This window comes from Colias eurytheme, chromosome 22 (genome assembly GCF_061535395.1).
Source record: "Colias eurytheme isolate Ceu_HAF_F1 chromosome 22, ilColEury1 Martin Lab GWU primary, whole genome shotgun sequence".
Classification (NCBI taxonomy): domain Eukaryota; kingdom Metazoa; phylum Arthropoda; class Insecta; order Lepidoptera; family Pieridae; genus Colias; species Colias eurytheme.
This window is the reverse complement of record NC_143001.1, coordinates 6,439,271-6,505,698: the sequence shown is the minus strand read 5'-3', so window position 1 is coordinate 6,505,698 and position 66,428 is coordinate 6,439,271. Positions and strand designations below refer to the sequence as shown.

Here is a 66,428-nt window from a genome sequence, read left to right as displayed (position 1 = left end):
AACAACGAACACCGAACACCGAACACCGAACAACGAACAACGAACAACGAACAACGAACAACGAACAACGAACAACGAACAACGAACAACGAACAACGAACAACGAACAACGAACAACGAACAACGAACAACGAACAACGAACAACGAACAACGAACAACGAACAACGAACAACGAACAACGAACAACGAACACCGAACACCGAACACCGAACACCAAACACCAAACCGGTTTGCTAGAAATTCGTCAATTTATTAACTCTACTTCCGGTTTTTATTTTGTTGCTGGCTCTGTACACTGTGCCAGTGAACGATGTGAGGAGCAACAATTTTTTTTTTGTTTCACTACCGAAAATCGACAGTTAAGCTGGCGTGGACGATTTTCTAGCAAACCGGTTTCAAAATTAACTCTACTTCCGGTTTCTATTTTGTTGCTGGCTCTGTACACTGTGCCAGTGAACGATGTGAGGAGCAACAATTTTTTTTTTTATGTTTCACTACCGAAAATCGACAGTTAAGCTGGCGTGGACGATTTTCTAGCAAACTGGTTTCAAAATTAACTCTACTTCCGGTTTCTATTTTGTTGCTGGCTCTGTACACTGTGCCAGTGAACGATGTGAGGAGCAAAAAATTTTTTTTTATGTTTCACTACCGAAAATCGACAGTTAAGTTGACGTGGCCTGTGTTATTTTTGGCGCCAATGAAAAAATTCAAAATTTTCACTGTTTTTATGCGAACGAACAACGAACAACGAACAACGAACAACGAACAACGAACAACGAACAACGAACAACGAACAACGAACAACGAACAACGAACAACGAACAACGAACAACGAACAACGAACAACGAACAACGAACAACGAACAACGAACAACGAACAACGAACAACGAACAACGAACAACGAACAACGAACAACGAACAACGAACAACGAACAACGAACAACGAACAACGAACAACGAACAACGAACAACGAACACCGAACACCGAACACCGAACACCGAACACCGAACACCGAACACCGAACACCGAACACCGAACACCGAACACCGAACACCGAACACCAAACACCAAACACCAAACCGGTTTGCTAGAAATTCGTCAATTTATTAACTCTACTTCCGGTTTTTATTTTGTTGCTGGCTCTGTACACTGTGCCAGTGAACGATGTGAGGAGCAACAATTTTTTTTTTGTTTCACTACCGAAAATCGACAGTTAAGCTGGCGCGGACGAATTTCTAGCAAACCGGTTTCAAAATTAACTCTCCTTCCGGTTTCTATTTTGTTGCTGGCTCTGTACACTGTGCCGGTGAACGATGTGAGGAGCAACAATTTTTTTTTTATGTTTCACTACCGAAAATCGACAGTTAAGCTGGCGTGGACGATTTTCTAGCAAACCGGTTTCAAAATTAACTCTACTTCCGGTTTCTATTTTGTTGCTGGCTCTGTACACTGTGCCAGTGAACGATGTGAGGAGCAACAAATTTTTTTTTATGTTTCACTACCGAAAATCGACAGTTAAGCTGGCGTGGACGATTTTCTAGCAAACTGGTTTCAAAATTAACTCTACTTCCGGTTTCTATTTTGTTGCTGGCTCTGTACACTGTGCCAGTGAACGATGTGAGGAGCAAAAAATTTTTATTTATGTTTCACTACCGAAAATCGACAGTTAAGTTGACGTGGCCTGTGTTATTTTTGGCGCCAATGAAAAAAATTCAAAATTTTCACTGTTTTTATGCAGCAACAAATTAGCAACAAATTCACCTGCATTTTGCAAGGATCCATCCCTTTTTCCGATTTCTTCACGCTACCTTAACGTTAAGCTAGAACTGTTGCTGATTTTCAGCGAACGGGTTGAGCAACAAAATCGTCATTATAGCAACTAATTAGCAACAAATAAGCAACAAATTCTGGTGTTGTTTTTTTTTTTTAATTTGGCTAATTTTTCATCGCCAGCTTTACGTACCTTCAACTTGGCACATTGACACCTCTTAACCCTTATTTTCGTAAAGGGTTTTGTTATCTAACGTTATTTGACAAAATTACGGTATTTTTAATACGGTCTTCTAATATTTATTACTCTACAAAAAAGCTTAAAGAATTATTTATACTATTCAATGTACTGTTTGACTTTATAAAACAACTTCATAATTTAGTCAAACAGACGAAGGTAATAATTTTATTGACATACGCATTATAACTACATACACGTACACAGTATAAAACCAAGGCGCTTTCTCTGTCTATTGTTAAATTAAATTGTTATACAACAAAACTTATGTTTTAATATTTAGTTTTATAATATTCGAACGCTTCAAAAATGTTTCATAATTATGTTAGCCAAAAAGACCTCGTAATCGATTATTTTCTATTCTAATAAAATAAAATTCTAATGTTAAACCTACGAATCTCCACGGTCACTACAACCACGATATGTACCAGAATAGAAAGCAGAGCTTACGTTAAAACCGCGCTGACCAAAATTTATATTATTATATAATTGGTCAGCGCTTAACGTTAAGGTAGCGTGAAGAAATCGGAAAAAGGGATGGATCCTTGCAAAATGCAGGTGAATTTGTTGCTGCATAAAAACAGTGAAAATTTTGAATTTTTTCATTGGCGCCAAAAATAACACAGGCCACGTCAACTTAACTGTCGATTTTCGGTAGTGAAACATAAAAAAAAATTTTTTGCTCCTCACATCGTTCACTGGCACAGTGTACAGAGCCAGCAACAAAATAGAAACCGGAAGTAGAGTTAATTTTGAAACCAGTTTGCTAGAAAATCGTCCACGCCAGCTTAACTGTCGATTTTCGGTAGTGAAACATAAAAAAAAAATTGTTGCTCCTCACATCGTTCACTGGCACAGTGTACAGAGCCAGCAACAAAATAGAAACCGGAAGTAGAGTTAATTTTGAAACCGGTTTGCTAGAAAATCGTCCACGCCAGCTTAACTGTCGATTTTCGGTAGTGAAACATAAAAAAAAAATTGTTGCTCCTCACATCGTTCACCGGCACAGTGTACAGAGCCAGCAACAAAATAGAAACCGGAAGGAGAGTTAATTTTGAAACCGGTTTGCTAGAAATTCGTCCGCGCCAGCTTAACTGTCGATTTTCGGTAGTGAAACAAAAAAAAAATTGTTGCTCCTCACATCGTTCACTGGCACAGTGTACAGAGCCAGCAACAAAATAAAAACCGGAAGTAGAGTTAATAAATTGACGAATTTCTAGCAAACCGGTTTGGTGTTTGGTGTTTGGTGTTCGGTGTTCGGTGTTCGGTGTTCGGTGTTCGGTGTTCGGTGTTCGGTGTTCGGTGTTCGGTGTTCGGTGTTCGGTGTTCGGTGTTCGTTGTTCGTTGTTCGTTGTTCGTTGTTCGTTGTTCGTTGTTCGTTGTTCGTTGTTCGTTGTTCGTTGTTCGTTGTTCGTTGTTCGTTGTTCGTTGTTCGTTGTTCGTTGTTCGTTGTTCGTTGTTCGTTGTTCGTTGTTCGTTGTTCGTTGTTCGTTGTTCGTTGTTCGTTGTTCGTTGTTCGTTGTTCGTTGTTCGTTGTTCGTTGTTCGTTGTTCGTTGTTCGTTGTTCGTTCGCATAAAAACAGTGAAAATTTTGAATTTTTTCATTGGCGCCAAAAATAACACAGGCCACGTCAACTTAACTGTCGATTTTCGGTAGTGAAACATAAAAAAAAATTTTTTGCTCCTCACATCGTTCACTGGCACAGTGTACAGAGCCAGCAACAAAATAGAAACCGGAAGTAGAGTTAATTTTGAAACCAGTTTGCTAGAAAATCGTCCACGCCAGCTTAACTGTCGATTTTCGGTAGTGAAACATAAAAAAAAAAATTGTTGCTCCTCACATCGTTCACTGGCACAGTGTACAGAGCCAGCAACAAAATAGAAACCGGAAGTAGAGTTAATTTTGAAACCGGTTTGCTAGAAAATCGTCCACGCCAGCTTAACTGTCGATTTTCGGTAGTGAAACAAAAAAAAAATTGTTGCTCCTCACATCGTTCACTGGCACAGTGTACAGAGCCAGCAACAAAATAAAAACCGGAAGTAGAGTTAATAAATTGACGAATTTCTAGCAAACCGGTTTGGTGTTTGGTGTTCGGTGTTCGGTGTTCGGTGTTCGTTGTTCGTTGTTCGTTGTTCGTTGTTCGTTGTTCGTTGTTCGTTGTTCGTTGTTCGTTGTTCGTTGTTCGTTGTTCGTTGTTCGTTGTTCGTTGTTCGTTGTTCGTTGTTCGTTGTTCGTTGTTCGTTGTTCGTTGTTCGTTGTTCGTTGTTCGTTGTTCGTTGTTCGTTGTTCGTTGTTCGTTGTTCGTTGTTCGTTGTTCGGTGTTCGTTGTTCGGTGTTCGTTGTTCGTTGTTCGTTGTTCGTTGTTCGTTGTTCGTTGTTCGTTGTTCGTTGTTCGTTGTTCGTTGTTCGTTGTTCGTTGTTCGTTGTTCGTTGTTCGTTGTTCGTTGTTCGTTGTTCGTTGTTCGTTGTTCGTTGTTCGTTGTTCGGTGTTCGTTGTTCGGTGTTCGTTGTTCGTTGTTCGTTGTTCGTTGTTCGTTGTTCGTTGTTCGTTGTTCGTTGTTCGTTGTTCGTTGTTCGTTGTTCGTTGTTCGTTGTTCGTTGTTCGTTGTTCGTTGTTCGTTGTTCGTTGTTCGTTGTTCGTTGTTCGTTGTTCGTTGTTCGTTGTTCGTTGTTCGTTGTTCGTTGTTCGTTGTTCGTTGTTCGTTGTTCGTTGTTCGTTGTTCGTTGTTCGTTGTTCGTTGTTCGTTGTTCGTTGTTCGTTGTTCGTTGTTCGTTGTTCGTTGTTCGTTGTTCGTTGTTCGTTGTTCGTTGTTCGTTGTTCGTTGTTCGTTGTTCGTTGTTCGTTGTTCGTTGTTCGTTGTTCGTTGTTCGTTGTTCGTTGTTCGTTGTTCGTTGTTCGTTGTTCGTTGTTCGTTGTTCGTTGTTCGTTGTTCGTTGTTCGTTGTTCGTTGTTCGTTGTTCGTTGTTCGTTGTTCGTTGTTCGTTGTTCGTTGTTCGTTGTTCGTTGTTCGTTGTTCGTTGTTCGTTGTTCGTTGTTCGTTGTTCGTTGTTCGTTGTTCGTTGTTCGTTGTTCGTTGTTCGTTGTTCGTTGTTCGTTGTTCGTTGTTCGTTGTTCGTTGTTCGTTGTTCGTTGTTCGTTGTTCGTTGTTCGTTGTTCGTTGTTCGTTGTTCGTTGTTCGTTGTTCGTTGTTCGTTGTTCGTTGTTCGTTGTTCGTTGTTCGTTGTTCGTTGTTCGTTGTTCGTTGTTCGTTGTTCGTTGTTCGTTGTTCGTTGTTCGTTGTTCGTTGTTCGTTGTTCGTTGTTCGTTGTTCGTTGTTCGTTGTTCGTTGTTCGTTGTTCGTTGTTCGTTGTTCGTTGTTCGTTGTTCGTTGTTCGTTGTTCGTTGTTCGTTGTTCGTTGTTCGTTGTTCGTTGTTCGTTGTTCGTTGTTCGTTGTTCGTTGTTCGTTGTTCGTTGTTCGTTGTTCGTTGTTCGTTGTTCGTTGTTCGTTGTTCGTTGTTCGTTGTTCGTTGTTCGTTGTTCGTTGTTCTTTGTTCGTTGTTCGTTGTTCGTTGTTCGTTGTTCGTTGTTTCGGTGTTCGTTGTTCGTTGTTCGTTGTTCGTTGTTCGTTGTTCGTTGTTCGTTGTTCGTTGTTCGTTGTTCGTTGTTCGTTGTTCGTTGTTCGTTGTTCGTTGTTCGTTGTTCGTTGTTCGTTGTTCGTTGTTCGTTGTTCGTTGTTCGTTGTTCGTTGTTCGTTGTTCGTTGTTCGTTGTTCGTTGTTCGTTGTTCGTTGTTCGTTGTTCGTTGTTCGTTGTTCGGTGTTCGGTGTTCGGTGTTCGGTGTTCGGTGTTCGTTGTTCGTTGTTCGTTGTTCGTTGTTCGTTGTTCGGTGTTCGGTGTTCGGTGTCCGGTGTTCGGTGTTCGGTGTTCGTTGTTCGTTGTTCGTTGTTCGTTGTTCGGTGTTCGTTGTTCGTTGTTCGTTATTCGTTGTTCGTTGTTCGGTGTTCGTTGTTCGTTGTTCGTTGTTCGTTGTTCGTTGTTCGTTGTTCGTTGTTCGTTGTTCGTTGTTCGTTGTTCGTTGTTCGTTGTTCGTTGTTCGTTGTTCGTTAAAAATAAAATTAAAAATTATATATTATGTATGTTTATCAGCCATCTGGTTTCCATAACACAAGCGAAAGCTTAGTATGGGATCAGATTGTGCCATGTGTGAAAATTGCCCTGAAATATTTATTTATTTGTAGTAAAAACTGTTCACATGATATCTTAAAGTAGTCAATAATAGCCAAATTTCTTAATTATTACAATGTCAAAGCAATGTTAGTATAATATAAACATTTTAATTAATTCCAAAAAACATATACTAAAATTTAAAGGTACGAAGTTGAAAATCCCGTCCCAGAAAAAATCACAAATTCATTTTTAACTCAATTCTATAAAGTTAATCCATAAATAATAGAAGTCACAGCCAGGAAGTGATTAACAATTAACGCAGGGAACTCCGTGATAATTGCCAAAGTTGGCGTAAGTTTTGCGTCCACAAATCTAATATTTATGTCGAAAATGATAAGTGGTTTAATAATAATGTATTAGAAAGAGCTCAGTGGTAGGGTTTCAATAAAGTCAGGGGTCAGAAACATTATATAAATTTATTTATTTATTTATTTATTTTTATTTAAAAACATCACATGCCATTACAGGACAATGCCCAATGCGACACAGATACAATTTTATTTTACAAAAGAAACTTATCTAACTTAAATACTAAATTAAAATTACATACATAACTTAACATAGACATAGAAAAAGTTAAAAGAACTTACTAGCAATAACAGATTAACTGCAATATCACCCTTGCGAATTCACTCATAGGACAATGAAATAAGTCCGCTCTTTCGTGCGCTTCATTTATTATGCGGATGGCCCGTACCACTGGTGCTTTCGCAAGAAGGTTGGTTCGTGCTGTGGGCACTAGCAACAGTGGTGAACGGTGCCGTTTCCACGCGAATCTGGTGGGAACGCAGAGACTCACACATTCAAGTAGTCTTGAGTTCTGTTCCCTACCACGAAGAAGACTTATAATATTAACGGCAAGCGAAAAGTCTCGCCGTACACTTAATTGATTGTACCCCACCATACCCAATACAAATAAGGTAGGGTACATCAACGGATAAAAAGGATATACACCATACAGTTTTAAATATAAATGTCTCATGAATTTATTTTGGACGCGCTCTAACATTAAATTATATTTGTCTTCATGAGGAGCCCAAATTGCAGCATTGTGCTCCAAACGACTTCTTACTAACGCGTTATATAGAACCTTAAGTGTTGTAATGTTAGTGAAGTCCTTAGCCTGTCTCAAAACAAATCCAAGGTTCCTGTATGCCGTTTTACATGTTTTTATTATATGTTCCCGAAACCTCAGATCAGACGAGAACCAAACGCCTAAGTCGCGACCCTGCGTCATGCGCTGAATTGAAACCGGACCTATTTTGTAGTCGTACAAGAGAGGAGACCGATTACGATGGAAACTCATTACCGAACACTTAGTAGCATTGAAGTGAAGCTTGTTTTGACAACTCCAATGAAGGATCCTAGAAACATCATTTTGTAGGCGTTCACAGTCTGACAGATTTCTTACTTCGGCGTATAATTTCAGATCATCTGCGAATAGTAAACACTGACCATAAGTGAGGACGCCCAGCAGGTCATTAATCATGATAGTGAACTCTAAAGGACCGAGGTTACTACCCTGACTTACACCGGATCTAGTGAAATATGACTGCGATTCGCAGCCATTATAGTCGACATATTGTTGTCTGTCTTTCATATAGGAGGCCCAAAATTTTATCAATTTCGGAGTAAATCCCACCCCCGCAAGCTTTCCCAATAGCACATCATTGTCTACTGTGTCAAAGGCTTTTTTAAAGTCCAGGTAGATAATATCTACCTGAACTCCAGTGTCCACCGCAGGTACTACGTATGCCATTAAGTTGAGCAGATTAGTAGTAGTACTTCGCGCCGGTCTGAATCCATGTTGTTCCTCGCAAAGCTGTGCTGACACCTGCGAATACACGCCCGCCTGTATTGCCGATTCAAAAACTTTTGCTGGCGTTGAGAGTACGGCTACTGGTCTGTATTCGCTGATGATCGGCCCCGCTTTACCCTTAGGAACGGGAATAACTCGAGACGTTTTCCATATATTTGGAAACAAGTTGGAGTGTAAACATGCGTTAAATATGCGTTGAAGGGGTTCAGCCAGCACCCTACTACAATCTTTAAATAAGAATGATGGTATACCATCTGGGCCAGCAGAAGTTTTGGGTTTAAGGCGCGTCAATGCTTTTCTGACCTCTCCTACAGTCATCATATCGATTTGAACGCGCGCGCTACTCGACCCCATAGCTGCCGCCACATTCGTATCTAAAATTGGTGCACACTTGCTGTAAACACTTTGAAAGTACTGAGCAAACTGAATAGCACACTCTTCATTATTTAAAAGTCTACCATCTTTCATAATAATATTACTCCTGCTTGAAGACCTTCTCGCTTTGACATATTGCCAAAATAATTTCGGGTCTTTCGAAAACTGAAGTTGTATTTTATTTTTGTAACTATCATAAGCAATTTTAATATCAGTTTTTACAGCCGATCTTAACAATGAGAATTCATTATAATCGCTCGCTAACTTAGACTTTTTATACTTTCTCTGAAATGAAGCCTTTAATTTAATTTTATTTATAAGATCTCTTGTATACCAGTTAGGGTAGTGATACTTACACGAACCATTATTTTTTTTAACTTTTCTAGGTACGCATTCATTCGTATGATTACATATTCGTTAAATATATGTACTATTAATAAATATACTGACGACGCGGTTGGCGCAGTGGTAAAGTAACTGCCTACTGAGCCGACGGTCCCGGGTTCGATCCCCGGTCAGGGCAAATATTTGTGTGATGAACTCAATTATTTGTTCTTGGGTCTGGGTGTTATCTATATATGTATTTATTAAATATTATATTTATTGTCGCCTAGTACCCACAACACAAGCCTTAAGAGTCCATATCGATTTTAGAGTGATTTTGACTTGTTTCTGTAATTCTTTAGGCGCTCGTTTAACAAAACTAAATTAGTAACAATGTGTTTTCTTATCTTAAATTAAAGATTCATTCAATATCTAAAATATGTTCCAGACAATTTATTGATATTCATTGTCCAGTTTGTTTAATAGCCAATAACCTGAGGCGTGTTTCAATTTTTCCATGCGGGACGTTCGTGTCTTTGTAGTTTACACGGAATTTAAAAGAAGAAGTTTTCATATAAAATATACAACAGTAAAGACACTGAGACATCCTAAAATATGTTCGAGGCAATTTAAGTACTTTTATTCAAAAATTCAAAGAAAATCTAAGTTAAAATAGCCTTACTTTGATGAAATTTTATGTGTATTTGGCGTAGAATTTCTAAAACATACAACAGAGTAAAAAATAAATAAAAAATACACATTAAATGATAGATTTATGCTTAAAAATTTGCAATCAAAAAAATACATATTATATGATTTATGAAAGTAATGGAATATTTTAAAGTTCTCTAGAATTTTCGATTATATACGGGAGCGCAAACGCTGTTACGGCAGACCGCGCTCCGCGCTTTAGGGAGTAGGACGTGTTGCGCTGCTCCGTCAGACACAAAATTACTAAAGTACGTTTTTCCCGCGCGTAGTAGTCGGGAAGCCCACGATACTAGATTAGAATTGTTGGAGTAGACGATACCGAGATAATAAGGTCCTATAATGTTTCCACTTTGAGCGCTTTCAGCCTTTGCTACTCGACTACACGATGATCGCGTTCAAACGTAAAAATACTAGCTTTCGTCCAGCGCAATTTTGTATTAGGACTCTTAATTGAGCTTTCTGTGGGACTAGGTCGATTTGTGTAATAATGTCCTATAATATTTATTTATTTATTTATTTATTATTTATATCTGTGATGATCTTATGCAGGTAATGTACTCAAGTTGACTGTACGGCGGTTATTGCACGAAAAGCGGACGAACAACGACATAATATTATACGAGCTACTATTTATAAATACTCTAAACAAGTCAATAACTGCGTTAAAAACAACCGACTTCAAACTTGCACTTGCAACATTTACAAATACAGACAAAAATGCTCATAAAATAAAAACTACTGGGCCTATCCGAATAAAATTTTTATGGGACCAATTCGACACCATCCCGCATCGAACAAAAAAAGAATCACGTAAATCGGTTCAGAAGCCACGGAGTAATCGGTGTACATACATAAAAAAAAAAAAAAAAAAAAACATACCGGCCGAATTGATAACCTCCTCCTTTTTTTTGAAGTCGGTTAACAAAAATATATTAACTTATCAGTAACATAAAACACTACAATATCTTATAAAAAATTATTTTCCTCACCACTGCTCCAATCAAGGAAATATAGTTAAAGTAACATGGAGAGTACCTAAGTAGAGTAAGTTTGAGATCATATTGTAACACCTACCAAAGCTCACATGGCTTCGCACGAGGTGGATTTTAGGTTAGACCTTTGACCCTATAATGAGAACAATAATTATAAGAAGGTTATAATGATTTCAATACGAACATTGTTGTATTAGTTTAAAATAAAGTGTGTTTTCATGTGTTAAATATACTACAATATTATAACTATACTCTTTTACAGACAGACAAGCAGACAAAATCTTTATATCTGAAAGGTTGGAACTTTAATAAAAGATTTTACTTTCTTTCCTTATTGTATAGTACAAACTTGTAAAAACTTTAGATAACAAAACGTATAAGTAGTGAAATTTTATGGATAATTCGTATTCTCGGAAGCTCTTGTAGTTTCTAGCGAATAGCAGTATTAATGGAATTGTTGTACAAGTACTTAAGTTACATTGTTACAAGTTTAATGTTGTGTGTTATGTCGTAAATGTCTTGTAGTAAAAGTGAAGTCCCCAGTTCCCTGCGGTATGGGGAATATGCATTAAATTTATTAAGCTATTGCATAGCTTCTATCGCGGGCCTTGAGCGCGGGGACCGAATCCAGAAATTGCGTAACGAAAAACCTCACGCTCCCCACTCCGACGGGCGCGGAGGTGTGGCTTGAAGGCATAGCATGCAATAGCTTTACCGCGGCAGTCCCCGAGTGCCACACGTCTTTTTTTTTTGTTTAATTAGCAAATAACTGCTTAATATAGCACCGGAAGGAAGTTAGCGCGGAAAGTTTATTTTTTTTAATTATTAATATCTCAAAAAATTGCTCCTTAAATGCTCCATCAGAATCTGTAATTGCTCCACTTCTATAATTATTAGTTTATTTATAATAAATTAAAAAAAAAATCCAAATACTGAAAACTTGATTTCCCTATAGAATGAAAAATATTCACTTTTCATAGAAAATTTTTTTGTAAAAAAATTGCTCCCGATTTGCTCTATCAATTACAAAAAAAAATTATTTAATTTTGATAATTTTTATAATAATTAACTGAAAAACTATGATTGCATAGTAAACTACTGCGCTGTGACGTCATCAATTATTGTCGTTGCGACGCATAAGGGTCATAGGTATTTACACGTATCAGCATTGCAGCGATATCTATTAAGACCTTAATGTTTATGTTTTCTTATTTATATTATTTACTAGATTTCCGCCCGCGGCTTCGCCCGCGCAGTCAAAGAAAAGCCCTCATAGTTCCCGTTCCCGTGGGATTTCCGGGATTGCGACATTTTCTCGAGATAGCCTATGTCCTTTCTCGGGTATCAAAATATCTCCATACCAAATTTCATGAAAATTGGTTCAGTAGTTTAGGCGTGATTGAGTAACAGACAGACAGACAGAGTTACTTTCGCATTTATAATATTAGTATGGATAGTGATAGTGATTTATTCAATAATAATGAACAATTAATAAATATTTCTACTGTCAATCATCATCAAAGTATTGAATTGGTATTAATAATTGAATTTGAATTTCTGTTTACTATAAGAAAAATTAATATGCACTTTTTATTTCAGGGTGTGAAGGGATTCAGTCAAGGAGTTTTAAATTATTGAAGAGTCGTAATTATTTAGAAGTAGGGTTCGCGAAAAAAATTGAGCCCTACTTTTATATAATCACCTGAAAATTTTTCACTAGAGTATAATTAATAATTCTTTATAATTATATAAAGAATTATTTTTGACAATAGGTTTTACATAAAAATTTTACTTATTACATAAATTAATTATTGAGTTTCATCTAGCAAAAGTTGAAAGAAACAGAAATTATTATGTATTTAAAATCATTCTTATCATAGGTATGGTTATAAACATTTCCCTACCCATCCCTAAACTCGCATATTACGTTTATTCGTATTATTAAAACTTCAAGTAATTTTTAATTAATTTGTGTTTCAGTCGCTTGTTTCATCTTTCGGTGTCAAGTTGCTATCGTTTGCGGGAACTATGCGGGTTTTCCTTTGAAAACGCGGGCGAAGCAGCGGGCAGAAATCTAGTAAATAATATAAATAAGAAAACATAAACATTAAGGTCTACAGATATCGCTGCAGTGCTCATACATGTAAATATGGCCCTTATGCGTCGCAACAGCAATAATTGATGACGTCACAGCGCAGTAGTTTACTATACGTAAACATAGTTTTTCAGTCAACTATTGTAAAAATTATCAAAATTAAATAATTTTTTTTGTAATTGATAGAGCAAATCGGGAGCAATTTTTTTGCAAAAAAATTTTTTATGAAAAGTGAATATTTTTCATTCTATAGGGAAATCAAGTTTTCAGTATTTGGATTTTTTAAAAATTAATTATAAATAAACTAATAATTATAGAAGTGGAGCAATTACAGATTCTGATGGAGCATTTAAGGAGCAATTTTTTGAGATATTAATAATTAAAAAAAATAAACTTTCCGCGCTAACTTCCTTCCGGTTAATATAGCCTTATTTTTTGCCATAGTAAATAATCGAATTTAAGAGCTTTCGGTCAAGTTTTAACTACGTTATCATATAACAGTGCATTTACAGCGAGCGAATGCTCATTCTGTCACAACTATGTCAACTTCTTTGAGTGTAAGGCGTAGAGCATTCTATCGTTGATCTTAGTGCATTCGAAAAGATTATGTGCAATGTTCTAATACTGAACAATACTGAATACGATTTTAGTTTATAAAACAGCGCGAAAGAATGCTCTAGCTCTAGCTCTATGTTCGTTTGATGTAAATGCACTGTAAACAGTCAAATTCAAACTCAAACATTTATTCATACAACTATACTCTTAGAAGCGCCTTAAAATCGTCAAAATTATTCATTCAACGAATTCTTATAATCTCTTTGAATCTTCAAAAACCTAATTTAATATTTACAGTCAAAGTACGAAAAAGCTAAGCTATAAATAATAAATTTTGCTGTTTAGATATTCGCATCTCCCTATATCTCTAACAATCCTTTATCTTCAACTCAAATTGTCACTAGACACACAAACGAGAACTGAAATTGTCACAGTACAGTGACGTGCATAAAAGTTGGTACAATAAGTAATATATTTTTACTGACATTAACTTACATGTCTACAGTTTTCATTTTTCTCATCTTTATCCAACTTTCATTACTACTTACTATCAAATAAATATGAATATGATAGGTTGAAATAAAACAACAGAATATTATTTTATACATGTTTATTTTAAACAGGAAATAAAACACGGATTGTATTTTAAGTTATCACTCTTTCAAGAATGTCAGTTATAAGTTATCTAGAAGATGCATTGAGTAGTAAGCAAGTTCACCGGCCATGGAGGGTCTTTTCTTGAAGTCTCAATGTTGTAATTGTTCGGATACATCGCGGGTCGCAAATTATTCCGGAGATTAATTGTAGGACGCCACTGCATATCTAAAATTATAATAAAAATATTTGAAAACGTATATTTCTGATAAATGATAACGTAATTAAATAAATTTCATATGGATATGAACTAGCATAAAATATTGTACGTTTGTTTGTTCCAATTTTTACGACAGGCAGTGTACATGTCTCGTTAGCAGCAAGGGTAACGCAAACACGGTGTTTTTCTCACAGACTCAATTCAGTCCCTTTGTTTAGTCTCTGTGGACCTCTTGAAATGATAGCCTAATACTGAGCGACTTTACCTTGTAGAAAAGTAATTTAAACAGATGGTTATTTGATGTGATGTAGGAAGATATTATCTGATTTTAGTATTTTAAAGTAATATTATTATAGGAGATGAGGTGTTCGTTAAAAATGTATTTAAAAGAGAAATTAAACAAAAAAACATCATTAGGCATGACGTGTAAAAGTTTACTGGGTAAGAAACTGAGGTACCTATCATATCTTCGAATTTCATCAATATAGGTACATACATCACTTACTTCAATTCCACATGCAAATAATTTAATTTACAGATATTAGAATCACTAATACTCACTTTAAATTTAAAAATTAATTTGGAAAATCCAAAAGTGCACGCCTCATAATTTTTTTTTAATAATTATTTATTAATTATTATTTTTGTTTATTTAATAACAATTAAACCACATCGAATCAGACCCTGAAAAATGAAAGGGTTCTATTCCTGAGCATACTCAAGCGTAAGAGAAAAAAAAAAAGACTCGATTAGTAAAGTATTTCGGTCGCTATCGTGTTAACAAGAAAAAGGATCCGCACATACAGACACACGGACGTCCAAGACAGAACTTTTTTAAACTGTTTTTTAACTAGTTTCAATAACAAAAATGACATCAAAAATATCATGAACGTTAAAAATAGTGTTTTTTCTTAATATGTGTGTGTATGTATTATCTTACAAGTGCAATGTATGATACATAAAGACATTTTAAGTTTGAAAAATCAGATGTTTTGCGCGAAGTGACAGTAGTACCCACCTCAACGCTTCGCTTATTAGACTAGAGTAGATAATTTTTGAAACAAAAAAAAATCGCAGTCGGATGAAACCCATTAGAAAAGGAGGGGAATATGATAAAAATGTAAGGAAAAATAAATTACGGTCAATCCGAGTTCGGGAAGCGGGAGGGCGGAGCTTTTTAGAGAAAAAAATGGTTTCTCTTGATTTCCGACAAAACTACAAGTCCTATAGAAAAAAGTTCAATGGCAAAGTTGTAGGTAATTAAAAGTTCTACAACTTTTGTATTCACAATTTTTTCACATAACCTAAAAATTTAGGTGAAAAATTCAAAAAACCAAGTTTTTGGTCTTTTATTTCTATCTACTTCAAAATTTATTTTTTTTCTACGAAATTTGGTGGAAACTTACTTTATTATGTCCCAAATACACTGTAATTTATTTGATTGAAAATATTTATTTTTTCGCCTTATTTTGAATTAATACCAAAAAAACAACCTAATTTTCAATCGAAAAGTCACCCGTCAAAATATCAGCTTTTTTCAAAAACTTGGGGTGCCTTTTATTCATTGAAATCTCTACTTTCATATGGTGTAAAAAAAATAAACACCACCATAGTAAATGTTCTCAGGAAATGCATACAAACAGTCTGAAAATTAGCTTTTACTAAATCAGGCACACTTCTCGAACTACCTGAAATGTTTTTATCGACATCATTTTGCTTTTGAATATGCTGTAAAATATTAAACTTAGAACAGATAATTATTTTTCTTTTGAAATATTACCGAAAAGCCGATACAAGAGAAGATATAGAGTTCAAGAAGTGTGCCTGATTTAGTAAAAGCTAATTTTCAGACTGTTTGTATGCATTTCCTGAGAACATTTACTATGGTGGTGTTTATTTTTTTTACACCATATGAAAGTAGAGATTTCAATGAATAAAAGGCACAAGTTTTTGAAAAAAGCTGATATTTTGACGGGTGACTTTTCGATTGAAAATTAGGTTGTTTTTTTTTGGTATTAATTCAATATAAGGCGAAAAAATAAATATTTTCAATCAAATAAATTACAGTGTATTTGGGACATAATAAAGTAAGTTTCCACCAAATTTCGTAGAAAAAAAAAAAATTTTGAAGTAGATAAAAATAAAAGACCAAAAACTTGGTTTTTTTTAATTTTTCACCTAAATTTTTAGGTTATGTGAAAAAATTGTGAATACAAAAGTTGTAGAACTTTTAATTACCTACAACTTTGCCATTGAACTTTTTTCTATAGGACTTGTAGTTTTGTCGGAAATCAAGAGAAACCATTTTTTTCTCTAAAAAGCTCCCCCCTCCCGCTTCCCGAACTCGGATTGACCGTAATTTATTTTTCCTTACATTTTTATCATATTCCCCTCCTTTTCTAATGGGTTTCATCCGACTGCGATTTTTTTTATCTTTTCATTATTTTCAAAGGCCTACCCCAGTCTATATGAGGCGTGCAATAAGCAAAATATACATAACTAATAGTTTTTTAAAACAAATATTTTATTATATCTAGGTATTAGTCCTGAAAAAAATAAAAAATGTGTGCGTGTACTAGTGAACACACGTAAGAAGTGAAACTTCTTTATGACCTTATTTTTTTAAAAATAATTTACTATATGCAACTTTACAGAAATACGTCGAATCACGCGTGGCCCTACCACATACAAAAAAAATGGCGCGTAACGGAAAAATGTCACGCGTAACGAAAAAATGTTACACTAAATTTATTTCCAACCCCGATAAAGAAGTTTCACTTCAATAACCAAAATTTATATACAAAATTAGTTATTTATCGTGATCGCTTGAAAAATGTATCGAACACGAAAGTAAAAGCACTTTCTAGAAGTTTTTTTTAATATTTATCATAATAAATGTACCTCTTTAACTTTCCAAGGCAGGTGCAAAGTTCTCGGAAGTAGGCTTTGAAAAATTCATAGCAGTAAGTGCTTTTCGTACATTTGTACCGTGATAAATGTCTTGACGTTAGAGGTAATTGGTGAAACAACAGTTTAGGGTTCTACGGTTGTGTACTGTGTATTTGGTATGTTATATAGTTCAACTAGCGGTCCGCCCCGGCTTCGCCCGTGGTACCTACATGTTTAAACTATCCTATCTCTCAAGTTGGATCGAACTGCACATGGTGTGCGAATTTTATTATAATCGGTTAAGTGGTTTAGGAGTCCATTTAGGACAAACATTGTGACACGAGATTTATATAATTATTAATATTAAGATTAAGATAGATCCGCAATGAACAGGAATAGTTTCATATGGTAAGTGTTACAAAATACTGGATATTTTAGTGATTTACTTTAAATTTAGGTACCATTAATACTATTATTTGAAATGTTGAATCTCTAATACTATTATAAATGCCAAAGTAATGTATCTGCCTTCTGTCTTCACTTCACTGATTTGGATGAAATTTGATATAAATATAGTTTGACTTTCTACCGTCTGTGTTATAGTATGTGTCTGTATGCTTAGGTCTTTAATATTAAGGAACAGATTTTGATGCGGTTTTTCTAATAGATAGAGATCTATTACAATCTATAGAAAATCTGTGGTTTTTAGGCACCCGTTACACGCTCAATACAGATCACGATCCAAGTCAGGTGACGGATTGACGAATCTTTATGTGGATCGTCGCGACATTAGATGGTCAATCCAGATCATATTATCAGTCCACTGTTCGACATTGTCAAATGCACACGCATTCACAACCACTAAATAGATCTGAATAAGAACAAAGCTTGTGCAGCAATAATTATTGCCTGTTATTTGAAAAAACGCGTGAAGAGGAAACGCTGGCTACGCCGTGGCTACTAAAAAGGAACATCTATACACATTCGAAATTGTTAGATGAAATTTATAGTACGGAAGAGGAAGAGGATTACGCAAATCACTACAGGATGAAGGAGGCATGTTTTGATCATCTGTTAAAAATGGTTACACCTGTGTGTTGTCGTCCCATACCATCGCGCTCCGAACGCAGACTGACGTAATTTGACAGCATGTTACATTACACGATCAATCTGGATCTCGATCAAAGGATCGAGATCGTTGATTTCTAAAAATCTAGATATTTTCTGATCAGATTTTACGATCCGTCAATCAAATACATTACACAGTCAATCTGGATTGAGATCAATGATCATGATCAAGGATCACATTCTAGATTGAGCGTGTAACTGGTGCCTTAGGAAGTGGTTTCATCCGCTTAAAAAAGGCCGGAAAGCAAGTAATAGTAAAATCATTATAAAAAGTTTTTATTTATTCCTTACTTATATATATTTACCGTTTTTATTTCGGGTTTAATATGATAACATTGAACAATATTAAATAAAACCTAGACTATAAAAACTATTTCTTTTACCATAATGTACCAAAGCTCAGACCAGCAGAAGCCACATTCGTACATTACGGCTGGCCTAAATTTACGTCACAAAGCTTCACAAGATTTACAGACAGACAGAATTGGGGCAACTTATGCTCTTGTACTTTCGAATATTGTCTACATAATACATACGTACATGTACAATTATTAACTAGTGATAACCTACAGCTTCACACGCGTGGCACTATAATTATTGTGTATTTGACTGCAAACATTCAAAAATTTAACGAAATTCGTTTAGTATCTACTATTTATGTTAGATAAGCTGTTAATATATCTATTTTACCTGTACATTTTGTTATGATTATTGACAAGATTAAAAAAGTTAAATTAAGAGTTATAATACTGTAACTACTTGACTATAATAATAGTTAAAATTATAATATTTTTCTTATATCTAGCGTGCAGATGAGATAGGTTTAAAATAATACGAATAAATTCCTTTCCATAAACAAATCATTCGAAAGGAAATTAAATATACAGAAAACTGTAAAAACAGAAAGCGGTAAAAACATTTAAGAAAATAAAGAATTTATAAAGTACGGACGCGATGTCCTGTCACATCGTTGCTTTCGGTACAGTACGTTTAACGCCGCACTAAATTGAGATTTAGTTTTTATTTAATACTATAGCGGATAGCCTATAATACAGTTTTTCTCGTGTTAAATAGAGAAAAAGCATTTACTAATCCAGAATACAGTTAATTTATTTTTCAACAGATAGATGCGATCAGTTATCTTTGTGTAAAGACATCTACATCAAGTCTACATAATAATCATTCCATTCTATCGCTTATAATATCAATACTATTTAGGTATATTTTCAAAGAACTAGTTCGTAGCGATAACAATGTTCTATTTTGTTTTTCTTAATTAATATAAGATTAAAAACAACAATTAGCTCGACCGTTCTCATGAAATGGATGTCATTTGAAGCTATCTAGCAATCACAAAGTTCCACGTACTTATTAACGACATATAACTTTAATCAGAAAAGTTATATTGGATTTCGCTAACTCCGTAAATTAGGTTCGAGTCGTATGTGCACAGTAAACAGATGCGAACAGTAGCAAAACTCCACATAAAACGTTCGAAACAGCTTACTTACACAAACATATTATGCATAGAATTATTTCGACGGGACTTCTAAGCATATGACTAATATTTAATAATATTATAAGTAAAAACGTGTAGATAGGCTGTTAACGCTCTGAAAGTAGCATGATGAAATATTCCTAATCAACTACTATTCACTTCAGTATAATTGCAGATGATCCCTTTGTCGAGTGTCTCGTCGATGAGCATGTTTATGTGATAAAGCTGTTTCGAACGGTTTGTGGGGAGTTTCGCTACTGTGCGTATTTCATTAACTGTGGTATCTGTGTGGTTAAGATAATGATTGCTCGACGTATATAAATACGGAAAAAGGTTCATTTGTTTTTCTTTGTTCCTGACCATACATGCTTAAAATGGGATGGGTTGGGATTCAAATTTGAATTTTAATCATTATGTTAATGTTTTCTGTATATGTTAACATAATATCCTTACTAATATTATAAATGCGAAAGTAACTCTGTCTGTCTGTCTGTCTGTTACTCAATCACGCCTAAACTGCTGAACCAATTTGCATGAAATTTGGTTTGGAGATATTTTGATACCCGAGAAAGGACATAGGCTACCTTTTATTGCGAAATATGTACCACGGGCGAAGCCGGGGCAGACCACTAGTGCTAAATAAAGTTTACCATAAAGTAAAAGTATTTGAAATTGACACGTGGATGTTCTTAGTTCTACTCCCTACTTCCTGCATTTTAAATGCATCCCTTGATCGATAAACAGCATAGATTTTTTTTATCTAAGGAAACACCGTGCAGTAGTTCCTGCGATTAGCGCGTTCAAACAAATAAACAAACTTTTCATATTATTATAGATGGACCCAATTCTTAATCTAAATTATATACAACATTATTTCTTCTAACAAAATTATTTATTTTCCAAGCCATTTAATCATTACCATACTAGACTATAATACTAAAATATATAGCGGTCGACTGAGACACTTCACACGAGCCGAGCGGACACCCACGTAAATAACGTCAATAAACAATCTGCTCCTGACACAGGGAGTGTGGAGTGTCTTTAACATTAATAGACGCTTATGTCGTTTGCACTGTTATAGTATTGATTTATGTTTGGGATATTTTAAATTTATTTCTACAGTAGGTCTTTATTTATGTCTACAGTCTTTTTGTATGTATTTTGGAGTGTTTTGTCCTAGTATTTTTCATGTAGAATTGTAGTACCTATGTATAATATTTTATTGATATAATAATATGTATTTGTAGTGAAATGAAATTCAAGATATGGTTCAAATTCGATCAACAATCATCATACGTGCAATTAAACCCATTTATGATCAAAATACAACGTTATACTTTTTTTTGTAATAAATGTCAAAGCTATATATTATATTCACATTACTCGATGTGATCTTTAGGCGTGATGTGCAGAAAATCGTCTAATCCCCTAGAGGTATGGGGCAAACACATTTCATATATTTTACTGATCGATTTTTGTCACAAATAGACCTTAGCAAAGTCCGCTTACTGTATGACAATAATAAAAAGGGATATTAAAGGTGGGCGGGTAACTTAAGAAATGTATTAAAATGATCTTAGTAAAAGTGTTTCTCTTTTCATGATATTTCAAATTATTATTTGAAAAAAGCGTACACCAACGCTTTTAAGTTTTGTTATTTGTAATGTGTTAGTTTTAATATGTTTATGTAGCACGCTTACGTTATTTATTACTTTAGGTTTTATCTAAAAACAATCTAGAAATAATAATAAATAAATAAATAAATATTATAGGACATTATTACACAAATCGACCTAGTCCCACAGTAAGCTCAATTAAGGCTTGTGTTGTGGGTACTAGGCGACGATAAATATAATATTTAATAAATACATATATATATGTCGTGGCCATATCGTAAATTTGGTCATTTCATGATATGATTGGCCATTTCACGAAATGGTCGCATTTCGTGAAATGGCCAATTTAGTTTGGCCACATCATGATGTGGCTTGAGCAGATCAATGATAAGAAATCGTTTCACGATATGGCCAACTAAACGCGCGGTTTTTTCATGAAATGATCAAAATTATTTGATCATATCGTAAAATAGTTACATTAATCATTGGTAGAGGCGCTGCAAGCTCTGTGTTTATGTGATAAGATGGCGGCCGCTGGCGAAAATTTAATTATTCGCAGTTAAAAACTTCATAATTCGTTTAATAACAATATGAAGAAAGTCATAGCAAAGAATTTACGACGGTTCGAGTACTATGGAAAATGTGGATATCTTATATGTATTGAAGAAAAAATGCGTCTTAAATAAAATAATTTAAGACGCATTTTTACTAAAGTATTATAATTGTTTGTTTTTTAAAAAGCGATCCGCTTCTGGCACTCGCCGGCCGCTGCCGCGGCACGCTCGCTTTGCTCGCTCGGCTCGTGCGTTCTTTATTAAAGTCTAACCTAACCTAACCTTAATGTTTTCTATTGCAAAAACCATTCGCTTCTGGCAGTCGCCGGCCACTGCCGTGGCACTAACTTATATGACAATAAACAAGTTCTAAAAATATTCAGAATTTTTTAATGTTTTATGGACTTTATATATTTTATACGATCTGGCCAAATGTGGATGACCATATCGTGAAACGTTGACGATTTAACGATCTGATCAAACCATGTTGGCCATTTCATGAAATGCGACCATTTCGTGAAATGGCCACTCATATCATGAAATGATCAAATCTACGATATGACCACGACATATAGATAATAACACCCAGACCCAAGAACAAATAATTGAGTTCATCACACAAATATTTGCCCTGACCGGGGATCGAACCCGGGACCGTCGGCTCAGTAGGCAGTTACTTTACCACTGCGCCAACCACGTCGTCAATATATAATGACTAGATTTCCGCCCGCGGCTTCGCCCGCGTTTTCAAAGGAAACCCCGCATAGTTCCCGTTCCCGTGGGATTTCCGGGATAAAACCTATCCTATGTGTTAATCCAAGTTACCCTCTATATGTGTGCTAAATTTCATTGTAATCGGTTCATTAGTTTTTACGTGAAAGAGTAACAAACATCCATACATCCATACATCCATACATCCATACAAACTTTCGCCTTTATAATAGTATTAAGATAAGATTAAGATTAAGATGTATAGCTTCCTCGATAAAATGGGCTGTCTAACACCGAAAGAACTTTTCAAATCGGACCAGTAGTTCTTGAGATTAACGCGTTCAAACAAACATAAAAACTTTTCAGCTTTATAATATTACTAATTAAAATATTATAGTATAAATTGGTGCATCATAATATTATACCAAATATTAGTATCATATAGGTACATACATATTTAATGAAGACATCTCTTTATTTCTAAGGCTGAACCCAGGACTTGTACCAACCTTACCTTTGGAATCAAAAGGTAATATATCCCATAGGCATAGTGCTGATAATGTGACCTTTCGTTACCAAAACAAACCAGTCAAGCCCATCTTTGCATATTGAAGTTGCGAACTGAGTCGAAACTAATAATTGCGCTAGAGGGTGTAGTTTAATTGTTTTGTTGGCATTCGAATGTTTCCGTTTACGTATGGATGTTTGTGGTTGCTTTGATTTGAATATGTTCAACCGTTTGTTTCATTGAGAACATTTTGGTACAGATCATCATTAGAATTTAAAATATATTTTTACTTTCAGTTTATTTGATACTAGCCGGCCCCGCGGTTTTACCCGCAGTGCTCCGCTCCTGTTAGTCTTAGCAAGATGATATATAGCCTATAACCTTCCTCGATAAATGGGCTATCTAACACTGAAAGAATTTTTCAAATCGGACCAGTAGTTCCTGAGATTAGCGCGTTCAAACAAACAAACTCTTCAGCTTTATAATATTAGTATAGATATTCCACACTGTGAAATAGATTCTGGATTTGTTCTGTTTAGTATATCTGCCAATTAATATGACAACGTATAGAAATAAGGGGAATGTGTAATGTGTCAGATAAACAAGACTAAAATCAGCAAGTTAGTGAAACTGGTTTTTAAAGTACCTACTATTTATTTACTTAGTCACAAGTATAGTTCAAATAAAAAATTGATAACCAGTACAATAAAACAAGTATTATTATTTATGTAAGGTAGTAGGTAATGAAACACAATTATTGATTATTATCTTAAATTTATTATCGATAAACGATTACAATAAAAACTAATACATCAGTCTTTTGTAAGATAAAATTTCATAATAATAATTTAAAACGTATCTTAAATGTTAACTATTTTAATAAGTCTATACATTCTAATAAATTAATAAACAATTGGCACATTATTAATATAACTAATGAGATCAATTCATAGTATTTACAATAATTATTTGATAATTACTACTTAGAATTAATACAAAAACATAAATAGACCGTAAAAGTTATTAATCTGTATGTTTGTTTATACATAGCTATAAAACGATCGATGCATGGTAATCATAATAATTATTAAAGTAATATACAAATTACAAACACATACATAACATACGTTATACGCTATAAAGGTAAAATAATTTAACAATATTGTTCTAAAATTATTTAACAGTTAATAATAACAACAAAGAACACTTGAACAGTAAATTTTCACTAAGTACCATATTATTATAGTAATGATGGTCCTCTTGATGATAGAGTCCTTGACTGATTGAAATTTTCAATAAAAAATTAGCTTGAACAAAGGAATTTATTTTAACAAATGAATTCTTTAAAAATCAATAATATTAAATTATATCAGAGCAAAATTTTTTAAACTCGGCCATGCATTTTGGCATTTACAATTTACCTTTTTAATTTGGATATTTATATAAATATGAATTTCTAAAGACTTTGTTATTTACAAATGACTGTAACAAGACCTCGATAATCTGAAACCCTAATAATGTACGTATTTTAAAGCCTGAATCTATATTCCGAAAATATTTAGTAAATAATATTTGCTACATAGTCTCACTTGATATCGGCTTTAAGCTTTTTATTTTCACAATTTTCCTTTATTTTTATAGATATTCTTAGAGTTGCGTACCAAAAGGGTAAAATGAGACCCTATTAGTAAGCCTCCGCTGTCTGTCTGTCTGTCTCCAGGCTGTATCTGATAAATGGTGATAGCTAGAAAGCAGACATTTTCACAAATGATGTATTTCCGTTGCTGCTATAAAATAAAATATTAAGGGGGGTCCCCACTCCCCATACAATAAATGATTTTCTATTAAAGTACGGAACCCTTCGTGCGCGAGTCCGACTCGCACTTCGACCGGCTTTTTAATTCAGTTTATCGAGGCCTCATTTTATATCCAAATGCTAAGCTAATTTTATTAAACTGACATTAGAATATTTGAACACTTTTATGTGCAATTTTTTTCTACTCAATTTCCATTTTTTTATCACTTATCGATATTAATCAGATAATAAACAACATAATTACTTACTTCTGATAACTAACTCAATAGTAAAGAACTACGAAATTCTGGTTGGTCGTAATAAAAGTTCATGAAAGTTTACCTCAGTTTTTAGAAAAGTTTGAGATTATTAAACATACAACAATTTTAAATATACAACAATTTAATAATGAATTTACTCAAAACACGTTTTAAATTAAGTTCCACTTAATATACATAACACTATTTACAGTACAGAAATGAAGTAAAATTATTGAGATGAATTAAAACACATTTTAATACTTCCTGAGCATCTATGAGCATTATTTCAAACCGCTTATAACAATAATGAGCAAATTATTTCATCATTCTATAGATTTATTACATTTCCACATAAAATTTAGTAATTTAGATGAATACGTATTTGATCAATCTATTTATTATGCCCGCAGTGAAACCTGTAATAAAATCAAATATAAATAACATTAGTAATGATGAAGAACTTTTTACGAATAAAATGCAAAAGAGATTTCCTGCAGATTAAAAAACGCTTGATTTTGGCTTTACCTTACTCGAAACCATTTTTTAATATGGGATTTTAAGCTATTGCATAGCTTCTATCGCCGGCTTTGAGCGCGGGGACCGAATCCAGAAATTCCGTAACGAAAAAACCTCACGCTCCTCACTCCGACGGGCACGGAGGTGTGGCTTGAAGGCATAGCATGCAATAGCTTTACCGCGGCAGTCCCCAAGTGCCACACGTCTTTTTTTATGATTTATTTTCTACTGGTAGAGACTTTGTAAGCATTCATTTATTTTAAATTATTTAAAACATTCGTACAAATAAATATTGATTACATTAAACGAAAATGGCTATTGAAAAAAAATTGTAAGAAGTTACTAATTTTAAATTACCTTCATTTACAGGATAAGTATGTATATGTTCAGTTTTTCATCCTATTCATCAATTTTGGTGCTTTCTCGGTTAGCTACCTATGATGTGGGGTTCTACAAGTCTCTGTAAATAAAAAGGTCAATTTTTCAAAAGAAAAATATAAAGAATATAATATAATATCTAATATGTAATTTGAAAATCAAATCAAAAGGGTATAAGTTTTAAATAAACTGGAAAAACAATACTCTTCTTTTATATAATGTATGGTGGAAATCAGAGATAACTTTATATATATATATATATATATATATTAATTCATAAAATGAAATTTTAAGTTTATGCTATACTAGTGGTCCGCCCCGGCTTCGCGTGTGGTACAAATTTCGCAATAAAAGGTAGCCTATGTCCTTTCTCGGGTATCAAAATATTTCCATACCAAATTTCACGCAAATTGGTTCAGTAGATTAGGCGTGATTGAGTAACAGACAGACAGACAGAGTTACTTTCGCATTTATAATATTAGTATGGATATTCAACATTAATGTTTCCAATTTACTGTCAAATTAACATATGTAGGTATCTTATAAAAATATATAGAGATACTATTTTAACAAAATTTATTTATTCTTTACCTCTGGAACATTTACTTCCGCTATATTTTGATATGGTATCACTATCTTCGCACTCAGAACACATTTGAAAACTCGTTTCTGTAAAAAACATAAATTACCTAAATCTAAATAGTTAAAGAGTTCTTTACGTTATCAAAAATAAAGAACTTTAAAAATATTCTAGTTTTAAACAAAATAACAGACATACAGAACAAATATTCATTGAAGTCAAATCAAATAGTTTCACCATCTGCACAAAGATCATAAAATATCAAACTTCCCGGAAAGAAATTCCTACTTTGCTTTCAACAAAAGTTCTTTAAACAAAACAAATAGCATAAAACTATCTCACATTTCTCGAAGTTAATAATGAAGTAAAAAAACTAACGCTTCATGCAATTATTGTATTATTAGTGTATAAAGTTTGAAATAAATCTGCCCATAAAGTGGATCAAAATCGATTCAGAGTGGATGTACACGGACTGCTTCAAGCAGTTAAGACCGACTGCTTGAAGCAGCTTGCTAGCCACGACCGCGCGGTGAACTATACAGCGGTTGTACACCTGCAGCTCGACCAGTTAAAGGCTGAGCGACGTTCACGGACTGCTCGAGCGGTCGGTCGTTGACTGCTCGAGCTGTCACTACCAACCGCGCAGTTGACGGCTTGAAGCGGTCCCGACTGCTCGAGCAGTCATGTGTACAGTAAATGAATGACTGTTGTTACATACAAACATACAGGTGAAACTAATAAGAGCGTGTTAATTAAGCCTTTTATACCTGTATCACAATATTTGTGTTTATGACTGTTCGGTGGATCCTGGTTGTCTACATGGCCGAATGTTCTGAAGCCAACCGCGAACTGGGCGTATGGACTTATTTCGTATAGTTCTGTATCAAAAAGAACACCAACATTTTTAAAAATAAGTATTAAATAATTTGGAAAATCCAAAAGTGCACGCCTCATAATTTTTTTTTAATAAATATTTATTAATTATTATTTTTGTTTATTTAATAATAATTAAACCACATCGAATCAGACCCTGAAAAATGAAAGGGTTCTATTCCTGAGCATACTCAAGCATAAGAGAAAAAAAAAGACTCGATTAGTAAAGTATTTCGGTCGCTATCGTGTTAACAAGAAAAAGGATCCGCACATACAGACACACGGACGTCCAAGACAGAACTTTTTTAAACTGTTTTTTAACTAGTATAAATAACAAAAATGACATCAAAAATATCATGAACGTTAAAAATAGTGTTTTTTCTTAATATGTGTGTGTATGTATTATCTTACAAGTGCAATGTATGATACATAAAGACATTTTAAGTTTGAAAAATCAGATGTTTTGCGCGAAGTGACAGTAGTACCCACCTCAACGCTTCGCTTATGAGGCGTGCAATAAGATACTAGCATTAATAAAGATACATAAACTCGTTGTTGACATTGTCCATGACATATTGATGGATTACTCGTTTATAAATGAATGTAAAATGACGTTCACGATGTTGATAATAACACAAGAATAAGTATTGATGATGATGACCATAAAACTAATGAAGAGAGTGATACTGTGGTTAAGGATAAAGCTCAAAGGGATGATGATGATGACAACGACGGGGATGAGGTCACTGATGTAGATGAGGATGTTGATTACATCGAGGTTGAAAATAATGTTAGAAAAGCAGAAAACTTACCATGTTTACTATTATTTCTAACTGGTATTGGTGTGCTGTAGATTCTATTTTGTGCGTTCAGAGCATTTTCTTTAGCAGCTAAATTGCCATGAGAATTATTTGTGGTAATGTTACTTTCTGATTTATTGTCAATTGTTATAGAGTCCCTGTATTGAGTGAAATTGCCGTTCCTGTGAAATAAATTGTTGGTATGAATCAATATTTTAAGGTTTTTAACCGACTTAAAAAAGGAGGAGGTTATCAATTTGGCCGGTATTTTTTTTAGATTTAATATATGAATGAATGAATTTAATATACGAATACTGAGAAAAATAAATGGAACCCATATTGAAATAGGAAATAAAGAGAAAAATAAAGGAAAACACATTTTCATCAGTCACTGGCTCAATTGTGACACAGAAATAAGACTTTATAGCAACATTCAACTTCTAGAACATACTATATCTTAAATCATAATTATTTAAATGTTTTCATACCTCTGTCTCTTCAATATAATATACACACAGCAAACAAGGCATACCAATAGCAGCACAGAGCTGAATATTATTACAAACATATTCAAGTCAAACATCTCTGATGGTGGACCGACTTCACCTAAAATAGATTTAACTCCATTTAATAATATTATTCCTAATTAAACAAAATCTACAAGAATGGAGTACAATCACTGAAGATATCTTTGATAATATTAACAAGTAAATCTGACCTTATAACTGAATTAATTGACAAAATAAAAACTTTGAAAAAATTTATAAAAGACACAAAGAAAACAAAATACTTACTGCCATCCAAGTTTTTGGTAGCATAATTATAAATGCTGCTAACACTGCCAGCTTCATTCGAAGCAATAATACGGACCTGGTACCACGTACCAGGCAATAGATCTGATATCGCAAACGAACTAGACCGATAGCTAGGAGCTTGGTACAGGGGTAGATTCCAACTTGTATCTGCATACGTCTGTTGAAATAAGATTACTTTGAATTGAGATGGTGGAGTCGTAAATCCTTAAGACCTATCAAATTTTCAATTTTGGGTGAAAATGTGAATTCAGGTATCCTATTCTGGACGTGTTAAGTCGAGTTGCAGTAATTTAAATAAAACCTATTTCCAAAATAACAATACAGTCGTTTTACATGTTTATGTTTACTTTATTAATTTTAGAAATAAAAGTATATTACCAGACATGTTAAATATTTGTACATGAAGAGAAAAGTTCAAAACCAAAAGAATATTATCATCTAAGATACCTAAGAATATATTTTTGTCAAAACTTCTTTGGATCTAATAGTAGCCAGAATAACTCGACACACAAAGCTCATAATTTCTCAACACATATACAAGTTATCATTGTACAGTTACCAGTGTATTCCTTGCTCTACTCCACAACCGCGACCCAAGGGTACGATATTCAACGTCCCAAGCGCGCATGTCACAACCACCGTCTTCCCAACCAGCCAATTGAATGTAAATATGGGAACTGTTACTCCATAACCATTCATTTGAGGATGGTGGTATAGGTACTGTAAAACGTGTGATGATTTAATCACTACTTAATATTATAAATGCGAAAATATCTGTCTGTCTCTTCTTCACGCCTAAACCACTGAATTGATGTAGATGAAATTTAGTCTAATTATTGTTTAAGAATTGAAAAAGGATAGGTTTTATCCCGCAGAAATGGGAACTATGTGAGTGAAAAGCTAGTGATAATAAAAAAAAGTTCCTAAAACTTGGAATTTGTCTGTAGTAATATAATTATCATTGTGGTAATACCTAAATCCGAGTTAGATCTGTGAGCAGATTAGAATAAATTCTAAATGGCGTGGGTTCGTAAGCGACTTTAGGATCAAAACGTCGCCACGGATAAACGTGTAACGCGGGTCAAATCCATTTTGCTTTCTGATTCGAATAATTATAAGAAAAAAATAAATAAAGACTCATTGTTTCGATTCCATACTATTGGAGACTATGAAATCAAATTCAAAACTAAATAACCACATAAATAAGTAAGAAGGTTTAAATCTAATACATTTCAATAAGTACATACCACTACCCAAAGTATTTACATCCATGTACGCAGGTTGTGATGTGCCCACTTTATTCGTCGCAGTTATTCTTACAGAATATTTGGTTCCACATTTAAGACCGGACAATGTGTGCTTTTGTGTATTAGACAAATTCGGTAATTCATTATGGGCCCAGGCTTCTTGCCATGGACCGTTCGCTTCCTTCCATGTTAGACTATAGGCTACAAATAAAACATCATACAACTGAAAGTCATTAAGTGGAAAATATTAATCGTTTGCAGGATAATAATTAGAAATTATTTTTAAATAGTTATAATGAAACTGACAGAATATTGTATATTAATAGTACACCATTTCATGAGCCATTTGGAAAAAGAGTGGGCGTTAAAGTTTATCCGACTACAACAAAATGAAATGAAAACGTAATATCAGATTTACTCACATATTTTCTGTATCGTAGTCCTATTCATTGTCGGATAGTGCGGTTGTTCCCATTCAACTAAAATAGAATCTTTGTACGGTGTAGCTCTAAGTATAGGAGAGTCTGGTAATGGTTGAACTACTACTGTGTATTTAACAGAATCTGAACCGTACAAATTCTTTGCTAGACATGTATAATTACCACTTAGAGATTCGTCAATATCTGTAACAATGGTATCAATAAGTTTGTTTAAAATTTCTTCGAAATTATTTTATAATGTTTGATAAGATTTTATATGCCAAAAAGGCAGAAAAGATAGTACACCTATGACACAAGCTAACAAGTACACAATATCATTTTATCAAAATTTAAAGACAATAATTATTAAATCAGAGAAGTTGATTATTCATTTTTAAAACATCAAATACCTGATAACGATGAACTTATTGACGAAATAATTAACATGAAAAAACATCACAGACATTATCGATACAAGATAAAGACAACCACAAACTTACTGTTTATAAGGAGCGTATCATCATGGTTCCGTGTGAATCTGGGATGGTGCGTGATGATGTTGTGGTTGTGGTACCACACGGTGCGCGCGGCGGGCGAGCCCACACACGCGCAACGTAACAGGAGGGAAGAACCAGCGCCCACTGATACTGTGCCTCCTAGTGATGACACTCCCGCGACAACTGTATTGATAATAGTGGCTTTAGAACTAGCAAATGAAATACTTTATTTTCATTAAAATTCAACACAAGTTTGCTAAAAATTAATAATCTTTTTTATGAACCCCGCGGCTTTTGAATGCTAAATTTTATGAAAATTACTATACAACTTCAATGCTTCAGATAATTTGACAGGTAATGAAGAGGATTTAAAAATATAGAACTTGTTCTCTTATGGAAAAATCGTTATCTTATTTCTTACTGTAAGTGTAAGTGAATGAAAGATGGTAATTTCTAGAAATTATATTTAAAGACTGTTTAGTGTTTAATTTATTAAGTTTCTTTCTTTTAATCTAACCTCTATGCGTTGGTGTTTGTGTGAGTCGTTTACTAGCCCTCCCTTCTCCCACATGTGTGGAGGCGCACACCCAGGCTTCATAAGTACGACCAGTACTTAAGTCTTTGACTTCAGCTGTGTTGCGATTTGCTTCTACTTTCTGTGTCATTACTGCTTCACCAGAACCCCTAAATACAACAATAAAAATTATAACTCGATCAATGGTCGCACAATAGGTATTTTTTAAATTAATACTTATAACTTACCCTACGGGCTTCACATAAACAGTGTAGTATATAATTTCTCCATTTGGTCGATCTGGTGGTTTCCAACTTATTAGCAACGATGTGGGTGAAAGTACTAGAACTTTTATATCTGCTGGTGGACTTGGTACTGTATAAAATAAGATTGATTTTTTATGAATATACGCTAGGGAATAAAAGTGGGCTAAATACAGATCTTGCGCAACACCAAAGAGACTTTAAAAAAATCTTGCGGAATTTTTTTTAGCATTTGAGTGTACGTTATGGATTACAATATTATTTTAATTTAAGTAATAGACTAGGTAATAGACTAGATAGGCTTCATAATTACCATCCTGTAACGTAGTGCATACAATAGGATATGAAAACGGTCCAACACCATAACTAGAAAATCCTGCAACTTTGATCGTATAATTTGTATATTTTAACAGATTTTGTATATATTGCTCCGTGTGTAAAGAAGTTTGATTCTGCCAATCGGTATCTGAAACAATGATCTCATTTTACCTAAAGAATATAAATATTTTTCCGTCTTGATTTTCAAAATGCAAGAAAAATCTCAATTTTCACATTCCCCTTAGTTGTAAACCACAATTTTTCTTTACACATATTTTTTAAAGCATTATTGAAGTATTTAATTTAACAATTATCCCACTTAGAAACTACAGTATTTTTATTAATATAAATTAATCATAACGTTTCGAAAACTTTGCAGCTAGCAAAGTCGTTAAAGGGCTCTTATTTCTAATCGCTTATTTCTACCGTAAAATCGAACACTGCAAAAAATATAACTCCTTATTCAGAGTCAAAAAATTGGTTGTCTGTAAAGTCGGTTTACTGACGATAGTTGAACGTTACAACGTCTTAAGGCCGATTGTGCTTCTTTGTCGCTCGTTCCGCGCTCTCGCTTGCACTTCAAGCCTTACATGGAACGCCTCAGAGCGAGATAACGCCGAATGAGTCATGTTTTTTCGTGCGTGCAGCCGGCTCTATCGAATTACAAGACGTTGTTACGTCAAAAAGCCAGGCCACGTACCTTCAGTACCATAAAGAATGGTATAACCAGCGATGTCAGTCCCGTGTCGTGGTGTACTGATCGGCTGCCAACCAACTCGTAATGATGTCGAAGATACTGCAGTACATTCTACTGAAGATGGTGCACTTTCAGGAGCTAATAAAAGAATAATAAATACTATTGATGATGGAACAATGGAGTAAAATGAAGGACATATGCAATATTATGATACAAATTAATAAAATTGAAGGCTTGTAATTCAAACTAGTAGTTAGTGTCAAATGTTATATAATTCACCGTGCTGCGCTCTGCGCTCATTGCTCTCGAGAACAACCTTGTGTGAATGTGAACTGTTTGCGGATAGATGGTGCTCATTGTTGTCGGCTTGCTTGAGCTTTTGTGAACAATTTCGAATGTTTTTTATTACTAGCAATCGATTATTGTTATTTATAAATTGTAATTTGATTTTTTTTGTTCACGTTATGTAATATAATTTATGTAATGTGCTATAATTAATGAATTGGTGTAATACCGTTTTAATTATAAATAAATAAATAATTGTATTTTTTTTATCCATCCATCTTTCGAATCGACTGATAAAAGTGAAAAGTTTCGTAGAAAAATTAAACATTTATGCCAAGGATACTTTTTATTGGTCTTTTGGACAAGGATAAACGAGGTACAATTTTCCAGGAAATATTTAATTAATATAATAACTGACCTCCTTCTCTAGTTTCTTGGAATACTGGTGAAGAGAATGGTCCTGCTCCAGCGCTGTTGAATGCTGATATTGAAACAGCGTATCTGAAATTATTCAGTTAACTAAGAACTTAATTAATTTAAGAAACATAACATGGTATTGAAATTTTGATAGTAGATCGATATAGTAAAAATTTAACATCAGAATCAGAAGTAATTTTGGTATATTTACTTACTAGTTTTGCTGTGTTATTTTATATTCAATATGTTCAAATATATACATACCGAGTTTATATATAAATTTAATTAAAGTGAAATTAATACAGATCGTAACTACATACTGGATTAAGTCCGATTAAAATGTTGAAAGGTTATTTTGTAAAACTTTGTTATAATACATTGAACTTACTGCAGGGGCTTACCTTGTATTTTTCAATAATCCGCTTATTGTAGTTTCTTGTCTACCATTTTGGTGGGAAACCTTTATTACTCTAGTGTCTGTTTCTTCTATAACTATAGTAAATAATACAATTATTAGTGTATTACCATCGCGTTATTAAATGAATATAATATGGTTCGAATTATTTTGAAAAGTCAAATAAAATGACGGAATATTCCTTTTATTTTTTTAAATTTTATTTATTTATTGTTTGGTACAAAATGGACAAGTATTTGAAAATTAAAAAAAATGCATTGGCATTTAAGTTACTCATTGCAATAAATTTACTCGATTAGCTACTTATATCGTTTTATGCAGATCATCGTCCAGATAGAAGTTAAACCTACTTGGTCCCAGATTCTGTGGAACTGCCTTAACGTGATACCCAGTGATGTGACCGTTATGTGACTGAATGTCTGGCGCCGCCCACAGCACGTGCAGACCGCCTGGCTCGTCTGTCTGTGTCACTCGGATGTGTTGTGGAGGAGCAGATGGTGCTGTTTGGTAATAAATCATTTTATGTTTCCTCACAATTTACAAGTAGGTACATATTGTTAAACAAAAAATAGAGCTGCTGATGAAATCGCTATCACAAAACCAGGTAATTCTGGATAGTTACTTTTGATATATAGAATTGTCTTTTTATTTCCTGAAACTTGAAAAATTTAAAGGTCTCAGTTGGAAAAATTATAAATTTTAGCAGTGCTCGGGCTGATATTTTCTTTTGACAGATATTGTAAGTTTTAAATAGCGCTGAATAAAAAATAGAAATATATTTTCTCTCTATCTTAATATAAATTATCTTACGTTCTTCCTGCGTAGTCAAATGCACTGGTTCAGTGAACCTGCTGACAGCAACCTGGTTGACGGTGGCCACTCTGACAGCATAACCACTGGCTGGTCGGAGATTTTGTAGGTCGAAAGACTGGCGAAGCTCGTTTTCCTTGCTGTGTTAAGTGAACGTTTTGTTAAGGATATCTAGTTAGATAAATAAATATATACCTAGGTAATGCCAGAAAAAAATGAAAGGAAATAGTAATTGATGAAGAGAACTGATTTGTATCAACCCTTAATTTCCTATTCAGTTTCTATGGATACATAAGTTTTAAATAAGTACATTTTTTCAAATAAAGACGGGGCGAGTGACTAGATAATTATCTGATAAACTAAAAAACGTTATTGGAAAATTTTTCAGATGAAGACGGGGCGAGTGACTAGATAATTATCTGATAAACTAAAAAACGTTATTGGCAAATTTATTTATTGGCAGTAATGTCACAGATAATATATTATAATACTAGGTAATACTAGGTAATGCTAATAATAGAACGCTTACCTACCTATAATAACAAAGGGTGATGGAAGAAATAGATGGAATAATAAGATACCAAAAAAGTTTAAAAATAGATTCGAATATTCGAAGGCTTAGAAACGGGGTTAATCTTTGGTTTTTAGGCAACGTCTTTATTTTATTAATCTCATCGCCCATTCAGGGATAAAGTTATATAGTTTATTTTAAGAACAGATTTATAAAAAAATTTACAAAAATATAAATAGAATAATATATTATGTACAAAATAAAGACAGTATTACACTTTTAACCATGTAACGAAAAGCAAATTCCCTATGGTACGGCACAAATCGATTTATAAAAAGATAAGCGTATACGATTCTAAATGAATCAACAAATTGGAAAAGGATGATTCAAAAGACTTACCTAGAAATATTAAACGTGCTACCAAGCTCCCATCTAACATCAGCAGTATGCGCAAGCGCATACTGTATGGTATACTGGTGTGCGGCGATTCGGTCGTTCGGTCTCCATGATATCGTGGCGGTCCGGGACTGGACGGAATCCACCCGTAGTTCTGATGGAGGGGTGGGAGGTTCTGGAAGGTTTTGAATTTTAGAACAGAATAGCTGTGCTCCGCGGTTTTACCCGCATTGCTTCGCTCCTGTTGGCCTTAACGTGATGATATATAGTATAGCCTTCCTCAATGAATGGGCTATCTAACACCGAAGGAATTTTTCAAATCGGACTAGTAGATCCTGAGATTATCGCGTTCAAATAAGCAAACTCTTCAGCTTTATAATGTTAGTAGATATAGATAGAAGTGGATATACGAAAATTCTTTATGAAATAGTACTATTATATAATTACACAAGGGTCTTACCCAAAATAGTGAGGTATACGTTATAAGTGCCTGCGCCAAAGGGATTACTAGCTCTGCACTGGTATAAGCCCCCATCGCTGGCTTCAGCATATTGAATATTGATTGTGCTCGACAATCCAGAGTTTGTGTTTATTTCTGATAGCTTCCACCTATAGGATAGTTAAAAATTATTCGTGTGTTAAAGCTTTTCAAATTCATTTATCCATTTGTTATTAATTTATTAATAATTATTTAATTATTAATTTATTAATAATATGTTAGTACAGTACATTAATTAATTATCATTATAAATTTAAAATAAATTTATCTTCAGAAATAAGAGCAATATCTTGTACAATGATTTTAAGTATCAGTTTTACAAGACGGGATAGACGCATTCTTCGCCGAAACTTGGCCAAAGTTTTTAAAACATCATTTTATATCACACTTTTTTATTAGTTTCATTATTTTCTATTAATATTTTCCTCTTTATTAATTTCTGGATACTGCTATCAATTTCTGAACTGCCACATTTATATCCTTTAATAAAAACTCTGATTTAGATGTCTGGTAAAACCTTACCTAAGAGAATGTAGATCCATTGTATGGCCATGTCTAATCCATTGAATTGTTACAGGATGGTCACCCAGAGCGTTACATTCAATGCTTGCTGACTGTCCCAAACGAGAGGTGATATTGGATGATGGGGCAGCAAAATGAACAGGTTCTATAAGAGAAGAAGATTATTTGGAGGAAGATGGAATTTCTCAATAGGAAATTCATACATAGAAAACTATTTAAAAGTGCAAGTGTGAATATTATGACACTACATGATTCAGTTTAAGAGCGAGCGCGCACGAGCAACTTTGTCTCCGCAACTATTTTGTCTCTCCCATCAATTTGTATGGGGAGTTGCGTCGCCACGTGCGCGCACTTTCATACTAGCCCATGGGTGGAGAGACAAAATAGTTGCGGAGACAAAATAGTTGCAGAGACAAAGTTGCTCGTGCGCGCACTGTCTTAGAAGTACTTAATATAGTTAATGATAACAGTAGAATTTTAACTAGAAATAACACTAAAGGGTTAGAAGGGAAACGATAACTTCCATATTTAAGAGAACTGTTAAAACAAGTAGAATTAATAATGAAGTTCAATGCACTAGAACGATTTTTATTGAAACAATTTTATTTAGAAGTAATAACAGGTAAATATTCGATAAGTTTTCCTTCCTAAAACTTTTCGATAACTTAAAGTTTATACTTCAGGAGGCAAATCCTCTGACTGTTCTTTCAATACTCATATGTTATATTTGCTAATGTTTATATTTACTCTGGTGACTTAATTCCAATATTCATTCTTTTCCACACTTTTAATTTTCTTTTTGTTTAAAAGTTGTGTTATTTAATAAACAATGATTATTAAAATAGAAGAAGATTAATACCAACTATTCACAGAGATCCAAATGGTCTTGCTGAGCGGTGTGCCGACGCCATTTTCAATGTTACAAGAATATAACCCTTCATCAGAAAGCGACACTTCATCAATAACAAGTGTCCCATTTGCTAGACTTAGTATTCCACCACCAGCCAATTCTAGTACTGGCTGCCAGGTTCCCAGAATAGCTAGAAACACAAAATCAATCTTCAGAAGAACGTATGTACGTTTTAAAAACATAAAAACGTAATCAGGCTGGTTTACCTGGTTACGTTTTTATGTTTTTAAAATTTGTTTTTATAACATACCAATGGTTAATACAATAAAGTAAAAATACACTTTGTAACAAAATTTGTTAAGACTTTATTTCCTGATTAAATTGTGAAGTAAAGATATATTGTGATTAAAACGGTTTTTTCTTTGAAATTACTAAATGGCCTTTATATCCTACGAAAGCGTTTTTTATTTCGATTTTACTTTTAATTTTACTAACACAATATGCCACACACATGCCACAGGTCAACTTAAAGGACAAATAGTATTCTTACCATCTTTCTTCATCCAGTGAACTTGAGGTTTAGGGTATCCACTCGCACTACAAGAGACGGTGCCTCGTCTGCCCAGAAGCAATGAGGAATTGGAAGGCTCTTCTAACCATTTTGGTGCCACTGTATGAAAAATGTACAGGATTGACAAATATTTCAAAACTTTAAAGCGCGTGACACACGGTGAAGATACTATAATATTTTATCTTAAGATACGGTAATATTTTATATTATAGTATCTTAAGGTATCCGGTATCAGCGTTCTGACCATCATTTTTCTTTTTGTCATTGCGTACTTAGACCCCTGTAGAACCGCCATCCTATTACAACTGACCCGAAATTTTGTGGGTCATTTGTAACAGGATAGCGGTTTAAGATACTATAATATAAAATATTACCGTATCTTAAGTTAAAATATTATAGTATCTTCACCGTGTGTGACGCGCTTTAAGAGTAGAAAAAAATCAATCATAATGTGAAATTTGACACGAAGTCCTTCGCCATAACAATATCATCAATCGGATAATAGTTCAACCAAGTTAAACTAATGAATACAGGAAAACGCATGCATTTTGTAAATTATTATCTTATCTTAAACAATTTTTGCATATAGAATGAAAAGTAGAAAAAATTGGTTCCTTACAATTATTGTTCCTATCTGTCTGTATTTTTGAATTCATATATCTAATTAATCATATATGCCTTACCTTTTATATACAATTCCGTAGTTTTATTAACAGTAGCAACATGATTAGTGGCAACACATGTATAAGTACCACAATGTTCTAAAGACACCCGTTTTATCACTAGGGCACTGAAGAGTTCAGAACTGCGTTCCACTACCTGGAAAATTATCTTTATTACTAGGCAGTAGGTCATCTTTTCGTTTAAACATAATGCTCCTCCACACTACTATATTGTTATTTTCATTATAGAACAGAATTAGGTAAGTTTCATCACGATATGTAAAAAGAAGGAAGCAAGTATAATTATTTGACAGACTGGAAAGGCCGAATTCTGGTCAAGAACAACCAATTTAGTTAATTACCATAAAAATAAGGTATTTTTTTTTTAGGGAAAACACTGGAAAAAAACACTTTACAATTTCCCAAACAACGCAAAAAAGCCACAAAATATAAAAATTTAACAATTTAACAAACTTATTGTATAAAGCCTAAAGCAATTAGAAAAATAAATGCGTCATAATAAACTTTGGCTTCAGCAGTCTCAAACTATCGTAGAATAAATTGCTTATAAGTAGCTGTTTATTATGAGGTACGAAAGATTCCAGAAAATTATTCCAACGGTTATTGATGCTGAATTGTTTTTTATACTAATCTTCTTGCATTCTACGTAATAACTCAGGCCGGGGCCTGGACCACAGACACAATAGAAAATCTATTGTGTCGTGGACCGATCGGGCCACTTGGGGCTCAATGGGGTAATATACGTTCACGAACCAATATTTTTTTTCTGTATTAAAATGAATATTATCTACTTTAATAATTATTGCTTACCTTTAAACTACTAGGTATCCGTTTCCCATCTTTAAGCCATTCAAAATGTATAGGCAAGTCACCGCTTCTCACATTGCAATAGATATTCACAATTTGCCCTTCTTGAAGATTATTTCCAAAAAGAAGGTCTTCTAATACAGGAGCTTCTATAACCTGTATATCAAATGTACGTCTTGCCATTTCACCTGAAGGACTAGTTACTATACATGTATATGAAGCTTCATTTTCCTCTTTATTCACTTCTGGAATGTTCAAAATTCCGTGTATGTTGGTAACACTGCGGCGCGTTTTCTTTTTCTTATGTTGGCTGCGCTTGTAACGGTTTTGGAAAAGATTGTCCGAACTTATTGTCTTGCCTTTGAATTCCCAGTCTATTTTACTGTAAAATATTTAAATGTTTCACAAAAAATAGAGTATTGGTGAACATATTAAACAAAATTACTCAACGTTTTAATTTGTTTTAAAGGGACGAAAAATAGCTAACACAATTAAGGTAGGTATTAAAAATTAATGGTAAATCCTTTTCAATAAAACTAACGTTAAAAAGATAGGGCAATACCATTATAATTGAAAATAAAGCGACATGAATTTTAAAATACTTCCCAAATTTGTTTAACGCAAATATACTGGAGCGTGACATAGGCATTTTGTCACGCATAAATTCAATTTTCTGCGGCCTAGCAAAGTGTGAGTGGAGTGCAAATGTATTGCTGAATTCATTGAACCATCGTGGAAACGAAACTCGGTATAATGAAAACGTGACAAAAGGAAATAATCTCTATACGAAAATGAAACCCACTCACTTGGTCACGGCATGTGTGGACTGATGTAACTAATCTTTATACTGTGTACAGGAAAAAGATTTTATGAAAGAGAAACATAAGAAAGTGTCCAAAATTACAGAAATAAGAAAACTTAAGAGCACGCGAATATTCAACAAAATAAAGTCGAAAGCACAGCAAATATTTAACGACTGTTAGAGTTCACATATTTTAGCATTTTACTATAATATTATTTCATTACTTTATATTTAGTTCATCAATAATATCTTTACCTTATAGGATATCCATAATACGGACATCTTAGATTTACCGTTTCCCCACTCTGTACCTTAATTGAAGGCAGCGCTCTTATGTATGGCGGACCTAAAACCAATTAACATTATTAGTAGAGCATACTTCGACAAATGAGCCAAAACCGCACTAGACTAAGTATCAAAAGCCACAGAAAATCGTGGTAAAATATAACATGTAAATGCTACTTCAGAATATAATATTTTTTTATACTAGAGTGTTGGTAGAAGAGACACCATTTCAATGATTGACTTTTCTTGTAAATTCTTCTATATCCCGATCTTTTTAAAGGCAACACTTAATGGTTTTAACAATGTGAATACTCAAATGCTCTATGCGAATACTTGAATGGTATCTACACATTTCTTATCATCAGGTGAACCCCCAGTAAATAAATCTGCTTTTGTTTATAAAAGAAAATAATATAAGGAAACCATTCTCATTATAAGCTAATAATGGACCTATTCAAAGAAGATTGCTCGTTGTTTTTCGTGGATAATTAAATTGATTTATTAATAGCACCCCTAATTAATTGTTGTTTTTGTTTGAAACGCCTACAATGTGATAATCGCAATCAATTTGAATTATTGTACGACATTTACTTTCTTTTCCCTGCACCCTTATGCTTTAGTCACATTTTCTATTTCGTCTTTATTGTTATGATTACTAGTCTTACCATATATATCCAGTCGATTCTCATGAACAGCTACATGATCACCTTCCTTCGCTATACAGGAGTATAGTCCACCATCTTCCACCCTCACTCTTGATATATTTAGTTGAGCGAGCACAGTACCATCAGCTCTCATGACTTGTCCTAATGAATATCTATGGAAAAAAATTTATAACTAACTTGTTCATTAGTATACATAGTAGAAGATTATTTTATCTGTTATTTAGATTTAGATTACCTAATTATTTCAATCAATATATCGATCAATAAAATATCAGTATCATTTTGGTTTTATCTATTCTCGAAATATTTTGAAAATATTTTAATTTACTCATTGTTGCAATATTTTGAAGGCTTTTTAAAATTGGTAATAGTATTTAATAAAAAGCTTTAGGTACTGCTTATTAATAACGATACCTATAGCAATGTAATATTTAAGTTCAATGTATTGTTTCAAAATTATTACAATCTCCTCGAATATGGTCTGAATTGTGATATTTCATGCATTTTAAACTTTATTACAAAGGTGTAAGGTACACATTACCTTGGATCTGTACTAGTAGACACAGTGAGGCCATCCCGCTGCCAAACGAACTGTGGTGGTCTGTCTGCTGTTGCTGCACATTGCATGCTGATCTATAATCAGCACAATTTAATAGATTTTCACAAATGAGGGTATTTTTTATGCTGTTCATTATAATAGTACAATTTCTTGAATTAACTATTAAATTACTTAGTTGTTATTAAATCAGGAAAAGACGAAAATTTTAAAAATGAAGGAAGATAAAATTTGGCAAGCCTACATTATTTTTCATAAAAAATAAAAATGAACACAGAGAATTTATTTTACATTCAAAAGTTTTACTTACATCACCACCTGGTGTCAATGTTCTTTCAGTAAAGTGTTGTGTCATCATCACTCTGCCATCTGCCAGGCTTCGTTTGAAGATTCTTCTCTTTGCATCTAAAAGTGTCAAAAAGTTCAAAATATGTAGTTTTTTTTTTTCATTTTGCGTATTTTTTGGTTATTATTACCACACAAATTAATTATTATACAATTGAAATCAATTGAAGCCGCGCCCTAAAATATTAATTAATAATATAATATATCTATACTTACATTTCATTGCTATATGCGTAAAGGCTCTACCGATTTAAATAACTTTTATTTACCATTAGTATCTATGGTAAAGAAAAGTTATTATATTAGGTTGGTACCTTTTACCTAGTAAATAGGTTACCTATATTTTTTTCGGCCATTCATATACAAGATCGAGTTTTTTATAATATAATAATTCTCTTATAACTACTTATTGAATACAGTAATGAAAATAGAATTTATTATCATAGAAATCGAATTCTCGTCTCTATAATTACCGAAACCGGAAACAACATTAATTTAGAATATATATAGTCTTTACCAACTTCTGGTAAGGGAAGAAATACATCCCCTAATTGATGAAGTATGTAAAAGTTTTCGCACGTCGTGTTAACCTTTTACTTAACATGATATATTATAGGCAGGTACCTAAATATTAAAATTTATTAGGTTCAAGTTTGTTGTTACGGTATTTAAGTAAAATATAAAGTACTTGAGAAATATGATATGATTAATAAAATAAGAAAAATTTTATGACTGTGTTTATTATATTAAAATATAATGGAATAAATCGATCACGAGGTAGGATTTGAACCCGTGTCTTTCGCCATTCCAGGTCCTGATCTCTCGGCCACCTAAATCTCAAGAACAGCTAAACCGATTTCATTAATTTTTTTTTTATAATATTCCTTGAAGTACGAGCATGGTTCATAGGGAGAGATAGCGTAAACATGTACCACGGGCGAAGCCGGGGCGGACCGCTAATAAATAATTAAGATTAAGGGCTGATTTTTCAATCCTTGGATAAAACTTATTCGTCGAATAATGTATAAAACTACCATTTTAAAAACGTATTCTAATTGCCCGTATTTGACAGTTTACGTGACATTTTAATATTATCGTGTAATACTTTATTGGACGGATAAGTTTTATCCAAGCATTGAAAAATCGGCCCTTAGACACATTATTTATCACCTTTTTGGTCGTAAATTATCATAAATAACATTATAAAAGCTTCTAATATATTCCATCGTTAGCAAAAAGTTCTTAAATCCAGGAAATGAGCGAATTTAAAGCAAATTTGATTCAGCCAAGCTGTCGGTGCTAAATGACCGCTGCTTCTCATTAGGGTACTGTGTGACCATGTTTTTAATAATGCATGATTTTGGATATTTATGGACAAAGAATATTATAATAACGTACCATTTTATATAACACTAGCGGTCCGCCCCGGCTTCGCCCGTGGTACATATGAAAAATAGATGTTGGCCGATTCTCAGACTTACCCGATATGCACAAAAAATTTCATGAGAATCGGTCCACCCGTTTCGGAAGAGTATGCAGACTAACATTGTGACACGAGAATTTTATATATATAAGATAATAAAACCTATATTATAAATTCATTTAATTGTAGCCATTCATTGGAAAATCTAGTAAAAAAGGGAGTCAATTTAGGGATTAACCGGACAATGAAAAAGGTAAATAACAAATTTAAAAAATGCCATTTAAATTCTTATTTTTTAATTGCTCACTTACACTTTAATTTACAATTAACTAATAATTAACTGAGTAAGTTTTTTCGTTACAAATTTGAAAATGTTTTTATAATTAGTAAATTAATATTACCTGGGTTCTTGAAATTTTAGCCGTGAGAGATTAATAATTATGCTCAGTATCGATAAAATATATGTATTTTACGAATCTCAATACTATAACACACTTAATAATAGCATAGTTATACAATATTCTTGTAATAGAGAAATACCTGCTTAAAATTAATACAAAATTATCCCAAAATGGCCACCCTACCCATTTATGAGGGTTGTAATTTCGCAGCCTGATTGCAATCAACAGCCCTGATTGGTTGTTAGGTGTTGGAACGAAAATTTTGACGAGCGACTAAGTGTAATTGAAAAATAACAACTGAGAATATTATCTTGAAATAATAATATACCAGAGTTTCATAATGCTCGTATTCATATTTTCATCCAAGGAAAATGTAGCTCTTAAAAATGAAAATCTTAAGAAAATATAATTGCAATAAACAATTGTTAAAAAATAGTTTGTTGAATTATTTCAAGAAACTCTTCAAAAAGCCTTTACATAGATTTTGTTTTATATCACTACATCACTACATAGTATAAAACAAAGTCGCTTTCCCTGTCCCTATGTCCCTATTTCCCTATGTCCCTTTGTACGCTTAAATCTTTGAAAGTACGTAACGGATTTTGATGCAGTTTTTTTTAATAGATAGAGTGATTCAAGAAGAAGGTTTATATGTATAATAACATCCATTAAATAGTGGAGAAGTACTGTTATTTTTGAGGTTTCTAATGTGATGTCGTAAAAAATTACATTTTTTCCGCTTACATTACAAACGCAGGCTGAACCCTACGAGTTTTATCAAAATAATGTACTAAGTATTATACACATTGAAAAGGTCTACAGAAAATTCCGCGATGGTATATGTCTATCTCTTATGGATAACCCACAATAACTTTTTTTTGTTATTTACTTTTTACGACAAATAAGGGCTAATTTTCGAAGCGATTTTAACCAATACAGCATTAATCCTTAGCCAATTAAATACCTTGAATACATTGTTCATTTAATATAGATCTATATGGCCCTTTACACCGTATGATTTAAGTGAATATTTTCGAAGATTTTTTTTTTTTTTTTTTTTTTTTTTTTTTTATATTAGAGTGGGCAAACGGGCTTGTGGAGCGCCTGATCGTAAGCGAGTCCACCGCCCATATTCATCTACAGGGGTTTCTGTAGTTGCGTTGCCGACTTTTTGAGATGGAGGTACACTCTCTTCTTGAAGACACTCAAGTTGTAGACATTAGGAAATGTCGCTGCGGGGAGGCTATTCCATAATTTGGTAGTGCGTGGTAAAAAGTTACGAGAAAAACGCACTGTACTCGTACGCCAAAGATCTAAGTGGTGAGCATGAAACTTTGCCTTGTGTCGGGCAGAACGATGGTGGAATTCTGCGGCAGGTATCAGTTCAAACAACTCGTCAGAACACTCTCCATTGTACAGACGATAGAATACGCATAAAGATGCGACGTCTCGTCGTAAAGCAAGTGAATCCAGCCGATCAGTAAGTGCCCGGTTGCCGATAACTCTGACGGCTCTTCGTTGCACGCTATCGAGTGGAAGGAGTTGATATTGTGGGGCGCCGGCCCAGAGATGGGAGCAGTATTCCATATGAGGCCGTATTTGCGCTTTATAAAGTAACAAGAGATGGCCTGGCCTGAAATACTGCTTCGCTCTATTAAGGACGCCCATTTTTTTAGAAGCTATAGTAGCTTTGCCTTCCAAATGATAGCGGAACTGAACGTCATCAGATATATCGACACCAAGAATTCCGATACTAGGCTTTATTGTTAGGGGAGTGTTCTCAAATAAGGGAGCTGTGAGAAATGGGGTTTTCTTGGCTGTGAATGAACATACTTGCGTCTTGCTAGGGTTAAATTGGACAAGATTTTGTCGACCCCACTCAGAGACTTCACTAAGGAGAGCCTCAATATTGGACACAAGTATGTTTCGGTTTGCATTGACGTGTTCTCGAGAAATATTTGGGCGGCCGGAATATATAGCAACTCCAGTACTGTCATCTGCATAGCAATGAATGTTACTGATTTGTAACATGTCATTGATATGCAGTAAGAACAGTGTGGGTGAAAGGACGCAGCCTTGAGGGACGCCAGCGTTGACAGGCAGTAGTACAGAGCTCGAACCGTCAACCAAGACTCGGATACTACGAGATGTAAGAAAGCTGGCAATCCACTTACATAATTTCTCTGTGAGTCCATAGGCTGGAAGTTTCGATAGAAGAGCCCGATGCCACACCCGATCGAAGGCTTTTGCAACGTCCAGACTAACCGCTAAGGCCTCCCCTTTACTCTCGATTGCCGTAGCCCAACGATGGGTTAAGTAAACTAGGAGATCACCAGCTGACCGTCCATGGCGAAAGCCATACTGTCGGTCACTAATCAACTGGTTTTCTTCCAAATAACCCAGAAGTTGGCCGTTAATGATGCTTTCCATCACTTTCGAGAGTAAAGAGGTAATCGCGATAGGTCTGTAGTTGCATGGATCAGAACGATCGCCTTTTTTAGGGATCGGGTGTACTGAGGCAATCTTCCACGAAGCTGGGACTACGCCAATGTTATAGGAGTACCGAAACAGCTCTGTGAAAACCGGTGCCAGTTCCGGAGCACATGTTTTGAGAACAACGGCGGGGATACCATCAGGTCCACTCGCTTTGTGTGTTTCGAGACAGAGAAGAGCCTTTCGCACAGCATTCTGTCTGAAATGCACATTAGGCATAGAACTCTTGCACCACGAGATAGCAGGCGGTACTTTCTCTCCGTCATCCATGGTTGAATTAGATGCAAAGAGAGCACCCAGAAGATCGGCTTTCTCTTTGGAGGAGTGGGCTAAAGTATCATCTCCCCGGCGCAAAGGTGGTAATGATGGCTTGCAGAAGTTGCCTTGGACAGCTTTGGCGAGTGACCAGAAAGCACGGCTCCCAGAAGGGTAGCGTATAAGTTTCTCACCAATGCTGCCAATAAACTCGGACTTTGATTTGGCTATTTCCCTCTTATAGACCCTGGAAGCAGAATTATACTGTTTTTTAAGAGCTCCAGCATTTGGATCCTTTTTAGACATAGCATTTGCCCAGGCATGGAAACTCTCTTGCTTCTGGCGGGATGCCATTTTGCAAGAGCGACCATACCAGGGCTGGGACTTGCCGCCGATGGGGATTACAGAGTTTGGTACGAACAGTTCCATTCCCTGCAACACCACATCAGCAACTGAGTCAGCGTAGTCGCTAGGATCAGGTGCAAAACAAACTTGCTTCCAGGGGTACGATGCGAAAAATTCACGCATCCCATCCCAATCCGCTGACCTATAGTGCCAAACGCGACGGCTCCCAAGTGACCGGGGACGAGATAGACGCAAGATTGGCACTATGCTCCGAATCAGGCAGTGGTCTGAAGTCCCAAGAGGGGCATCGACGTTAACCTGATAATTAGTCGGGTGAGAGGTCAGCAGAAGGTCTAGTATGGAGGGTGTATGGTCAGCTATGTCAGGCAACCTCGTAATTGAGGTGACTAGTTGTGTAAGACCATAAGCCATCGCAAAATCGTGAACCGCTCTCCCCGCGTGATCAGTTATGCGTGAGCTTAACCATTGGATATGGTGGGCATTAAAGTCGCCCAAAACAATGATTTCTGATGAAGGGATTTGCTCAAGTACTGCATCAGCCGTTGTTTGGAGGTGCTCGATAAGGCGGTCAGTTTCAGCATCACCACTGTGCGATCGATATAAGCACGCGTAGATGCGAGGATGGTCACCGCAATCCACTCGGAGCCAGATTACAGACAGGTTAGTGCCCTCAAAACCGCTAAGGCGACGATAGCAAATATCTTCCCTCACAAACACACACACACCAGCTCGAGGGATAAAAGTGTGCTCCAGTTTATAACCTGGGTAGCAAAGATATGATGTGTCGGAGGGAGGACAAATTTGTGTCTCCGTTAGGAACAACAAGGCAGGCTTTGCCGTCTCCAGGTGGTGATGGACGGGATTAAGATTAGAATGTAGGCCCCTCACATTACAAAAGTCTACTGATAGTAAAGGCGTATTCGTAGAATTACGAGCCCGTTTGCGTTTGTTGGTGTTCTTGAGCGGGATTTTGCCCTCCCCAGAGTACGCAGGGCAGCCTGAGCGCGAACGCTCAGGGAGGGATTCTCCAACAATACGAAGGTTGGTACCCTCCTGGGGTACAATACTATTTAATTCCGCTGCCATTATGTCAGTTATAAGAGAGATAAGGAAAGGATTAGCGATGGGAGTAAGGAGGGGATAGGGATGGGTGGGGAATAGGGATGGGCCTCCGGACCTCCCACTCACCGAACGAAACACAGCAGCACTTGCATGCTGCTATTTCACGCCGGTTTTCTGTGGGAGTGTGGTAACTTCCCCGGTGCGAGCTGGCCCAATTCGTGCCGAAGCATGCTCGACTCCCACTTCAAAGATCTTTCAGATTTAAAAATTGCGGGACGTAGCGTACCAGTACTGGCCGCCCGGCTATCTATTTTATACACGTGCGAAGCCGGAGCGGGCCGCTATGTTTTTATATACAACGTTCACAGTTTTTCTGTAGTGTAATATTTAGTATCAGAATTGCACCCGTGCGAAGCCGGGGCGGGTCGCTAGTAATTTATAGATTAAAGCACAACACGACATAACTAAACAGACGCGGCGGCAAACTTTGTTTTTATATATTAGAAGTGAAGAACCGATTTATTTATCAAGTACCTATATACATATATATTATATGCTACGAAAAATATATTTAAGAATTATCTTGCAATTATTTTATCTATAAATAGGGAATACAATTATTTGGAGTACAGAACAGCTTGTTACATGGTACTTGTTAGACCTTAGTTAGACCGCAGACCTCAATGGCCGGCTCCTTGTTTAGATCGAGTGTGTAACGTATTGTGAATATAGTTTAATTAATTTTTATCTTATGAAGTGATATAGTTTAATAATTAATTATTAATTATAGTAAAACCTAATTTGTTTGTTGACCGCCTCCTTGGTACAGTGGTTGACGCGTGAGCGTAAAACCGAGGGGTCCTGGATTCGATTCCCGGTGGAGACGAAGAAAAAAAAATGTCTCGGTCTGGCAGGACACAGAAGGCTGATCACCTACTTGTCTCTAAAAGAAATGCGATCAGTGAAACAGATGTATAATGCATCTGCCCCTTACCCCACTTGGGGACATGGGACTTCACTACTACTACTACTAATTTTTTGTGAAAATTTTTGTAGAGTACCGCCTACTAAAGCTGGATTTCTTAGTGTCATACATCTTAGATACTATAATATGTTAATACTCCAATATCTAAAATGAAAAAAAAATTACAATTTGCTCCTTTGTAACTCGAAAAGTGCAGAACATATTATTTTGACGAAATTATATAGCAGAAATATGCTACATATCTGATATTTTGTAGCACATTGGCTACAAAATGTTTGCAAAATCAAGTTTACGCGACAATCGTATATAACTTTCAAATAATATATGAAAAATCGGCTTTTAAAGTGATATTTTTTTATATGAATTTAGTGTAAAATTCATATAAAAAAAAGCACAAGCCACTAAATACACATAAATATGTACCTACATTGTACGTAGTACCTACGTACTACTAACTACATTATAATATAAAGAAACTCCAAAATGCAAATGCGAAGAATTTTTATGCAACAAAAAATAAATTTCTATTTATTTGAATATAAAAGTAAATGTAACAAATAGCATTAGAACATAATGATAATAATAGTATTAACTTTGAAAAAATAATTTCTAATTCCTATTGAAAAGTCTATTGTATAAATTAAAATAGAGAACACAAAATTATTCATTAATTTAGAATCTAGCAAAAATAATTGTGACACAATTAATTATTTTCCTTACCATTATGATACTTCATCCATTGAGTACTTTTAAGGGCTTCATCAGTTGACCTGTAACAAAAATAGGTCATTGAAATATCTACTGGAATCGAAGGTAAAAATTCTGAAGTCGTTAAGTTCTAAAATTTTCTATAATCATATTGAGAGAAATAGGTCAACTTTAATTAGATCTTAGATTTAAAAATATATTTTTATTAGTACTGACTATTTTATGTCACCTACTAGCTTTCCGCCCGTGGCTTCGCCCACATAGTTAAAGGAAAACCCGCATAGAACACGTTCCCATGGGTTTTCCGGGATTTAAAACTGTCTTATGTTCCTTCTAAGGTTTCAAACTATCTTTCTACCAAATTTCGTCAAAATCGGTTCAGTGGTTTAGGCGTAAAGAATAGACATATACACAGACAGACAGACATAGATACTTTCGTATTTATGATATTAAATACAGATGTATTAAATGCTGATTAAATAAAATGTAATGTTATAGTAGTGGCTTTTAATTAATGATTCTAACTACAATGCACGTATCTCACTGAAACATACATTCGACAAAACCACAATGTAATACGAAAACAATAATATACTTATATTGTACTAGCTTTCCGCACGCGGCTTCGCCCGCTTTGTCTAAAACCTAATAAATTATATACTAAAACCTTCCTCTTGAATCACTCTATCTATTACAAAAACCGCATCAAAATCCGTTGCGTAGTTTTAAAGATTTAAGCATACATAGGGACATAGGGACAGAGAAAGCGACTTTTAGTGACTCGCTATATCTCCGAGAAGACGACCACCATAATATACAACGTATATAACGTACTATAGCTGTGCCGCATGGTTTCACCCGCATTGCTCCGCTCCTGTTGGTTTTAGCGTGATGAAGCCCTTTCTCGATAAATGGGTTATATAAAACCGAAAGAACTTTTCTAATCGGACCAGTAGTTCCTGAGATGAGCGCGTTCAAACAAACAAACTTTTCAGCTTTATAATATTAGTATAGATATTGTGATCTCTATTAATATTATAATGATACAGTTTTGATGATCTGTTTGTTTGTTATAGTTTAAATTAAAAACTACTCGACTAATTTTAACAATTATAATAAGTTTAGAAGACTATATTATCTTCTCCGAGTGCATTAAGTATCCATACTAATATTAGAAATGCGAAAGTAACTCTGTCTGTCTGTCTGTTACTCAATCACGCCTAAACTACTGAACCAATTTTCATGAAATTTGGTATGGAGATACTTTGATACCCGAGAAAGGACATAGGCTACTTTTTATCCCGGGAAAATGACGCAATCCCGGAAATCCCACGGGAACTATGCGGGTTTTTCTTGGACTGCGCGGGCGAAGCCGCGGGCGAAAAACCTAGAAGGCTATATTTTTTTATAGATTTGGCTTTATTTCATTTAAATTACATATTAATAAGACTATGATATTATTGTAGGTTATAACTTATAATATTTATTTCTACAAAATTACAACAAAATCGATTCATTTAACAACAGCAATAAATATCTCTAGCCTCTTCTGAATAGATCTTAATAAGAATTACGATTTCCATCGTAGAAATATTTTTAATACAAGTAAAAACTGAAGGAGCGCGTTGAATTATTCATTATCCACCTTTAGAGCCACGTGGTAAAGTCAGTAAGTCGAAATTTGCATAATTCCAACGTACAAAGTCAGCTGCAGGGACTTTAACGTCGCCATAATGTTTATAATATAACTAGTGGTCCGCCCCGGCTTCGCCCGTGGTACATATGAAAAATAGATGTTGGCCGATTCTCAGACTTACTTGATATGCACAGAAAATTTCATGAGAATCGGTCCACCCGTTTCGGAGGAGTATGCAGACTAACATTGTGACACGAGAATTTTATATATAAGATATAGGAAAATTTAATACGTAATAATGTATGGCTTTTCTGATTGTTTTTTTGTATGAGTTTTTCTTCATTTTTTCCCCCGTACTATGATATTTTGACCGCCTCCTTGGTACAGTGGTTGACGCGTAAGCGTAACACTGGGTCCTGGGTACGATTCCCGGTGGAGACGAAGAAAAAAAAATGTCTCGGTCTGCTAGGACACAGAAGGCTGATCACCAACTTGTCCCTAAGAAAATCGATCAGTGAAACAGATGTATAATGCATCTACCCCTTACCCCACTCGGGGACATGGGAGTTCACGTACCACGCTATTTTGAAACATATAAATTCACGAGGGATTACCAAGATGTATTATAGCAGTATAATTTGTGTGGAAAAAGGACAGCGCTATATAGGTGTATAGCGCCATCACTTTCCCACACTGGAAATAATACTGCTATAAGACATCATGGTAACACCCCGTGTATTTATGGTCTTCATATTGTTTCTGGTGTTTTTGTAACTCTTAAATTTATATTACGTGATATTACTAGGAAAAATGTAATATTTTTTGTGGCCGATTTAGAATTCAATAAATCATCTTTTTTGTATTACTTCCTCTTTCTTAAAGTCAGTATTTTTGTTATTTAGAATATGGAAATAAAATGTATAAATTATCTACTCATTTAATTCTTAGTAACCTCTGTATCTCTTATAAATAATATCGAATTCTTTTCTGACAACATTTTTGCTATATTTTTCCTTAAGATGCTTGGAAAAACTTTGTAAAATATACATTAAAATTGTTATCTAGAATCAGGAAACAAAATCTAAGAAATCTATTCAATATATTCCCCGTGATTTTTAAATTCAATCATAACTCAAACTTATATTCAAAATTTTAAATTCAAAATAGCGAGGTATGTTCAAGTCCCTCCGAGTTTCAAATTTACAAAGTTTGTGAGCCAAAACTTTATGATGACGAAACAGGAGTTGCTCTGACGTTCATTATGATTTATATATTTAATGTGTTGGCTAACGATAAATAAGCGAAATTGTTTGGAACTAAAATATAGGTTAAATTAAAATGTCCTTGGGGGTTGAATATACATGGTTGTGTGTGTGTTTTTAAGCTATTGCATAGCTTCTATCGCGGGCCTTGAGCGCGGGGACCGAATCGAGAAATTCCGTAACAAAAAAACCTCACGCTCCCCACTCCGACGGCCTCGGAGGTGTGGCTTGAAGGCATGCTATGCAATAGCTTTACCGCGGCAGTCCCCGAGTGCCACACGTCTTTTTATTTTATTTATTTATATATTTGGGAAACAAACAATACAATATTATATATCTTATAAATAAGAGATAACAAACCATTAGTCTACTTGATAAGTTGAAAATGGCGTAAACTAGAGATAAGGCTCTTAAAAATACGTGCGATAGCTCATTTGATTCGGAATGACGTCTAGAAAAATGTATCGGAAATGTTTATTAGCACACAAAAAATTGCAAAAGTTATAGGCAAATTAAGTTTCAAAAAAATAGGTATTTCGTTTATTGTTAATAACTCCGAAATTATTAACATTTCAGAAATTTTGAAAAAAGATTCTTAAAGAGGAGGAAATTTCCAACGAAAAACTCCCGACTCCCGGAATTCTATCTCCATTATTTATAATTTTAATTGAACGCTGAAAATAGGCCTCCGCGCGGCATTTTTAGATAGCGCGCGCGGCTTCAAAACCGAGCACGTCACACTAATTATTATTAAATATTAATTAAAAAATTTAAAAAAATTATGGTGTATTCCGAACACTTCAAAGAATTTGCTCCCGTTGGAAATTTTACTTAAAGTTAATTTTTCAACAAATTAGACAAATGTTAACTAACGAAATTTTTTTGAACTTCCGTCCTTATTGCACATTAAAAAAAATGTATAAATAATTGTCGGTAAAATTTTTCACTTCGTGGAGCCCAAAGTTTAAAAAATGTTAATACTTTGTTTATAATAATTTTTTCAAGTTAACAAAAAACTAGAAATTTCTAGTTTTTTGATCAATTTACTTAAATTGAAAAAATTATTTTAAACAAAGTAATAAAATTTTTTAAACTTTTATGGCGCGATCTTATTAAGTATATTTATATGAAGGGCTCCACGAAGTGAAAAATTTTACCGACAATTATTTAAACATTTTTTTTAATGTGCAATAAGGACGGAAGTTCAAAAAAATTTCGTTAGTTAACATTTGTCTAATTTGTTGAAAAATTAACTTTAAGTAAAATTTCCAACGGGAGCAAATTCTTTGAAGTGTTCGGAATACACCATAATTTTTTTAAATTTTTTAATTAATATTTAATAATAATTAGTGTGACGTGCTCGGTTTTGAAGCCGCGCGCGCTATCTAAAAATGCCGCGCGGAGGCCTATTTTCAGCGTTAAATTAAAATTATAAATAATTGAGATAGAATTCCGGGAGTCGGGAGTTTTTCGTTGGAAATTTCCTCCTCTTTAAGAATCTTTTTTCATAATTTCTTAAATATTAATAATTTCGGAGTTATTAACAATAAACGAAATACCTATTTTTTTTATACTTAATTTGCCTATAACTTTTGCAATTTTTTGTGTGCTAATAAACATTTCCGATACATTTTTCTAGACGTCATTCCGAATCAAATGAGCTATCGCACGTATTTTTAAGAGCCTTATCTCTAGTTTACGCCATTTTCAACTTATCAAGTAGACTACATACACATATAAGCAAAGTTTCCACTGAAATAAAAATGCAGGTATAAGTTTGTGTGTGTTTTTTTATGAGAAAACGATCAATGTTAAAATTACTATGTGAAATTGATTGTACCTCTTACGTGTAAAAAATATGTCAGCATTGGGTAATGAACCGATTTTAACGTTTTTGGAATTTTATTTCTGTTTTAAAATTGTTGGTGTATGCTAATAGTGAAATTCAAATCCTTTGGCGTATCTATGCATTAAATCATTTTCATTCACAAATCTTTTGAAAATAATTAAGTGCATAATTTTCTACATTACAATATTGAATACTGCATCAGTATATCTAAACATCAAAAAACATACACACTCTTTACACTTTTTTAAATCAACAAAGAAGACAAGCAGAGTTTTAAAAAAGACACGAAAAATAACTGACAAATTCCTTTGATTCCATATTCATTATTTTATAACCGAAGTGTCATTCGCAATGCACGTTTTTAAACACAAACAAGTTATTTGTTCACAATATCTTAAGGAAAATAAATGCACAGTCTGCAGATGAAATATCATGTGTGTTTTATAAATAAAATAGCTAGAAATGAGTTAGGGAATGCTACGATGCTACTGCGTGGTAGCGCACTTAAGTGTAGGTTGAGTATGGTTTTTGTTGTTTATGGGAGATTTACAAATAGTATTTTGTTTTGTTTTATGCGAATATTTTATAAGAATAGGTATCTATAATAATAATTGAAATGGTTTTGGTGTATTACGAATTTATTTTTGAGTTTAGGTCAAGTGCGAAACATTGAGATGTTTTCCTGTGAACAAGATAACGTTAAATAAATATAAGATAGATAATACTGTGCCTTTGCCACACTTCTCTCTCACATATTGATATTTTTTTATAAATGGTGATACTATTATAATACTATTTAAGTAAGTGGTAATGTGATCACTTATTATGATATTTTCGCTCCACTTTGTTCCTCTTTACCATTGATAAAGCCACTATTTGTTATTTAATAATTCCACTCTGCACACACTTGCTTAATTTGATTGACCTTCAATACAAGTAATATCGTAGTCTTCCCGTGACCACGCTTGCTGCTCGAAACGTCCGCGTCGGGTAAAATATTTAAACGAATAAATCGCAATTAAAATAACTACCAAATTTATATTACTCGCGTAGAAAGAACATACTACATTCTATATTATAAATATGTACGGTATATACAATTAGTATGGTCCAATAAATAAATAAATATCAGTCCCACATATCACAAATACATACTCACAAACATCCAGCTAACAGCTCACTGAACCGGAAAACTGTAGCAGATAGCTGTGACCTGAGATTTAGATTTATTTTCATTAAAATTTCCCGGTTTTACTCTCGCGTTCCACTCTAAGATTTTATGGGAGTCTTGGAGATAAAAATGCTGGTATTTCTGTGGACGTTTTATATGAAAATATAAAAATATGTAGTGTTTATTATGATGTTTGTATTTATGTGTACTATTCTGGGTGTTTATTATAATAAATGACCTACTAGATTTCCGCCCGCGACCCGCGTTTTCAAAGAAAAACCCGCATAGTTCCCGTCGCTGTGAAATTTCCGGCATAGGTAGCCTATATGTGTTATTCTCGGTCTTCAGCTACCTACATACCAAATTTCATTGTAATCGGTTCAGTAGTATTTGCGTGATAAAGTAACAAACATCCATCCATCCTTCCTCACAAACTTTAGCATTTATAAGTAGGATATAAATTAATGTTTATACTTTAACATGGTGTACTTATTTATAACTAGCTACGCTCCACGGTGTCACCCGGTTAGCCCCGCTCCTGTTATTTTTAGCGTGATGATAATAGACAGCCTATAGCCTTCCTGAATGAATGGGCTATCTAACACCGAAAGAATTTTTCAAATCGAACCAGTAGTTACTGAGATTAGCGCGTTCAAACAAACAAACAAACTCTTCAGCTTTATAATATTAGTATAGATAATATACTGACTACGTTCGCTGAAATTCGATCTTCTTACTCTAACGGTCGTTTTACTTCACGTATCGCGATAAAATATGTAGTACATAATGGATACTATACTATAACAAAATATGATATTGTAACTTTTTGTATAGTATAAAATCTGCCCCCCTAGACAAGTGGCTTTCTATTAGCGTAAAGTTCAATAGAATAGAATATGAATGTATGAGATTTACGTAATCAATCGTCGTCGTCGTCGTAATCAAACGTCAATCTCATACATTCATAATCTATTCTATTGAACTTTACGCTAATAGAAAGCCACTTGTCTAGGGGGGCAGATCCTATATAAGCAGAGGTTTAATATATAGGTATTGCATAATATTAGGCATATATCTTTTTATAGAATAGATATTGAATTGAATGCCATATAACCAAAAATATCAAATATAGCATGTTAACTTTATATAAAGGAAAGGCTTTAGGTACAAGGTTTCGCTCTCAGTCATCACGCGTTTTTAGTTATCAAATTTTCATACCCTATTTGCCAATGATAAGTTTTATTTTCTAGACCTATCATTATCTAGACCTGTACAATTATTATGTCAATAAAGATTTTTATTATTTTTTTTTATTTTTTTTGCTATAGGAAAAAACCTACCTACCTACCTTCCTACCCTTAGAATAACGTATAACCTTCAACTCTCTTCCTGGAAACCTTCAAAACAGTTATTTTTGTAAACAAGTAGATTAAATTAGTTGAATGACACTTATTTCAAAAATCTAAAACATTATATAATAATTATCATTCGTTCTATAATTATTCCCATCTCCCAAACTTAAAAGCTATATATCAGCTAAGCTGAGATAGCATCGACACACAAACTTATTAGAACTTTGTCCAATATAACTTTCCCGATTTAAGTTACGTCGTGCCGATTCTAAGTAATGACTTATTTATAGAAATAATTAAAACTGATTGTAATTAAAATGTAAAAGCTTCCTTTAGCATGGAAATTAAAAAATATGCTTATTTCAGGACATTTTTCACACACGGCACGATCTGATCCCATACTAAGCTTTCTTGTGTTATGGAAACCAAATGGCTGATAAACATACACATATAATCTTATATATAAAAATGAATCGCAAAATGTGTTGGTAAGCGCATAACTCGAGAACGGCTGAACCGATTTCGATAATTCTTTTTTTATTATATTCCTTGAAGTACGAGGATGGTTCTTATGTGGAGAAAACGTAAACATGTACCACGGGCGAAGCCGGGGCGGACCGCTAGTACACATATAATTTTAAACAAATACTTATGTAGATAATAATTAACAACCAGACACAGAGCAAACATCGATGTTCATCACACAAGTAGCTAGTAAGTAGTAAAAATAAAAGCGCTATATAAATATTATTGCAGAAACGAGAACGGTCCGATGGTCGCGTCAACATGATTTTTGCAAACCCTCACATTCGAGCCAGGCGGAATGAATTGTAACAGACAGCTTTTGTTTTTAATTCCTTTTTCAAGCAAAAATGTATGAAAGAGTCTCTGTTATGTAAGGGGTCAAAATATATAGTTTTACCACAGATAATATAATACTTTGTACTAAAAAAGACGTGTGGCACTCGGGGACTGCCACGGTAAAGCTATTGCATAGCATGCCTTCAAGCCACACCTCCGAGCCCGTCGGAGTGGGGAGCGTGAGGTTTTTTCGTTACGGAATTTCTCGATTCGGTCCCCGCGCTCAAGGCCCGCGATAGAAGCTATGCAATAGCTAAAAAAGTAAGTTAAAAAACTTTTTAAAGCAAATTGTTAAAAAAGGTCTAAAAATACATACATTCTTGAAACGCTAAAAAAAAAAGTTTTTGAAGGCATTTAATGTGTTAAAAATAGAGCGTGTTTGCCGAGCATACGTGTCAGAAGTGAAACTTCCTTGGAAATATTCAAATACCAAAATCGTCGCATTACTCCGTGACGGTATTGCAATGACGCAACCTTGAAATTTAACTCTAAACGCGCCTAAAGAAAGATTCAAACAACTTTCAAAAAAGCCCTGATTTTGTATTGGAATTGCAACTGGCTTTTACAAATAAAAATAAAATCTTTATAACATAGGAATAACTTACTACTTATAACACACTAAAGATTGGTAATAAAGAGCTTTTGCTTTTCAAAATGAATAAAAGATTAGTTATTTATGTAACAGGTATAAGAGGATAAACCTTGGTTTACACGTGTATCCAATACTTTGGGGAATGTATGAACATACTAATAAATAATGTATTGAGATTTTACTGCTGAGATTTCATCTTTTTAACGGTTTTAAAACTCGTTTTTTCCACTATATTATTGACTACTCATCATTATTTGAAAACTTAGGTAACTTAAATAATAATAAATTTTAATTATACATTAATCGTTTATTTTATTTCTGCTGTTGCAACTTACAAGTTTATATTTAAAAGTTCTCGAAACTCCAGTCAATCATAGAATGGAGATTGGAATTTAGCATTCAAAAAAATGGACTCAGCATGCCAGATGGTTACTATTCCACGGCATATGACCTAGATCTGTCTGTCTGTAACAAATCTCATTAACTATGCAGCTCTGTGGAACTGGGGCGGTACATTATAAATTGTAACTAGTAGTTATCATCTAGGAGCACATTTTGATATGCTAACACTTGTCCCGGCTTCGCTTGCATTGTCGAAAACTTAGAATAAAGCTTTCCGCCCGCGGCTTCACCCATTTTTCCAAAGGAAAACCCACATAGTTTCCGTTCCCGTGGGATTTCCGGGATAAAACCTATTAGATAAATCCGGGATAGAACCTATTTAGCTAGTATTCATGAAGAATATGATATCTACATGCAGACTGTGAGGCAATTCGTTTTTTTAATAAGTCAATTAGGCATCATGTATCGAATTCAATGCTAAATAATATACAATATTAGCGGTCCGCCCCGGCTTCGCCCGTGGTACCTACATATTTAAACTATCCTATCTCTCAAGTTGGATCGAACTGCAAATGGTGTGCGAATTTTATTATAATCGGTTAAGTGGTTTAGGAGTCCATTGAGGACAAACATTGTGACACGAGATTTATATATATTAAGATTACTTTGGAAGAACATAAAAATATTTAGATTAGTAAGGTTATTTTAATGAGAAGGACACATACAAAATAACCAAAATAAACTGGGAGAATAATTACACGTGTAACATATTTTCTTTGGATTACGAATGGCAGGATAATTACAAAACTAATATATTTATTTGGAGTTATAATATTTCATTGTCTTGCGATGTTGATCCCGATAAATCTTATATATAAAAATGAATCGCAAAATGTGTTGGTAAGCGCATAACTCGAGAACGGCTGAACCGATTTCGATAATTCTTTTTTTGTTGTATTCCTTGAAGTACGAGGATGGTTTTTATGTAGAGAAAACGTAAATATGTACCACGGGGGAAGCCGGGGCTGACCGCTAGTCTTTTATAAAGATTTTATGTTGATTATTAATATATACTAGCTGTTTATCCGCGGATTTACTCACATGGCATTATCCATCCATTGTAAAATCTATTTCAAATTTAAAAAAGTAGCCTTTATTCTATATATCAGGTTGTATCTCTAAATTATTTTTTTCCCTGCTTGTTCAAGCAATTAATAAATGAATTCAATTTCAATTTATAACATTTTTTTCAATAGGAATAAAAGAGTTTATCTGTGAAAATGTAACTGACCAAATTTCCTTTAATATTTATTGCATTCATAAATACTACTCAAATCAAACAATCCAATCAAATAAAGAAAATTTTTCTTGAACTTCACAATACTTTTAACCTTTAAAACTAAAAGCAAATAATCCATACTAATATTATAAATGCGAAAGTAACTCTGTCTGTCTGTCTGTTACTCAATCACGCCTAAACTACTGAACCAATTTGCATGAAATTTGGAATGGAGATATTTTGATACCCGAGAAAGGACATAGGCTACCTTTTATTGCGAAATATGTACCACGGGCGAAGCCGGGGCGGACCTCTAGTTTCCTATATTTAGTTATATCTTAGTTCTGTCCTATCAAGGCAACATCTCTTAGGTCACAGTGGCAATTACTTAAGAGCTAGAACACATTGTATATATAAGATAAGGTACGTGTGTCTTGGCCTTACAAAGATATCTTGGTACGATTCCATTGACATTACTTATTCAAATTGAAATAAATAAGAGTTTTCATTTGTATTGTTACGTTTTTAAAAGGAAATTGTAGGTAAGAAGGAATAAATTTTATTCTGGAGGGAATATTCAACACCTTTTTTATTATAAATTACTAGCGGTCGGCCCCGGCTTCGCCCATGGTACCTACATGTTCACGTTTTTCTTCATAAGAACCATCCTCGTACTTCAAGGAATAGATTCCGCAGCACACGCGATGACAGAATTTTGATTAAGGAATTTTTTACACCTTGGGTTACATTATTGCATTTTTGGTAAGGATCTCAATTTTTTTTTGAAAACACAATATGGCCTATGTTGCTCAGTGAAGATGCAGCTTTCTAATGGTGAAAGAATTTTTGAAATCGGTCCAGTAGTTTATGCGTGAAAACCATACATACATACATACATAATTACAAAGCTTTTTCTCTCTTATAATATAAAGTATAGAATAAGTATAGATATTTATCTTATGAGTTACGAAATAGTTTTAGTGAAAAAGAATTTTTCAGTTATTACCCAGCCCATATAAGTTCCATATATTTTCCAAATTTAATTTAAAAACAACAAAAGAAATTTCCACGAAACTTATATTTATTCTTATTTTTCTCATAGTTTGTTCGCCTCATACGAAATTTCACATTTTTGACTTAAAAACATGAAATCTACATATAAATGAGAGAGGACACTGTGACTTTATGTTTTATGTATGATTTTCTTCAGCACTGTTCATAAATATTTATCTTAGTGGATTATGGCGTGCTACCTATTTTTAAAAAGCATTGGAGTAGTTATGTTATACGTCAGTCTTTAACATCTTGGTCTCTGAAACAGCCGTAGATATATTATGTAATTTAAATTAGGCAATTTCTTACAAGACTAGATAAACGGGTGTTCTATTACATATGAAATAATACTTGATCTCTAATACGCTAATGCATAAATGTTGGGTGAATTTGATGACTGCATCATCGTGTTACCTGTTTCTAATTAAACGTCCACCACTGTATATTATTATTCGTATGCAATTATTAATAATAACAATGAAAATTATTTTCAGAACTGTAAATAATGTTTTTTGGTTGGTATTTGTATTTTAATTTAGACTTAGTGAGCCTCGGAAATAAAAACTTACGGGCAGACTGAAAATCAGCGCTGTTGGTGTTAAAGCCCAACGGCATGGCTGAGTCTGACCCGATTGCCATGTAAATTCTCTATTTTTTTTTAGTAATGTAAGTAGTTGTTAAGTGTGTGTAACTTGTGGCAATAAATATTTTTTTCTTTCTTTCTTTCATGTATATACGATAATAATATATTATTTTATTCTTCATCGATAAATTAGCTTTCAAGTACAATAATTACATACTATAAATTCTAAATTGGAACCATTCGTTTCTGAGATTAACGTGTACACCCAAAAAGCGTGTTTGCTGAGCACACGCGTCAGAAATTAAACTATTTTGGCAAGATTCAAAGATTACCAAAATCTTCGCCTTACTCCATGTCATGACGGTATTGCCATGACGTGATCTTTAAATTTTACTCTCAGTCTCAACGCGCCTATAGAAGTTTCACTTCAAAAATAAGCACATATGTATTTACAAAGTAAATAAATACGTCATATTGACTTGAATATTAAAATAACATTACTTTCCTTTTATTTACTTTTAATCAAGCCGCACAAAACCACACAAATAACGCATACGCATATTAAAACGCAAGTAAACAATTTAATTCCCGCCAAAAATCACAGGAAACTTTTCATTACCTCGATTCTATTGACACATCACAAAATGGCGACGAACACAGTTTTAATTACAAAAGCTGTTATCGGAGGGGATTGGACGTGGAAACTTTTTAAAAATGTATTTTTAAAAAAATTATGCGATCGTTTTGGGTTGGTCGCATTTAATAATATGTTTATTTAATGACTAGCTTTCCACCCTCGGCTTCGCTTAGTCTAAAACCCAATAAATTATATACGAGGAAGGTTTTAACCTTCCCCTTGAATCAGTCTATCTAATAAAAACCGTATCAAAACTCGTTGCGTAGTTTTAAATATTTAAGCATACATAGGGCGAACAGGCAGCGAAATCGTTTTATACCATGTGGTATGTAGTGATAATAAGTATGTGATTTTGAATTAGGACGTTTGTTACGAAGATATGTAACTGTTTGTTTCGTACGCTATGGGGAATGCTCTGAGGAATTGTACCAATTACAACCAGACAGTTCTATCTGCTGAACACTCAGTAAAATAAATACCATTTGCACCAGAATCATCTCCAGCAGAGTTCACAAATTAGAACATGTAGGCATTCGGGGAACACCTCTCAAATTAAACCGCACCCAAACTTATTTTCATTTTCATTTATAGCTATAGTGTACCTATATAATACGTGTATAATCTTGGTCTGTTTTACTTAAACTGCAAAGATACAATGCCAGCCAAGTATGAATTAATGCTTACCTACTCTTGCCATAGGAAAAGTATCATCTTACTGTCTTTTCATTTCAGTATTTTCTATAATCGAATGGTAGATAAATATCGATATACAGACGGAAAACAACGCACGGAAATACGGAGGAAATTAAAATCTGAGCGCAACGCTGTGCTATTGACATTTTTCATTTTATTGTCAAACTCATCTTTTATAGTGCTTTTGAAATTATTAAAATAACGTATTTTGTTAAGTGCTTTTGAATAATTGCATTAGGTACATAATTTCATTTATTTTGCACTATTCCATGAACTTCATAAATTTCCATTCCTACTAGGTTGCCTGGTAGAGATTTTCTGTTCGGCAATAAGGTCGCCTCTTGCACAAATGATCCATTTTTATGTTGTTCCTTTGCTTTGTTCTATCTATTTTTGTACAATAAAGTCTTCCTGTAAATAAAACTTGAAGTGAAAAAAGAATAGCTTTTATCATTGAGATAATAAATGTACTACGTACTACGTACATTTTATCTCAATGCTTTTTAATAAGTTTTTATCGAGAAACGCGGCCACGTGTTAGCAAATGAAGACTCAGCGCTGTTGCATAGTGCTGTGTTGTTTTTGATGGATTTTTCGCAAATAGTTCAGAAAACCTATGTAAGTAAAATCTAATCGTATCATTAGGTTAATGCTATAAATGAAGCTTCTTACTGAGATATAATTATAACCTTAATTATCAATATTATAAGACGTATAATTCATCTAAAAACATGTATTATTCCAACAATAAAAACAAGCTTTTCCATTGTAAAGTAACACAGTAATATTCAATGGCATTACAAAATAAATCCCAAGAAAGATTCAATATAACTACAAAAGCGATTTAACTTCAGAAACAATACAATTAGGAAACGTCAATGTGCCGTAAATAAGGAAAAAGTATTTCTCACTGAATATCTGTAAGTCATTAGTTACTTCGCGGAAATTCCTGCTCATAGCATGTTTTATTTACAACTAGCTGCGCTCCGCGGTTTTACCCGCAGTGCTCCGCTCCTGTTGGTCTTAGCGAGATGATATACAGCCTATAGCCTTCCTCGATACACTATCTAACACCGAAAGAATTTTTCAAATCGGACCAGTAGTTTTTGAGATAAGCGCGTTCAAACAAACATAGAAACAAACTATTCAGCTTTATAACATTACTAGCGACCCGCCCCGGCTTCGCACGGGTGCAATGCTGATACTAAAAACACTACAGAAAAACTGTGAACGTTGTATATAAAAAAATAGCGGCCCGGCCGGCCGGTACCGCCGCTAACGCTACGTCCCGCAATTTTTAAATCTGTAATATCTTCGAAAATATTCACTTAAATCATACGGTGTAAAGGGCCATATAGATCTATATTAAATGAACAATGTATTCAAGGTATTTAATTGGTTAAGGATTAATGCTGTGTTGATTAAAATCGCATCGAAAATTAGCCATTATTTGTCGTAAAAAGTAAATGACAAAAAAAAGTTATTGTGGGTTATCCATAAGAGATAGACATATACCATCGCGGACTTTTCTGTAGACCTTTTCAATGTGTATAATACTTAGAACATTATTTTGATAAAACTCGTAGGGTTCAGCCTGCGTTTGCAATGTAAGCGGAAAGAATGAAATTTTTTACGACATCACATTAGAAACCTAAAAAATAACAGTACTTCTCCACTATTTAATGGATGTTATTAAACATATAAACCTTCCTCTTGAATCACTCTATCTATTAAAAAAAACCGCATCAAAATCCGTTGCGTAGTTTCAAAGATTTAAGCGTACAAAGGGACATAGGGACAGGGAAAGCGACTTTGTTTTATACTATGTAGTGATGATTAAGTATAGATGTAAGAGACGACTGCTTTAATTATTCACAAGGATGTGCAAAGCTAGGAGTATGGTTGAATAGACGAACAAATTGAAAAGGCATGCAAGTTTGTGAAGGAACTGTGGTAGTATGCTGCGACGATGGTTGATTTTTACGTTCTATGTCATAGTATTTCAAATCCATACTAATATTATAAATGCGAAAGTAACTCTGTCTGTCTGTATGTTACTCAATCACGCCTAAACTACTGAACCAATTTTCATGAAATTTGGTATGGAGATATTTTGATACCCGAGAAAGGACATAGGCTACTTTTTATCCCGGGAAAATGACGCAATCCCGGAAATCCCACGGGAACGGAAACTATGCGGGTTTTTCTTTGACTGCGCGGGCGAAGCCGCGGGCGGAAACCTAGTACTATATACGTTATCTGGACATCCGTAAAGTTTGATTGAAAGGCTTTTTTTATAATTCTTAGGGTCACCGCAAACGAGCCACAAATCGACTTTGATGTTCATATTGTTTTAAATAGTAAGTTTGGAATATTCCTAAATAGATCAACCGATTTTTGTAAATTTTTATCAATCGATTCTTACTAATTGCAGGGTGTTATTTTGTCAAATAAAAGCAGACTTCAAAAGTAAGTTTTCATTACAAATGGTATAAGAATTCACAAATATCACGAAATAGTATAAAAGAAAGTCGCTTTCCGCTGTATCTAATGTCTAATATTCTAATATATATTATAAAGGCGAAAGTTTGTAAGGATGTATGGATGTATGGATGTATGGATGTTTGTTACTCTTTCACGTAAAAACTACTGAACCGATTACAATGAAATTTAGCACACATATAGAGGGTAACTTGGATTAACACATAGGATAGTTTTTATCCCGGAAATCCCACGGGAACGGGAACTATGCGGGTTTTCCTTAGAAAATGCGGGCGAAGCCGCGGGCGGAAATCTAGTATATTATAAAGGCGAAAGTTTGTAAGGATGTATGGATGTATGGATGTTTGTTACTCTTTCACGTAAAAACTACTGAACCGATCACAATGAAATTTAGCACACATATAGAGGGTAACTTGGATTAACACATAGGATAGTTTTTATCCCGGAAATCCCACGGGAACGGGAACTATGCAGGTTTTCCTTTGCAAACGCGGGCGAAGCCGCGGGCGGAAATCTAGTAATAATCTAGTGATATATTCATATATAGGGGATAGGGTAGGGTAGGATAGGGGATGAAGTCAATGGTGATGATGGTCATGAGACCATCATCACCATTGACTTCATCCCCTTCAATCTCTTCATCCCCTTCATCCCCTTCATCCCCTTCAACCTCTTCATCCTCTTCATCCCCGTCAACCTCTTCATCCCCGTCAACCCCGTC

The 66,428-nt window shown here is 34.2% G+C and overlaps 1 protein-coding gene across 1 annotated transcript; it reads right to left on the bottom strand.

Moving 5' to 3' along the window:
• Positions 1-6,890: 6,890 nt before the first annotated feature.
• LOC149898736 (uncharacterized) lies at positions 6,891-48,226 on the bottom strand. The gene is made up of 31 exons (XM_090114850.1): positions 45,331-48,226; positions 42,168-42,262; positions 41,843-41,934; positions 41,302-41,453; positions 40,607-40,697; positions 39,553-39,931; positions 38,743-38,878; positions 38,039-38,158; positions 37,502-37,678; positions 36,639-36,783; positions 36,078-36,226; positions 35,621-35,792; positions 34,711-34,850; positions 34,251-34,400; positions 33,887-33,977; positions 33,487-33,569; positions 32,787-32,921; positions 32,082-32,234; positions 31,754-31,880; positions 31,509-31,675; positions 30,995-31,174; positions 30,498-30,698; positions 30,076-30,276; positions 29,388-29,548; positions 28,808-28,985; positions 28,502-28,619; positions 28,026-28,195; positions 27,108-27,218; positions 26,352-26,429; positions 7,292-8,412; positions 6,891-6,995 (listed from the first exon to the last, which is right to left on the bottom strand). Exons 1-31 carry the CDS (start codon positions 48,224-48,226, stop codon positions 6,891-6,893), a joined length of 8,274 nt encoding a protein of 2,757 aa, XP_089970976.1.
• Positions 48,227-66,428: the final 18,202 nt, after the last annotated feature.

What these genes read in the sequence shown, in the direction of transcription:
- LOC149898736 (XM_090114850.1), bottom strand. Translation starts at nt 48,226, where the DNA reads ATGGCAGCGGAATTAAATAGTATTGTACCCCAGGAGGGTACCAACCTT. An exon ending in TATTATGGATATCCTATAAG is followed by an intron (nt 39,932 to 40,606) that starts GTAAAGATATTA and finishes AATATTTTACAG; the next exon opens with TAAAATAGACTGGGAATTCA. An exon ending in AGGTTCTATATAACGCGTTA is followed by an intron (nt 6,996 to 7,291) that starts GTAAGAAGTCGT and finishes CGTTCCCACCAG; the next exon opens with ATTCGCGTGGAAACGGCACC.